The following is a 72,089-nucleotide window of genomic DNA, read 5'->3' on the forward strand; positions in this document are numbered from 1 at the left end:
TACTGTGAGTTTCTCTGTGAATTTTCAGACCTTTTGTCTGACTTAGTGCTTAGCTCAGATAAGATAATTATAGTGGGCGATTTTAACATCCACACAGATGCTGAGAATGACAGCCTCAACACTGCATTTAATCTATTATTAGACTCTATTGGCTTTGCTCAAAAAGTAAATGAGTCCACCCACCACTTTAATCATATCTTAGTTCTTGTTCTGACTTATGGTATGGAAATAGAAGACTTAACAGTATTCCCTGAAAACTCCCTTCTGTCTGATCATTTCTTAATAACATTTACATTTACTCTGATGGACTACCCAGCAGTGGGGAATAAGTTTCATTACACTAGAAGTCTTTCAGAAAGCGCTGTAACTAGGTTTAAGGATATGATTCCTTCTTTATGTTCTCTAATGCCATATACCAACACAGTGCAGAGTAGCTACCTAAACTCTGTAAGGGAGATAGAGTATCTCGTCAATAGTTTTACATCCTCATTGAAGACAACTTTGGATGCTGTAGCTCCTCTGAAAAAGAGAGCTTTAAATCAGAAGTGTCTGACTCCATGGTATAACTCACAAACTCGTAGCTTAAAGCAGATAACCCGTAAGATGGAGAGGAAATGGCGTCTCACTAATTTAGAAGATCTTCACTTAGCCTGGAAAAAGAGTCTGTTGCTCTATAAAAAAGCCCTCCGTAAAGCTAGGACATCTTTCTACTCATCACTAATTGAAGAAAATAAGAACAACCCCAGGTTTCTTTTCAGCACTGTAGCCAGGCTGACAAAGAGTCAGAGCTCTATTGAGCTGAGTATTCCATTAACTTTAACTAGTAATGACTTCATGACTTTCTTTGCTAACAAAATTTTAACTATTAGAGAAAAAATTACTCATAACCATCCCAAAGACGTATCGTTATCTTTGGCTGCTTTCAGTGATGCCGGTATTTGGTTAGACTCTTTCTCTCCGATTGTTCTGTCTGAGTTATTTTCATTAGTTACTTCATCCAAACCATCAACATGTTTGTTAGACCCCATTCCTACCAGGCTGCTCAAGGAAGCCCTACCATTATTTAATGCTTCGATCTTAAATATGATCAATCTATCTTTGTTAGTTGGCTATGTACCACAGGCTTTTAAGGTGGCAGTAATTAAACCATTACTTAAAAAGCCATCACTTGACCCAGCTATCTTAGCTAATTATAGGCCAATCTCCAAGCTTCCTTTTCTCTCAAAAATTCTTGAAAGGGTAGTTGTAAAACAGCTAACTGATCATCTGCAGAGGAATGGTCTATTTGAAGAGTTTCAGTCAGGTTTTAGAATTCATCATAGTACAGAAACAGCATTAGTGAAGGTTACAAATGATCTTCTTATGGCCTCGGACAGTGGACTCATCTCTGTGCTTGTTCTGTTAGACCTCAGTGCTGCTTTTGATACTGTTGACCATAAAATTTTATTACAGAGATTAGAGCATGCCATAGGTATTAAAGGCACTGCGCTGCGGTGGTTTGAATCATATTTGTCTAATAGATTACAATTTGTTCATGTAAATGGGGAATCTTCTTCACAGACTAAAGTTAATTATGGAGTTCCACAAGGTTCTGTGCTAGGACCAATTTTATTCACTTTATACATGCTTCCCTTAGGCAGTATTATTAGACGGTATTGCTTAAATTTTCATTGTTACGCAGATGATACCCAGCTTTATCTATCCATTAAGCCAGAGGACACACACCAATTAGCTAAACTGCAGGATTGTCTTACAGACATAAAGACATGGATGACCTCTAATTTCCTGCTTTTAAACTCAGATAAAACTGAAGTTATTGTACTTGGCCCCACAAATCTTAGAAACATGGTGTCTAACCAGATCCTTACTCTGGATGGCATTACCCTGACCTCTAGTAATACTGTGAGAAATCTTGGAGTCATTTTTGATCAGGATATGTCATTCAAAGCGCATATTAAACAAATATGTAGGACTGCTTTTTTGCATTTACGCAATATCTCTAAAATCAGAAAGGTCTTGTCTCAGAGTGATGCTGAAAAACTAATTCATGCATTTATTTCCTCTAGGCTGGACTATTGTAATTCATTATTATCAGGTTGTCCTAAAAGTTCCCTAAAAAGCCTTCAGTTAATTCAAAATGCTGCAGCTAGAGTACTGACGGGGACTAGAAGGAGAGAGCATATCTCACCCATATTGGCCTCTCTTCACTGGCTTCCTGTTAATTCTAGAATAGAATTTAAAATTCTTCTTCTTACTTTTAAGGTTTGAATAATCAGGTCCCATCTTATCTTAGGGACCTCGTAGTACCATATCACCCCAATAGAGCGCTTCGCTCTCAGACTGCAGGCTTACTTGTAGTTCCTAGGGTTTGTAAGAGTAGAATGGGAGGCAGAGCCTTCAGCTTTCAGGCTCCTCTCCTGTGGAACCAGCTCCCAATTCAGATCAGGGAGACAGACACCCTCTCTACTTTTAAGATTAGGCTTAAAACTTTCCTTTTTGCTAAAGCTTATAGTTAGGGCTGGATCAGGTGACCCTGAACCATCCCTTAGTTATGCTGCTATAGACGTAGACTGCTGGGGGGTTCCCATGATGCACTGTTTCTTTCTCTTTTTGCTCTGTATGCACCACTCTGCATTTAATCATTAGTGATCGATCTCTGCTCCCCTCCACAGCATGTCTTTTTCCTGGTTCTCTCCCTCAGCCCCAACCAGTCCCAGCAGAAGACTGCCCCTCCCTGAGCCTGGTTCTGCTGGAGGTTTCTTCCTGTTAAAAGGGAGTTTTTCCTTCCCACTGTAGCCAAGTGCTTGCTCACAGGGGGTCGTTTTGACCGTTGGGGTTTTACATAATTATTGTATGGCCTTGCCTTACAATATAAAGCGCCTTGGGGCAACTGTTTGTTGTGATTTGGCGCTATATAAAAAAAATTGATTGATTGATTGATTGATTATAAAGCTTCCAAAAAGTATAGTTTGGACTATCTATGAGTGAATGCTGGATTTATGAAGTAAAACCAGCAAAAAGGTTCAATTTATATATATAAAATTAAATATGACATTTTTCCTCACGTATTGCAAAAACTGTATTTCAACACACACACACACACACCACACACACACACACACACACATATATATATATATATATATATATATATATATATATATATATATATATATATATATATATATATGTGTGTGTGTGTGTGTGTTGAAATACAGTTTTTGCTTTATGTGAGGAAAAATGTCATCTTTAATTTATTTTCAAATAAAACAGCACAGTGTTTTGGTATAAAAATGTTTTTATCTTGTCTTCATTCGTGAAACAAAAACTTAGAAAAATATTTATTCATTGGATAATGCTTAAATAACTGCCAGACAAGTGTTTCATTTTCATCTGTAAACTTGAATTTGTGTATAAATTGTATACAGTATAAAATTATTGATGGACGCTTTGTGGAATTCAGTTCTGTGTAGCTCACAAGCGCCCCCTACAGCGAGATTTACCGGCAGACACCAAACTGATGACGTGGTTCGGTGGGTTAACCCGAGTAGCAGCAGCAGGATGGCCGACCAGAGCAGGCAAATAAAACTCGCTGCAGCTAAGAAGAAGGTAAAGTATTTTACAAAAGTCTCGATAAGAGTACAGCAGTTATTTGTCCTGTATTTTATTTCATTTTATTGTTAATATTACGATTTATTACTGAAGAGGGTGTTGTCAGTACACGTCGTCCGACCTCTGCTCTGTCCCCTGCCGAGGAACTCCTGCTTCTCTCGGTTACAAATGCTTGCGAGAGGCCGGGGCTTATTCTGGGCCTTTACTAATAGCATTAACTTTTTCCCATATTGTTATTAGTGCTGTGAGTTTGTAGAGGTATTTATAGCTTCCGGTGTTCCTTAGTTAATTAGGACTTAAATTACCTCCAGTTGTCCGAAGATTCCATGTGTCTTAAGGTGGATGCCTTTATTAGCTCATCTTAACCTGCTAACGAAGCCAAGTTAACGTTAGCAAACAAGCTAACCAATGGTCGGGTGACTATTTGGTCTGTGTAAAGAATACAGTGCAAGAGATTTCGTACTTCTTTCCAGGACGCGTCAGTTATGTTAGAACATACCCAGCGTACAGTAGTCAGAGTAAACGCAGATTTAGTGTTGTTAGCACAGTTACCTGGATAATGTGACAGGGACTGTTTTGACAGCTGACACCCCTCGTCCCTCCTGTCCTGTGGGCCTCAGACAGCTGGATCTGTTGTTGAGTCAGTTTTAACGTTGGTTTTAGGAGATTACTCCGTATATTCTTGCTGCACCACAGTTTTGTTGGATGAGTTGTCATTTTGATATCATTTATGATTCAAGCAGCATATGTTGGAATCAACATGCACAGTGTCGTGCAGAATTCTACTATCCTCATGTAGCTGGGTGTACGAGGCTTGGCACATTTTGTGTGTTGGCAGTTTGATGGGTTTGTTGTAGTAATTAAAATTGTTTTCATCCTGTTTTCCATCAGAAATGTTCCACTGGTACTCCTCAGAAACTCAGATTTGATGCTTTAATTTTTGAGAATATTAGACCTAAAACATGGACAGGACAAATTTTGACCATAAAAGCTTAAGAAATTTCTTGATGTAAACATTGCCTAAATTCTGTATAAAACATTAAGAAATGTTGGAAATTATTGTTGCAGTTTTCCATAATTTCAAATGTTTGCAGTCAAAATTTTGGTTCCATATGTAACTATTGGTGTACACATCTGTACATGTGGAACTGATTAATTTTTTTTTAAAGCCTTGTTTTGCAGCATTCCTCCATCTGTAGAATGGCCATAATGTAAGTGTACTGGGGACATTTCATCAGAAGTCAACCAAGGAATGTAATTGACTCAAAGGCTATAAAATTTGTATATTCTGAATTGTTGACCCGTATGTCACATTTTATGTGCCCACTTTCAGTGAATGAGCCATTTAGTTTGAAATTGTTTAAATAGAAAAATTTTTCTGCCTTTTTCTTTTTTTATATATAATCAATAAGCAAAATTATAGTTATGCTAGAAAGTCAGCGGCCATGCATTCTGATCAGTTCGACACCGGGCTCTTGAATAATCTGCATTGTATAGTAGATTGGAGCAGTCTATCCTTACTTAATCCATCCATTTTCTATACCCATTTACTCCAGTTAACCCTCTGGGGCCGACGCCGTTGTATACGATGGCTAAGACCAAGCTTTACTAAATTATAAATAACTTTTTAATGATATGAGATAGAAACTTCCTTTTTTTTTTGCTGAAAAGTTAACTCCGCAGACTTTCGAGCCAGCCATCAGCCATCTTTGTACTCCTCATAGAAGCTGTGTGATGACGTGCGCAATGTGAGTGTCCAGTCAGAATTGGTACACCGTCACATGGTTTTACAAAATCCAATCGGCAGATTTACCTCACGTGAAAAGCCAAAGATCGTTTTCAGTAATGATATGTTACTAGTTGGCCCGTTTGAATAGCCACCTGGGTGCGCCAGTACTATTAGTACATACTCAGTGCGCCCTGCGCCATTACGCACAGCAATCAGTGAAAGCAGACGGAGAGCCTCTGATGACAATCTCATGTGAAGCTGCTTTAGGAGCAGCACAGAACAGTCCAAAACAGAGTAGAAGTTTGTGTTGTAACCTTTGTGTAATAGCAGACAGAAATTGCTTTGATATGAAGACAAAATAAAAAAACCTGCATAGACCATTTTGTATATATTGTTCAAAATGTACATTTTTGCTTATTGTTTTAACCTTTTGTTGTACAGTCTTTCGCACAAGACCTCAAATTACCTTATATAAAGTGTCAAAACAGTGTTTATTATAGTTTGCTGTGTGTTTTGAATAAATGTGTGTGGAAACTTATTTTCCGCTTTTTTCTTTCTTTTGTTTGTAAACCGTTATTACACTTATAAAACACAACAAAAGCATATATATTCTGAAAGCACAGGTTGTCCTGAAAAAAAGAGACATAAAACTTTATTGTGGGATGCAGGGAGAGCTGTTAACAGCAATAATAAAACATTTATGCAGGCGAGTGAAACTGTCAAAAAAAATGCCCTTAGACCCCAGAGGGTTAAGGGTCGGGGGGTGGGGGGGCTGGAGCCTATCCCATCAGTGATGGGGTGTTGAGGCAGGGTACTTCCCTGGCCAGGATGCCAGTCTATCACAGGGCCACATATAGGACTGGCAAACACATTCACACCTACGGTCAATTGAAAGTTTTCAGTTCACCTATGTACATGTCTTTGGATGTGGGAGGACGCTGGAGCACCCCGGAGAGAACCCAGGCAAACATGAGGAGACATGCAAACTAAACACAGAACATGCTAATCACTTCAATTTTCTTAACTTCATAAGACTTTCCATTGGTGAAAAGCGATTGAATCTGAGCAGTGTCACTGTTGGGATAGAAGTTGTGAGTTGGCGGGGGACCGTTCAAACCAGAGGTGGGACAAAGTCACCATTAAGTCACTCTCAAGTCATGAATTGGCAAGTTTCAGTCATAATGACCACCAATTGTTTGCAAGCTGTCTTGAGACTTGACTTGGGACTTGCAGATTGATGACTTGAGAGGGACTTCGTCCCACCTCTGGTTCAAACAACAACTGTGACTTCTGTCTGAAATATTGGGCTTAGCGAGAAGTTGTTGTTGCACCCCTGCTCACTCGTTCATTCTTATTTCCATCTATGCTTTTTCAGCTGAAGGAGTTTCAGCAGAAGAGCTCCCCTGTTGTTGGAGGAGGAGAAAAGGGGGGAGGAGTTGCAGTAGCCAAGAAAAGAGGAAGGTGAAGGGGCTAAGCCAACTCGATGCACCCACCACAGACAGAAACTCCCCAGATGATGTAAGTCAGTTTGTTTGGTTGTCTGCATTTTTCTGTTGCTAATCTTCTAATCTGTCTTGGTGCTTATCATTATTTGTGCTTGTCTTGTAATGCAAAGTTACAGTTTGGTTTGCACATGTTAGCTTTTGCCAGAAATGAAATTAATTCCCATTTCTTTTTCCACAACAACTCTTACAAAGTCTTTTACGTCACTGTTACAGGAGCTTGTAATCAGTAGACGACAACATTATGTTCTGTTTTAAACCTGCATATGGTGTACGGTCCTGTATCAATGTAATAACAGTTTTTAGTGGATGGTAATACATACTTGATAATGCACATCCAGGCTCTTGATGTCTTATTTGTTTCCTTCAGAAAAGGCTTAGCTTATTTGACTCTTGACTACAAAATGCATTAGCAGTTATGAATGCCAGTTACTATGAAGTTGCAAAATGTTGCTTTGTAATTAAACATGTACACTACCAGTACTGGAGTTAATCATGTCTACTAAATATTAGAGTCTGAATAGTATCTGATTAATATAATGACATAACATCGATCATGAGAGGAGTGATTTGTTACTAAGTACCTGCATAATATAGTACTGTTTTGTGTGTGTTATTTAATACCACTGGAAGTACAGCTCTATACCTGTATACACAGGCATTTATTTGCTCCATGTTTTGTCACAGGAATTCAGTTCACCTTCTTGGGCAGTCCCCTGAAGGCATGCTGTTTGGTTATAGCATTGTTACCTTCAAACTCTAGGGGGCTGATTTTTCAAGGCTGTTCTCCATAAACTCACAAACAGCAAGTGAGACCTTTTCTAAACATCACTATAATCTGAAAATGGGCAAGGACCAGTAGGTCATTTGAACAGTTGTAGGTGGTGCGGGTTATCCTGCATTGCTTAAGACTCCCAAGCTTGAGCAGTAATATGGCATCATCTGTTTGTTATTAGGAGACGTTGTCTGAAATGACTTGATGAGTGTGCACCAGTTCGTGGACAAATTCTTATTTCTAACTTGTTTAGACTGAAGATGTGAAGCAGCCATTCCCAAAAGAACATTTGGAAAAGTAGCACCAACAAATGATTCTGGCCTTATTTTATCTCCTTTTTCTTGTCCTTCATATCATAAGTTTTTGTTCTGTAGCAATTGCCTCTTTGTCTATTTCTCCACCACTCTGTCGGTACTGCATTTTTCATTTATATCTCCTTCACTCATCACCCTTATCTCTTCTTTTTCTGTAGTTTGACAGTATTCTGAAAGCACTTAGTCAAAGCAATGGAGTAGTATTTCCTCCTTACTGCAACAGTCAGGTGAGCTTCTCTCTTTCTTTTGTTTTTTGCCTGTTTTTTTTCCTGTCGTTCTTCCATCTTCCATCTCAGATACATCTTCTGACTCCTCAGTTAATATTGTTTACCCCCTATTTTTATGTACCTCTCTTCTTTCCTACACCCTGTGCATTATTTGTTCTGTCAAGTAGACTCTCAAGCATGGGTGGAGTTGGAGTGCAAATGTTTTGCATGGATACTATGCTTTAAACTGTGTTTCGCAAGCACAAAGTGTTCCGTTTTTGTTGCAGAAAATACATTTTGAGTGGGTTTGCAGAAGGGCTAGCATAAGCCTCAATAGTTAAATGACACGTGACATCTCCTTGACTGATGATGATGATGACTGTGTGTGTGTGTGCGCTTTACCACTGCAGCTGTGTAATCATTGCTGTGTTCTGTTCCCTATATTAACACGTTTAATGCTTAGACATTAAAAAATGTAGACAAATTTAGTCTTTCCCAGCCAGCTTGCGCAGACAGTAACCTAAAAACAATAAATGCCATCGTCTGGTAACTCGCCACCATTAAAAAGGACACATAATGAGGATAAACTGATTAGTTAATGGTAGGGATATCCCATTCAAGTCACAGTCACCCTTTCCTGATCCAGAGTCATTTAATATTGTCTGCTAAAACAGCGTCCTGATCCAGTACTTGTATTTTCCTAGATAAACACTAGGATTGCCAAGGCCACACTGCAAGCACATTAAAGTCAATCCAGTCTATATAGTTGAAAACTGAATAGCTTAAAACAAAGTGAACAAACCAATTCCCCACCCATGGCTATTATCAGTTCAACTTAGCGCAGTATTGTAATAGTAAAACTTAAACACTCAGAGTAATATTGATTGAACAATGGGGAATCAAAGACTAATGACGGTGTTTTTATTATTATTATTATTTTTTTTGTTATTATAATACAAACAAATACCTTCAAAAGTGGACCCTTCCCAAGCCACAGCCATTGCACAGTGCCTGTTAGCAGGAGGGAAACACTGAGTTGAGGGAAAAACTTGCATATTCATGTGGAAAGTACTACTTGATTGGCCCCATCAGAAGCATATCATACTTGCTGTAAGGTCTTATTTCAAGTGTATGTATATGAAGTAACAGAACAAGTTTACTCATTCATTGTCCAAATATTTAGCATATGTACAACATGGTATAAGTTATTTGTGTTGTTTCCCGCTGCCAACATTTAGAGGAGGGATACTATAATTTCTGGAGTGTAAGTCACACCTGTCAAAAAATGTCTTTTTTCTGTATTATCAACACTCTTAAAGGTATGAAAATTCGTAAGGTATATCTTCTATTATACATTCCAATCTAAGGTGGAACTCTACTAGTGTATACTAAGGTACTCCTAAATTAAAAAAAAAAAAACACCAAAGAAGAAGGGACAGAACACCACCTAGGTGCCTGGTCTTGAGAACCAGGGATTGTAAGTTTAACAGCTTTTTTTTATCCCCTGTGAACTGTCCCTACTCACCCAAGCTGCTCAAGAATATGGACAGCACATATCAGTCAATTAACATTTATTTATAGAGGGCATTACAGCACCAACTGGTGTCCAAAGCGCTTAAATTAAAACACAAATTCACAAAAATGAAACACGCATACAATAAAATTTTAAAACAGCATGTAAAAACAGAACATGTCACCTCGCCACTAGGTGTTAAAAGCCAAGTTTAAAATAAATAAGTCTTTAACTTAGATTTAAAAAGTGCTAGGTCAGGAATAGTATGTAATTCAAGAGGTAGCTTGTTCCACAGTCTGGGCCAGCTATCACAAAAGCATGATCATTTGTATCTTGACCTCAGAACATCTAAGTAAAGCTGGCCAGACACCCGTAATATCCTACTGTAAGTGCGCAAAGTTAAATTTCAGACAAGTAGGGAGATGCAAGGCCATAACTAGCTTTAAAAAACAAACATTAAATCACTTCTAAAACAAACTGGAAGCCAGTGGAGTGAGTACAGGACAGGCACAAATATGCTCACATCTAAAAGTGTTTGTTAAAGATGAGCAACACCATTCTGCACCATTGGAAGATGTGCAAGAGAAGACTGATTAATGCCAGAATAAAGTGCATACAACAATCAAGTCTGGAGCTAATTGAAAGCATGAATGGCCGTCTCAAGATCATGTCTACAGAGGAAGTGCTTTATTTTAGCCAAAAGACGAAGCTGGAAAAAAACTTGCTTTGACAACAGAGTTTATCTGTTGATCGAACCTCAAACAACTGTCAAATATCACTCCCAAATTCTTCACAGCTGGTTTACAACCCCTGGCAAAAATTATGGAATCACCGGCCTTGGAGGATGTTCATTCAGTTGTTTAATTTTGTAGAAAAAAAGCAGATCACAGACATGACACAAAACTAAAGTCATTTCAAATGGCAACTTTCTGGCTTTAAGAAACACTATAAGAAATCAAGAAAAAAGATTGTGGCACTCAGTAACGGTTACTTTTTAGACCAAGCAGAGGAAAAAAATATGGAATCACTCAATTCTGAGGAAAAATTATGGAATCACCCTGTAAATTTTCATCCCCCAAACTAACACCTGCATCAAATCAGATCTGCTCGTTGACATTGACCCTATGCCATGACATTGACCCTATGTGTCTTTTTGCAAGGAATGTTTTTGCAGTTTTTGCTCTATGGCAAGATGCATTATCATCTTGAAAAATGATTTCATCATCCCCAAACATCCTTTCAATTGTCCAAAATATCAACGTAAACTTGTGCATTTATTGATGATGTAATGACAGCCATCTCCCCAGTGCCTTTACCTGACATGCAGCCCCATATCATCAATGACTGTGGAAATTTACATGTTCTCTTCAGGCAGTCATTAAAATCTCATTGGAACGGCACCAAACAAAAGTTCCAGCATCATCACCTTGCCCAATGCAGATTCGAGATTCATCACTGAATATGACTTTCATCCAGTCATCCACAGTCCACGATGGCTTTTCCTTAGCCCATTGTAACCTTGTTTTTTTCTGTTTAGGTGTTAATGATGGCTTTCATTTAGCTTTTCTGTATGTAAATCCCATTTCCTTTAGGCGGTTTCTTACAGTTCGGTCACAGACGTTGACTCCAGTTTCCTCCCATTCGTTCCTCAATTGTTTTGTTGTACATTTTTCGATTTTTGAGACATATTGCTTTAAGTTTTCTGTCTTGACGCTTTGATGTCTTCCTTGGTCTACCAGTATGTTTGCCTTTAACAACCTTCCCATGTTGTTTGTATTTGGTCCAGAGTTTAGACACAGCTGACTGTGAATAACCAACATCTTTTGCAACATTACATGATGATTTACTCTTTTAAGAGTTTGATAATCCTCTCCTTTGTTTCAATTGACATCTCTCGTGTTGGAGCCATGATTCATGTCAGTCCACTTGGTGCAACAGCTCTCCAAGGTGTGTTCACTCCTTTTTAGATGCAGACTAATGAGCAGATCTGATATGATGCAGGTGTTAGTTTTGGGGATGAAAATTTACAGGGTGATTCCATAATTTTTGCCAGGGTTGTACATAATTAGCCAGAGCACCAAAATTTGGTGTTACCACATTTGGTATGCCAGTGTGCTCAAACACCATGATCTCAGTTTTACCATCATTCAGGTAAAGGACGTTTTGGGACAGCCACTGCTTTACATCACAAATACAATTAAATAATGATGACAAAGCATCACTCCCATTAGTCCTCATAGGCAGATAGATTTGCAGATCAGCAGCATAGCAATGAAAGAACAGGTTGTATAACAGGGGTTATAATTGACCCCAATGGCAGAATGTATAAAGAAAATAGAATAGGCCCAAGAACAGAACCCTGCGGCACTCCATAACACAGAGGAGCAGTTGATGAGGAGAGGTCCCCAGTCATAACAGAAAAGCTCCTTTGAGCCAAATATGATCTAAACCACTTAAGTGTAGTACTCTAAATGCCAATAAAATGTTCTAACAAGGAAACAAGTACTGTGTGATCCACAGTCAAAGGCTGCTGTGAGGTCCAACAGAACCAGCACAGCAGGATTCCCTGCATCCACTGACAAAGTGATGTCATTATGAACTTTTAAAAAGTGCAGACTCAGTGCTGTGTTGTGATCTAAACCCGGATTGGAATTTTTCAAGGATGTGATTGTCTTCTAAAAATGACTGTAACTGTATAAACACAACCTTTTCTAAAACCTTAGACAGAAATGGCAGATGAGACACAGGTCTAAAATTGGATAAAACTGACGAGTCCAGGTGAGGTTTTTTAAGAAGGGTCAAACCACAGCATGTTTAAAAGCATCTGGAACAGACCCTGAGCTAAGACAAGCATTGATAAAAGTTAGGAGACCCGCCCCAACAGTATTAAAAACCTCCAGCACCTTAGCTGGAACAACAACTAAAGGACAACTTGTAGGTTTTATGTGTTTCACAACTTCACCAAGGGATGCAAAAGAAATGGGCTGAAACTGCTCAAGCACAGCAGAATGTGCACTAGTAGCAGACAACTCAACATTGCAGTTCTGGTCAGTGTTCTGTCTGATGAAACTTTGCCAATAAAAACTGAAGAAACTCCTCACAAGTTGTGGTTGTAGCATCCATCAAAACAGAGGTGCATGGTTTCACAGCTGAGTTTATAGTCTATAATAACACACTGGGACAATGACATTTGCTAGAATAATATGACACAGATATTGTGCTTCTGCCTCCTTCACAGCCTTCTGATAGTCAGTTAGACTGTCCCTCAGAATGCCCAGAGACACCTGTAGTTTGTCCTTTCTCCATCTTCTCTCCGCCTGTCTGCTGCGTTGCCTGAGGTCACGGGTCATGGCATTTAACCAGGGGTCGGATTTTGATTTCTTGGATTTATAAGTGACATTTACACAAACAGGGCAGTAAATAACATATACAAGAAATATAATAGCTACATAATATTATAGGTGTTAGTACCTGAAACTTAAGTGTTCCTACAGAAAAAGATTGAAATATTCATCTACCTAGTCTGTAAACTTGTAAAACAAAGTTATAGCTAGTAGGCTAAGATGTAAATCTGGTTGTTGTTATAGAAACAAAAGCTATGATACAATATGTGTTAGGTTCCTATCTAAAGTTCACCTGCTAGCTAAGTTATAGAGTTACTATAGAAAGACAAATTCTGTTCTCTCTGTATTACGAATTGTGTGCATTGTTGTAGTGTACTTTTATTATTGGTGTTTATTCTTTTATTGTTGGAGGGCATTTTAAGTGCTTTGATTCCTGGAAAAGTCCTCTCGAAATTGTTCTTGGTGGTGTTATGATTTATTATTATTTTTTTATTTTATTTTTATATAAGCCACACTTGAGTGTCGGTGTTTGGTGATGCTGATATCTTTGCAGGAGAACAAATGCGAAGTCTTTAAGGTCCTGGCGCTACCTATCTTAGAGTATGGTTGTGATACTTGGACACTAATCAGTGACCTAAGTTGACATCTAGATGTCTTTGATACAAGGTCTTTTTGGAGGATCCTTGAATGATGCTGGAATGACTGTATCAAATGAGCAATTAATAGGAGAGCAATATGGTTATTTTAGAGATGTTGAAATGGACCAGTTCTCTGCCTAGTTGGTTGCTATCCAGGATCCAAGGTGGTTCTATGGTTTCCTGATGTGGCAAAGTGCAGCATCAGCGCATGCTTCCAGTCTTGCTCTGATTTGAAGTAGATTTGAAGTTGCAGGACCTCCAAAACTACTGAGGGGGGGAGAACAACTTATACTCCAGAAAATACAATAATTATTTGATTGCTTCAGTCTGTTGACTTCCACTATTTCTCAAAAAGAGTTGCACAGATTTTGATGGTCCTTTCCTTTCCCTAAATATTGGTAGGATAGGTTGTTGGTTGATTACTGCCCTCTGCTGGTTAGCAAAATTATGGTTGGTAATCTATTCTGTGATGATGTAGTGTAGTGCACTTTTAAGGGCCCTTGTAGTTGGATGCTAGTTTAACACTTGTTTCTTTTGGAAAGGTTTGATATGATACATATAAATGACTTGAATGCATTTTGATCAGTAATCTATTCATGTGAACATACTGATTTTTAAGTGATCTTAGCATTAAACCATATTGTGCATTTTTGTGTGTGTGTGTGTCACCTCAGAGCTTTGCTGAAGTGGAGGCCATGGGGGTTACAATTCCCCTGTTGCTGGAGGAGCCAAAGGCCGAGTCTTGCCACGGCTCACCCGTGCTTAACCCCGCTAGCACTAGTAATGCTACTAACCCCGAGTCTGTCAGTCAGAACACTGAGCTGCAGGTGTGTTTTGACATTTCTGTTCTCTTTTTATTTATTTATTTATTTTTGCTTCCTTATAGGCCTGTTATAATACCATGTCCACTTATGATACATAGACTCTCAAATTTTTTGCTAAGCTTTGTATTGATATTTGTCTTTCTTTACATGTTTGTGTACATAAGAATGTAACATAAGATGTAGCTACATGATGCCAGAATAAACAGCAGGGTTTTCTTTGATTTATTTATTTTTGTTGTTTGTTGATCATTTTGCTTTTGTTGCTTTTGTCCTCTCCGCACGTGCACACAAAATAATGGTGGGCCAGGTGAAGTGAAGATAACTTGGTACTCAAGGCTATTAAAAGTGCCTTAACACTTTTTGACATCAGTATAGCAACCAATAACTACTTTCTATGTAAATATCCATTGGATTAATGGCACCATGCACATACAATTATGCAACTCTCCCTCTGTGTTCTGAGTTTTTTCTTTACATTCTGTGCTTGTCCACTTGCACATGTTCATGATATTTCCACATGTGTATGTGAGTCCTGCCCTGTGCAATGGTTGTCTATGGCGTCAGATCGGTAGCAAAACCACTCTTGCATAAAACAAAAAAAAAAGTATTTTATTATTTCACACGTGTAGATATTAATGACGTGCGCACAAATTATCTCTGCCCACACACACACCCAGAGGAAACTGCTCCTCATGTGAGGAAAAAGGTGCTGTGAGCGAGGACCAGTGCACCCCCGCCCTATCGAAGTTGATTTCTGCTCGCGTGCACCGGATTATTGCTCTCTCACTCGAAACTGGGGAGGGTTTTGGCGCTCTGGGGGAGCGAACAAGGGATTGGTACTAGCTCTGCTGTGATTGGTTGTTTCTGAAGAGCAAGGTTTGATTGACAGCCCTCCTCTCTGACACAGAAGTCAGTCTGCTAAAACGAAGAAGACAATGGCATTAACCGATTATCGCCTTTTTTCTGCTTAAAACGACACTAGTCGTTATCTAACTGAAGCTTCTATACAAAAATTATTTCCACATAAATTCAGCATTATTTAATAATAAATTACGGAAAGTCCTAAAAATCACCTGAGATTAATGAAACCCAGCACGTCTGAGTCTGACACTCTTCACCCAAACTGATCAAAGGGAATAATGTGATTATTAACCATCAGAAATCAACTTCGAGAGGGCGGCGGCACACTGGTCCTCACTCGCAGAACCTTTTTCCTTGCTCGAGGAGCAGTTTCTTCTGAGTGCACCTGCGCAGATACCGACGCGTGTGAAATAATATAATATGCCCAACACATTTTTTACATGAGTGGTTTTGGCACCGATATGATTTCATAGTTGTTTTCCCATATTTATAAGGGAGCAGTACTCACTACTCACCACATAGCTATAAAATGATAGTTGGTATTTAAAGGTTAAAAATTCCTGTGGTTGAACTAAAACACACATACGGTATTTACTGATAAACACTCACTCTCTAATAAAAGCTCCCACCACCCTTGATTTTATTTATTTATTTACTTTTTCACATTGCATGTAGTGAAATTGGGATTCCTGGGAGAACAGAGGAAAATGAAATAGTCTTACCTCATTTCTACAAAATCTCATCAAGTTTGTTCTGGTTTCCATGTTGCTTATGCAGCCGCAGTGCCTTGTATTTCAGGCTCTTCCCTGTCACCCGCAGTCGTTTTGTTGTTTGGCCTGGGTTGCAAGCTTATCCTTGTTCCTACACCACTCCTGGACACGTTTCCTATCAACTAGGAAAATCAGAGCGCCATGGTGCCTTCTATCTCAACTTTTGGCTTGAATGCTACCAAGTAAAAATGTTTGAATGGAGCCATTTTATGTATTTGTGTAGCAAATACTGCATGCAGAAAAACAACGTTGGTGTCAGGTCTGCACTACTTCTCTTGCATGCAGTACACATGTATGTACATACGTACCAAAATTGTGCTGTGTACAGCATGCATGCACGTATACATAAACGATCGTGAGTATACACCCCCCCCCATGAAAATGTCATGCCCCCAGGGTGTTTATTACAGTAAATATGGTCCATCTTGTTTTTTCCTCATAGAGAACAGTTAGACGTGTTAAAAGCCTCCAACTGCTGTTCCTTCTGCTCAGTGTGCGGGAGAGAGGTTTGATGAGTGGCTGAGCATGGAAGTTTTGCTTACATCCTGAAATGTACACTACAATGATGATGTCTAATCACAGGAGGATAAAAACTCATAGTACATTTGAGTGTATCTCCTTTGAGAACTGCATAATTCCAGCCAGAATTTTTTGAAGAATGACTTCAGATGAACTTGTTTCAGTGCTGTAATCCACAGCTCTGGGGTGGGTTTTTGGTTTAAGTCAAATGAAAGAGGCCAGCCCATTAATGTGAATGAGCTGTTGTGTCCACTGCCCATTTGTTTATTTGCCTTAAACTTAAAAAAAAAAAAAAAAAAAATCCCCTCAGCCTGGTAGTCCATTTACTTATTATTTTAGCTGTGAGCTCTGTGAAGCTGGACACCCCCCCCCCCCGTCCACATAAAAAAATCCAAGCAAACACACTGAGTGGTTAGTGCTTCGTTTGACCACTCAGTGTGTTTGCTTGGATTTTTTTACGTGGACGGGGGGGTCAGCTTCACAGAGCTTTAGCTGTGCAATTATATATTTTTTCCAATTCCATTCTCTGAATATTAAGAATTAATAGATCATTGCTCTTTGAAAGGGTGTACTTACTAGTACTTGTGGCATAAATAGTCCTATAATAACTACTCGTATGATGTATTACATTTATTTCTGAGATGTCTCACAGAAACAGATATAATTTTGATAGGCTATTTCCATAGGTTACTCACAAAGTATTTTAAAGCTGTAGCATTTATTGACATTTGCTGGATGATGCATTTTCATCAATATATGTAACAAACATCAGTGAACACGACAGCTGGCTGTGTCTTTAATGATGGTGTCGTGACATGGTGTTTGATTTCATAGCTTCCACTTGATCAAATGCAGCTGTGTGACCTTTTATTGTCTTTTCTCTCGTTTCTTTCTATATTTTGATTTTTCTATCGCCAGGACTACATTGATGCCAATGGCAGTGAGAGTTTAAGGGAGGAAAACAGGTGAGTGACCTTAATCTTGAATACCAGTCACGTCTTCTTTATATGAAAATATGCACAAATTAAAAAGTCACATGGCTATTTGACCTGTTAAAATGTGCCAAATATGGTTTTACAGACTGTTCATTTTTGTTAATGTTAATAATGTAATTAATGGTAGGCTGCAAATGTTGGCTGATCAGCTTCCTGACAGTGTATTTTATTCATGTTGTGGTGAAATATTAACTGTGAGGATAGACGACAGATCAACTGACTTTGATACATGAGTACCGGTAGTTTGAAAATTTTCTGTAAATGCTGTTATTGTAGTTGTAAATAGTTTTATTTATTTCCTTCATTCAGTGTGTTTTCTATTACTTGTTTAGAGTTACAGATTTATTGCTCAATCTGATATTGTTCATATCCACTTTTGAGAAACTGCTTGTTAATATGTCTGCACATGAGGTATTTCTGCAACACTTTATTAATTTAAGGCATTTTATCATAAAGTCAGTGCATAAACAATACTGCTGTCGCTTTATTGGATTCTGTCCTGCTGTCATTATGTCCAGTAATGCATCATAGAGAGTTGTGTGTATGTGTTGTCCTGCAGACCACTTTCTTCCACAGAGAGTCTGCGGCAGCTCTCTGAGCAACTGAATGGTCTGGTCTCTGAGGTATATCACAGCCACAAGTACCATCTTTACTTTCTCACTCATTTATGCACATGGTTCTGTCATGAATTGTTTAGGGTTTGAACAAAGACACACTGCTAATGTAGACCACTTTTGAATGGGGCATGTCACGTCTATTTTAGGCAGGAATGCACTGGAAGGACTGTTCTCAGTTGTTCCTGAACATCTCAAGCACCATTACACCATCAGCTGTTGCAGCAGAATGTCAGACCTGGTTCAGTTTAGACAGTCAGCAAGCGATTGGAGCCACAGTTAACATTGAAAGACTGTGTATTGATGTGAAAATAAAATTAGTATATTGTTAATATGAATTGTCTATTTGTTTCTGGACTATTGGAGGTTAGTAAACATAATAGATTATTTAACGTTATATCAGGAAACTATGAATACTAGGTGATAGTCTTAATGGTGAATCAAATGTGCAATACATTTAATATTTTATTTGCACCTTCATTTTCACTTATAGGAGATATACGAGGTCTATTAGAAAAGTATCCGACCTTATTATTTTTTCAAAAACCATATGGATGAATCACGTGTGATTACATCAGACATGCTTGAACCCTCGTGGGCATGCGAGAGTTTTTTCACGCCTGTCGGTTACGTCATTCGCCTGTGGGCAGTCTTTGAGTGAGGAGTCGTCCACCCGCTCGTCGATTTTTTTCATTGTTTAGGAATGGCTCAGAGACTGTTGCTTTGTTTGATAAAAATTTTTTCAAAACTCTAAGGCACAACTGAGTGGACACCATTCAATAAATTCAGCTGGTTTTCGGTAAAAAATTTTAACGGCTGATGAGAGATTTTGGTCTGGTAGTGTCGCTTTAAGGACGGTCCACGGCGCCTGACGGCGATCTGCGCTTCGAGGCGGCAGCGTCTCGCCGTTTCAAGTTGAAAACTTCCACATTTCAGGCTCTGTTGACGCAGTAAGTCGTCAGAGAACAGAGAACTTTCAGAAGAAGTCGGCATGAGGAGTTTATTCGGACATTCCATTGTTAACAGTCATTTGTAATGAAAAAACGTGCGGGCAGAGTCGCATGTCGGGCTGGACCCGACCGCGGGGGTCGCGGCAGGAAAAACACCTCCATTGGAAATCTTAACGGGCAAGTTGGAACATGCCCAAGCTGTTAAACAATTTCTCAGTTACTCACTTGTTGAAAGCCATTAAAAGCCGCCTGAATTCTACAAATGGTTTTCAACACGGAGGTGTTTTTCCTGTCGCGGCGCACACAGATTTGCCGAGTCGTCACGGAAACGACTCGGCGAATTTGCGCGTACGTCTTTCATTAAAAAAATGTCCTTAAACAGTGGAATGTCCGCATAAATTCCTCATGCCGGCCTCTTCTGAATCTTCTCTGTTCTCTCACGATGTCCTCCCCAGCTCAGTCGCCATGTGTTGGAGTTCACTCCGGTGAACGAGAGGGTCGTGTCCCTACGCCTTCGGGTCGGGGACAGGTCTCTCACTGTTGTCTTGGCCTACGGGCCAAGCGGCAGTGCAGAGTACCCGATCCTTCTTGGAGTCCCTGGGAGGGGTACTAGATGGCGCTCCGACTGAGGACTCCATTGTTCTCCTGGGGGATTTCAATGCCCACGTGGGCAACGACAGTGAGACCTGGAGGGGGGTGATCGGGAAGCATGGCCTCCCCGATCTGAACCTGAGTGGTGTTCAGTTTTTGGACTTCTGTGCTAGTTACAGTTTGTCTATCACGAACACCATGTTCGAGCACACGGGTGTCCATTAGTGCACGTGGCACCAGGACACCTGAGCTGGAGGTCGATGATCAACTTTGTAGTTGTATCATCTGACCTTCGGCCACGTGTCTTGGACACTCGAGTGAAGAGAGGGGCTGAGCTGTCGACCGATCACCACCTGGTGGTGAGTTGGATCCACTGGGAAGGGAGGAAGCCGGTCAGACCTGGCAGGCCCAAACGTATCGTGAGGGTCTGCTGGGAAGGACTGGCGGAACCTTCTGTCAGCGAGGTCTTCAACTCCCACCTGCGGGAGAGCATCTCCCAGATCCCGGGGGAGGTTGGGGACATGGAGTCCGAGTGGACCATGTTCTCCACCTCCATTGTCGATGCGGCCGCGTAGCTGTGGTCTCAAGGTCTCTGGTGCCTGTCACGGCGGCAATCCCCGAACCCGGTGGTGGACGCTGGAAGTAAGGGATGCCGTCAAGCTGAAGATGGAGTCCTACTTGTCCTTGTTGGTAGGTGGTACCCCGGAGGCAGCTGACAGGTACCGGCAGGCCAAGCATGTTGCAACCCGTGTGGTCACAGAGGCAAAAATTGGGTATGGGAGGAGTTCGGGGAGACCATGGAGGACGACTGTTGATCGGCCTCAAAGAAATTCTGGCAAACCGTCCGACACCTCAGGGGCGTAAGCAGCTCTCCACCAACACTGTCTACGGTGCGGGTGGGGAGCTGTTGACCTTGACTGGCTGCCGGTAGTAAGTCAAACCTGTTTCCAGTGCACGTTGGCCTCCGCCAGGGCTGCCCTTTGTCACCGGTTCTGTTCATTATCTTTATGGACAGAATTTCTAGGCGCAGCCAGGGTGTAGAGGGGGTCTGGGTTGGGAACCACAGAATCTCGTCTCTGCTGTTTGCGGACGATGTGGTTCTGTTGACTTCGTCAAATCAGGACCTTCAGCGTGCACTGGGGCAGTTTGCAGCTGAGTGTGAAGCGTCCGGGATGAGAGTCAGTACCAAATCCGAGGCCATGGTTCTCGACCGGAAAAAGATGCTTTGCCTCTACAGGTCTGTGGAGTGTCCTTGCCTCAAGCAGAGGAGTTTAAGTATCTGGGTTTTTGTTTACGAGTGAGGAACGGATGGAGCGTGAGATCGATAGACGGATCAGTGCAGCGTCTGCAGTGATGCGATCGCTGTATCGGACCGTCATGGTGAAGAGAGAGCTGAGTAGGGAGGCAGAGCTCTTGATTTACCGATCGATCTACATTCCGATCTTCACCTATGGTCATGAGATTTGGCTCATGACCGAAAGAACGAGATCGTGAGTACAAGCGGCCGAGATGAGTTTCCTCCGCAGGGTGGCTGGGTGCTCCCTTAGAGATAGAGTGAGGAGCTCGGAGTCGAGCCGCTGCTCCTCCACGTCGAAAGGAGCCAGTTGAGGTGGGGGCATCTTTTCCGGATGCCCCCTGGACGCTTTGCTGGAGAGGTGTTCCGGGCATGTCCCATCGGGAGGAGTCCCCGGGGAAGACCCAGGACACGCTGGAGGGACTACGTCTCTCTGTTGGCTTGGGAACACCTTGGGGTTCCCCCGGAGGAGCTGGGGGAGGTGTGTGTGGATCGGGAGGTCTGGGCGGCTTTGCTTGAGCTGTTGCCCCCACGACCCAACTCCGGATAAAGCGGTAGAAAATGGATGGATGTAACTTTTCCTCTGAATGTAAATCATTTGTTGAAATTTTGGTAATGGAGGATTTTAGACTTGATACATATAAATGTGACTAGAGTTATGATTTATTCCTTTGTGTTTTGGAAGTGTTATAATTGGTTTGTGTCATTTTAGTCGTCTGGCGCCTATGTGAATGGAGAAAGTGCACCAGCAGTCAGTGAGAGGGACCTAGAGGTAAGATAGAAACTTTTGTATGAGGGAAACACATGAATTGGTGCATTTCATGATAAACATTGGCAACAGTTTATATATGACGGCGAGTCTGTATGTAACGGTTCAGTGGTCTTTTTAATGGGTTTTGTAGGTGAGGTGCAGACATAGCTTAAAATCTGTCCAAGCACTTCATTTTATTTATTTATTTATTTTTATTTCGATAATCACATTTTGAGAAATTATTCTTGGCCCATCAAATGCAGCTTTGATGCCTTCAACACTGGACAGTGATTTGTGATGCTCAAAAAATGGGGATCGTGTAGCTAGCATAGTGTAAATGCAGCTAGCTTCATTAATCAGTTTAACAGTCATTAAGGTATTTTTTTTCTTTTACTTTATGTATTTCTGTTTAAATGCATTGTGAAACTACTTGTAAAGCGGGTAATATTTGTCTACATGTTAATAATTTACATTTGAATTTTCCTCTCCATGTTTCCTTTCTTTATGTTCCCTACATTTTTCTTTTTCCCCGTTCTTCTCCTCTCACTTTCTCGGATGCATGTGTGCACGTGATAGAGTCAGAATCAGGATCTGGCTGCCGCCCTGGAGTCCAGCAACCTAACAAACTCTCAGCTCAATACCAAGCTAGATCAGCTGGTAAGAAGCTGTGGATGTGCATGCTTTTGTCCATTTAGGTTCAGCTTTCCCCAGTGATCACACTAATGCATGTTGTGCAAGAAAAAACACTCTGCATGCCCTCTTTAGTGACCATGCATTGCTGCAAATCATGCACGGTGTAATTTATTTATTTTTTAACTTGGATGTTGGCTGACTAAAACAATTTTTTAGACAAAGCAGTAGCATACTGTATGTATGGTACATAAGTATGGTATTGACACCATTATTGTAAAATTTCCTCTGTACACCACAAAGGATTAGAAGTGAAACAGTCAAGATGTGTTTATAGTGTAGACCTTCAGTTTTTATTCAAGGGGTGTAACAAAAATATCACATTGACACTTACAGATTACAGCCATTATCATACACAGTCCCTCCATTTTCAGAAGCCATAAGTAATTGGACCATTCAGTGTGCTATCTGCTCAGATGTAGTTAAATGCTGACAAACTGTTCAGGTGGAACTTGACAGTGTAGATGGATAATGACTCAAAACATACTGCAAAAAAAAAAAAAATCCAAGAACAAATGCAATATTCTGTAACAACCAAGTCAGTCACTTGACATCAACTCAGTACAGGTTGCTTTTCACTTACTGAAGGACAAAAAAAAAAAGACTCAAACACGTACCAACTGTAGGAGGTGGCAGTAAAGGCCTGGCTAAGAACTAACTGAAGGAAACTCTGCATCTGATGACACTCGTGGTTTCTAGAATTCAGGCAGTCATTGACTGCCGATTGTTCCCATCAAAGTATTAACAGTATTCCCTATATTCATAGTTATGTGTTTGTCCAGTTACTCTTGGCCTCTGGCAATGAATGGGGTGTGAAAAAATGGTAGATATTCCTTAATGGTTAATGGGATATTGATTTTTTGTTTAACCATCTGAACAGTTTGAAGCCTTCACTACAGCCACATCTTGATTGTCTTTGCATTTATTTTGTACTTGCGTGCACAACTGTAAGAGGCTGTCATGATGCATATTTCATTGGGTAACTTTCTGTAACACTTTTGCAAACTGAACAGAAACACTTAACATGGTCATGAAGTGATTATTCTTTCTCGGATGTTACTGCTCACACCCTGTCAGAAGGCAAATGGGACTTTTGTGCGACAAGGTTACATTTTATTTGAATAGGTTGATTATTAAACACAGTTGAAGCCATGACAATAATTTAAAAATCTTAATTGTCTTTTACTTGGCAGGCACAGCAATCTCGGGAGCTTTCTGATCAGCTGCAGAAGGTAAAACATTTTTTGTTTATAGCCATGTGTTTGTTTTTGGTTTTTCTGTCCATTCTTGTCTGTGTGATAAAGTTTTGTTTCCTTTCTGGTTATTTGTATTTGTTTTCTTCCATAAGGAGAGAAAGGAATTTGAACAAAAGTTTTCGAAGGAACAGGGTGCTATGCGGGAACAATTACAGGTATCATCTCATACAGTACATGTGCACATGAAAAATCTTCATTGCACTCAAATGTAATGCATTCTTCATAAGATCAAAGCTTCTGGACGGATAATCAGAAAAACAGTCTGAAAACACAGTCTGCCCATTGCATTCCTTACGTGTAACCACTGACAATGGCATGTGTTTTCTATCATTGTTTTAAATTGTGTTGTGTGCCAATCCCAAAAAAGTATAATTACTTCCTTTTTAGGTTTTGTTTAAGTGGTTGTTATCCATGATTTAGTTTAGGATAAAACATTATATGAATTGTGGGGTAGATTCTTATTGGTTTATGTTTCACAAAACTGCACTTTTTGCGGATTGTGCACTCTCCTGTGGCACACACACAGTCACTGCTGATTACATGTGTGCGTACACAAATTCAGGACTTACTCCAACAGAGAGATTTGACTTGGCCCCAATTAATCTGACTAGTATTTGGGTCAGATCTGCTTCCAGAACGTTTTGGAACAGATCATGGTCATCCTCTGTATCTAAACCCATTTGCCAGTTCCCACATTCAAGATGACCGCTTTCCTCAGTTGTAGAGGATTTTGTCAGGCTTGTGGATATGGGGAACTCTTAGAGAACTAATGCCATTCTGTATCTTATCTTGACAACACGCTGAAACAGTCTTGGCTGCAACAGTAATGACCCTGACTGTTTGAATCAAACTCTTATAGAAGTCTGGAACTCTTATGCTCCCATTGTGTGCACTCTTGACAACCTTGAGACACTTCTGGACAAGTTCATAAAGTAGTTTAAAGTAGATTTTTGGCTTTTGGCAACTGGATGGACATTGACATTCATTATGGCCTGTATTGTGAAAGTCTATTAACCACGAACAGAAACTTAATCTGAGAACACTCCCTTGCCCATTCTGGACCTCAAACACAATCAATGTCATGTTTTTTTTTAAAATTTTAATAACGTGGCAAAACCAAAAGATTAGTTACTGCTCATTTAGGTTCCATGAAAAGCCTGTTTGCTTGTTCTCTTACTAGGTTCACATCCAGACAATTGGTATACTGGTGTCAGAGAAATCAGAGCTGCAAACAGCGCTACAGTATACACAGCAGGCTGCACGGCAGAAAGCAGGTGTGTGTTTTATAATTATTGTTAAAAGAAACAAAATGTGGCAGCACCTTTCCCCAGCAGCAGTTATCTAACATTTATCACTGTCTTTGTAGCTGAGGCAGAAGACCTCAATAATCGTCTGCAGGCAACGAAGCACAGAGTGTCGGAGCTGGAGAGGACACTATCCACCGTCTCTACTCAGCAGCAGAAACACTTTGAGAAGGTCATTAGAATGATAGAGCTATAGTCATTGTCCTTACAGAGCTTTATTGTTATGTAACTTGATTCATTTTGGTTTAGTCACCAGCATGCATGCACTACTAACTGATCACCAGTAGACAGTGTCTACATTATGCCTCGGTATATTTTGTGTAGAGCTTAAACAATTCTTCAACTACTTGAGTCTGTTCAGTATGAAAAGCCATCATATAAAATTCTCTGTAATGAGGAATGAACGATGTCAAGCAGAATTTTCTCACTGGAACATTTTCAAAGTACAACATAGTGTGATAATGTGATCCGCTGCTAAACATAAAAATGCCCTTATCTACCCTGCCACTGCAACTCTTGGCAGTATAATTGCATAAAGTAGCAAAGCTACCTTTTCATTTACTGAAGGAAAAAGAATCACAAACACATCTGTGAATTTAGAATTGATTTACCATTCACATAGGTATAGATCGGTCACCACTGCTACATGCACAATATTCTAAAGCTTGGCCTTATCTTGGTGTACCTAAAGGTTTTGCACGGTACAGTATATGTACTGTAAATCACACAGGTATGATGAATTATATGGATATACATATTAATTAGAACCTGTAAACTGCTGGCAGTACATTGGGAAATTGAAATGGCTGTTGTATGATTTTTTTTCCAAGTTGCCAGTTTTTACTTTTTCTTACATGCATTTCTTTTTGTGTGTGTAGCACAACAAAGAGCTTGAAAAGGAGAGAGACAACCTGAGGCTAGAAGTGTACAGACTAAAGTAAGTTACTTTACCCTAGCACCTAGAAGTCTGCAAAGGATTTTAAAGAATTTATATGACTGACGCATCTGAAGTCTGCCAGGTTGGGAGTAATGAACATATAGTGTGGGCTCATCTCCCAACATGTACTATTGCATATGTAAAATGGAAATATCCATTATTTATTGTCAGAGGGTAATATCTACATTTATGGAACACTCTTTGCTAAAGGTTTAGAAAAATAATTAACAGGAATAAAGCTAGCGTTGCTTGAGATACCATGGGACTGTCAGGGACTAATTTAGCTTGCGATCATTTTCCTGACATTTTTATTTTCTAGCAGTTTGAACCCATGCCCATTTTCCTTGGAATGTGGAGTTATGTCAGGAAGGGCAGCTGGTGTAAAACGTGTGCCAAATCAACATGCAAATCTATATCTGATGTGCTGTGGTGACCCTGGGCAAAAAGGGAGAAACTGAAAGAATATTTGTTTTTAAGGCATCTCAACATGTGTGGATAAGTACTGTATGTGTTCATGTACAGCCAACATATTGCTCAGTTTTTCTTTGAAACCAGCTGTCTATAAATACTTCCCTCTGCCTATGAAATAAAATGTTTTATTGTTTTACTGGCATGATTTTTCTGTTTGTCGATTAAAGGTGATGAAAAATCTCTTCATATGTGTGTCTACAGCAGTGTGGATGAAGAGGCGAAACAACATAATTCAGAGCTTTCAGAACAGTTGAAGCTGACAAAACAGGAGAACGAAACAATGAAGCTTGAAATAGAAGATCTACGAAAAAGACTTGAGCTCACTGATCTCATGTTACAGCAGGTATGTCAAGTTATTGCACAGCATTTAAACATTACAAACGGTTATTCATATTTTCTTTGCCAAGTTGGACACCAGTTACAAAAGCTAAGATTTTGTGTTTGTTTCTGTCCAGAACTCGGCTGTAGCATTAATATTCTCTAATGGTACGGTAAAGACCAGTGGTTTTCATTTAAAATCACAATGGTTTCTTTGAAATTCAAAGTTCCATGGTGTTCTGTTAACTCCAGTTTAGGTATGCTCTGGTACTCTGTAATTGAAGGCTCTAATTGAACCACATGCTAATTACTTGGTGGGTTAAAAGAGGGAATTAGCTGTTATCATAGACTGAGAGGATGTTGTACTTTCTGAGATCCAAACCAAAATGGTTAGTTTTGAACATATTAAGTGAAAGTCTCAGGTTTTTCATATATCATTGTTTCAGTTTGTTGTATTTTCTCTTCAACTTTTGTTCTCATTTCTGTGTATTTCTAGTGTTCCACTCAGTCAGATCCCACAAGTGCCAACCAGCAAGTCCAGTTGTTGCTTGAAGAGAAACAGCAACTCGAGGTGCGAAATCATCAGGTATGTGTCAAAACGTTCTTATACTCCAATTAATTTCTTGCGAACGCTCATCTCACTTCTTATCTTTCTGCATTGTGATTAATTTTGAGAGTAGTGGCTCTCAAATATTGTTGAGAACGCTACAGTACATTTTTGCATCAGTCAGTCCACTGTTTTTACATTTCCTCTCCATTTTCGTATGTTCATAAAGTTTGTACATTGACCTGTGCTAATGTTTAAACAAGGACCAACATAAGATGGCGCTCTAGGTCTAAACATTTTACTAACGAAAGTAATTGCTTTGTATCATTGCCTTTAAATCAGCATGTTAACACAATCTTTACTTGTGTGATGTTGTAGCTGATTGAGTCAGTTTCCAAACTGCAAACTGAAAGGGATTGCTATGCAGAGCAGATCCAGGAAGAGGGCCGCGTTTGGAAAGACAAAACAGAACAGCTGCTCACACAGGTAAACGTATGGTGCATGTCAAAAAAATTTTGAACATCATGAAAAAGTTCAACATTTTTTGTCAGGTACCTAACAAAGTGGGGGAAAAAAATTATATAAGTTCATTCGAGACTAATTACGTATGAACTAAACTGTTTCAAGCTTTTTTTTTATTTTATTTTAATTTTGAGCATTATGGGCTACAGCTCCAAAAAATAGAAAATGTGTATCTCAAAATATATATCTCATAGAATAAAGCCAGAAAATGGATTTATGTTCCAGAAACGTCTGAAAAGTGTGTTCAGTTTTGCACTCAATACTTGGTTAGGGCTCATTTTGCATTAATTACTGCATCAGTGTGGTATGGTATAGAGGCGATCAGCCTGTGGTGAAACCCAGGTTGGTTTGATTAGAGGCCTTCAACTTCTCTGAATTGTTGGGTCTGACATTGCTTAATTTCCTCTTGACAATACCCCATAGTCAGTGTATGGGGTATCATCAATGGGGCTAGTCAAGTACAGCAACACCATGTTCAGCAAATCAGTTACTAGTTTAGGCTCTGTGGACAGGTGCCAAGCCCTGCTGGAAAAGGAAGTTGGCATCTCCATAAAGCTTGTCAGCAGATGGAAGCATGAAGTGCTTTAAAATCTCCTGGTAGACGGCTGCATTGACTTTGGACTTGGAAAAAACACCAGCAGATGACGTGGCACCCCAAATCATCACCGACTATGGAAACTTCACAAAGGACTTCAAGCAACTTTGATTTGGTGCCTCTTGACTCTCCCTCCAGACTCTGGGAACTTGTTTTCCAAATGAAATGCAAAATGTAGTTTAATCTGAAAAAGGACTTTGGACCAGTGAGCAGTGGTCCAGTTCTTTTTTTTCCCCTTAGCCCAGGTAAGATGCTTCTGACATTCTCATGTTCGGGAGTGGCTTGACATGAGGAATGTGCTACTTTTGGCCCATTTCCTGCTCATGTCTATGCATGGTGGCTCTCGATACATTGACTCCAGCCTCACTCCACTCCTTGGGAAGATCGACTTGAGTTGACTTTGCTTGACAGACTGGTTATCCCTGTTGCTTGTGCATCTTTTCCTGCCACACTTTCCTTTCCATTCAACTTTGCCATGAATATGCTTTGATCCAGTACTCTATGAACAGTCAGCACTTTCAGCAGGGTTTCTGTGGCTTACCTGTCTCGGAGTGACTTTTGTGCAACTGTTAAGTCAGCAGTTTTCGTCCTGATTGTGTATGTTTTTGTACTGCACCAGACTGAGAGATTCATGGTATTTAGATGGCATAAATAGTGACTGGAAATGTAATATTTTGAGATGTGCATTTTCATTTTCTTTTTTAAGATATAGGCTGTAATCATTAAAATGAAAAAATGATTCAAATAGGTAATATGTAAGGAGTATAAAATACATAAAATTTTCACTTTCTGAAATACCTGACTAAAAAAGGGGGGACATTTTTCCAAGATATTCCTTTTTTTTTTTTCTCTCTCCTGTATACTATAGAATTTTTATATTGTGACAGGACAAAATCCCAGCGGACAGAATCCCAACACCTTATTACAAAAGTGGACAAAATCCCAGTCTCATGAATAAATATAAAATATAATAGGGTTAGTGTACTACATTAATGTAGTTGGCACTGCTAAACAACTATGGTGTCATCTCAACACATTGCTTAGGTTTTGGCACCTGATAACCTAATCACTACTTTGAAAAAGATGAAAACTCTTTGAGACTGGGATTTTGTCCATTTTTGTAATAAGGAGTTGGGATATTGTCCGTTGGGATTTTGTCATGGAACCTTTTTACATATTATGGCTGAAAGTCATTTTTGTATTTTAGTTTAAGTTAAATGACTGTGTGTGTGTATATAAATGTCTGTGCAGGTGTCACTGGTTGCTGAGGAGAGGGATAAAAACATCAACAGAGTCCAAGAGCTTGAGGCCAGCATCACAGAGCTAAAAATGCCGCAGGTGAGTAGCGCACACTGTATTCTTACTTATTTGGGATGGGGGGTGTCCATATAAGAATCACCCCGTCTTGTCTGTCATTGTCTTTTAAATGCAACTATTCCAAATGTGGTTGATAGAATTCAGTGAGATTTCACACAATGCTAGCACACCATGTGAAGAGGTTCATGATGGAAAATAATGTTATAAAAGAGAGAAACTTGTCAGTTACATGTCATACAACGAATATATAATTATGCCCCCTGCATTGGAAGAATCTTTTTGAGCTGCTAGTTATGTTATTATACATTTCTACATTAACTTGATCACTCCACCCCGTTTCCAGCGTTATTGTCCCAAGAGAAAGAAACTCAAGGTCATGCAGAGCCTCAACTCTTAGAGCCCGTGACTATCCAGGGTTGGGACCAGGAAGCAGAGTTGTAGTCTTACACACCTCTCTGCAGCTTCTCCCCCCCGCCATCCCCTCATTACCCCATCCCCGTAGAGACGGTGCCTGCTCCCAGACTACCAATAACCAGCAAAAATCTATTTAAGCATAAAAATTCAAAAAGAAAAAATAATATAGCACCTTCAACTGCACCACAGACTAAAACAGTTAAATGTGGTCTGTTAAACATTAGGTCTCTCTCTTCTAAGTCCCTGTTAGTAAATGATATAATAATTGATCAACATATTGATTTATTCTGCCTTACAGAAACCTGGTTACAGCAGGATGAATATGTTAGTTTAAATGAGTCAACACCCCCGAGTCACACTAACTGTCAGAATGCTCGTAGCACGGGCCGGGCGGAGGATTAGCAGCAATCTTCCATTCCAGCTTATTATTAATCAAAAACCCAGACAGAGCTTTAATTCATTTGAAAGCTTGTCTCTTAGTCTTGTCCATCCAAATTGGAAGTCCAAAAAAACAGTTTATTTGTTATTATCTATCGTCCACCTGGTCGTTACTGTGAGTTTCTCTGTGAATTTTCAGACCTTTTGTCTGACTTAGTGCTTAGCTCAGATAAGATAATTATAGTGGGCGATTTTAACATCCACACAGATGCTGAGAATGACAGCCTCAACACTGCATTTAATCTATTATTAGACTCTATTGGCTTTGCTCAAAAAGTAAATGAGTCCACCCACCACTTTAATCATATCTTAGTTCTTGTTCTGACTTATGGTATGGAAATAGAAGACTTAACAGTATTCCCGGAAAAACTCCCTTCTGTCTGATCATTTCTTAATAACATTTACATTTACTCTGATGGACTACCCACATGGGTAATAAGTTTCATTACACAGAAGTCTTTCAGAAAGCGCTGTAACTAGGTTTAAGGATATGATTCCTTCTTTATGTTCTCTAATGCCATATACCACACAGTGGCAGAGTAGCTACCTAACTCTGTAAGGGAGATAGAGTATCTCGTCATATTTTACATCCCATTGAAGACAACTTTGGATGCTGTAGCTCCTCTGAAAAAGAGAGCTTTAAATCAGAAGTGTCTGACTCCATGGTATACTCACAAACTCGTAGCTTAAAGCAGATAACCCGTAAGATGGAGAGGAATGGCGTCTCACTAATTTAGAAGATCTTCACTTAGCCTGGAAAAAGAGTCTGTTGCTCTATAAAAAAGCCCTCCGTAAAGCTAGGACATCTTTCTACTCATCACTATTGAAGAAAATAAGAACAACCCCAGGTTTCTTTCAGCACTGTAGCCAGGCTGACAAGAGGTCAGAGCTCTATTGAGCTGAGTATTCCATTAACGTTAACTAGTAATGACTTCATGACTTTCTTTCTAACAAATTTTAACTATTAGAGAAAAAAATTACTCATAACCATCCCAAAGACGTATCGTTATCTTTGGCTGCTTTCAGTGATGCCGGTATTGGTTAGACTCTTTCTCTCCGATTGTTCTGTCTGAGTTATTTTCATTAGTTACTTCATCCAAACCATCAAACATGTTTGATTAGACCCCATTCCTACCAGGCTGCTCAAGGAAGCCCTACCATTAGTTAATGCTTCGATCTTAAATATGATCATCTATCTTTGTTAGTTGGCTATGTACCACAGGCTTTTTAAGGTGGCAGTAATTTAAACCATACTTAAAAAGCCATCACTTGACCCGCTATCTTAGCTATTATAGGCCAATCTCCAAGCTTCCTTTTCTCTCAAAATTCTTGAAAGGGTAGTTGTAAAACAGCTAACTGATCATCTGCAGAGGAATGGTCTATTTGAAGAGTTTCAGTCAGGTTTTAGAATTCATCATAGTACAGAAACAGCATTAGTGAAGGTTACAAATGATCTTCTTATGGCCTCGACAGTGGACTCATCTCTGTGCTTGTTCTGTTAGACCTCAGTGCTGCTTTTGATACTGTTTGACCATAAAATTTTTATTACAGAGATTAGAAGCATGCCATATGTATTAAAGGCACTGCGCTGCGGTGGTTTGAATCATATTTGTCTAATAGATTACAATTTGTTCATGTAAATGGGAAATCTTCTTCACAGACTAAAGTTAATTATGGAGTTCCACAAGGTTCTGTGCTAGGACCAATTTTATTTCACTTTATACATGCTTCCTTAGGCAGTATTATTAGACGGTATTGCTTAAATTTTCATTGTTAGCAGATGATACCCAGCTTTATCTATCCATTAAGCCAGAGGACCACACACCAATTAGCTAAACTGCAGGATTGTCTTACAGACATAAAGACATGGATGACCTCTAATTTCCTGCTTTTAAACTCAGATAAAACTGAAGTTATTGTACTTGGCCCCACAAATCTTAGAAACATGGTGTCTAACCAGATCCTTACTCTGGATGGCATTACCCTGACCTCTAGTAATACTGTGAGAAATCTTGGAGTCATTTTTGATCAGGATATGTCATTCAAAGCGCATATTAAACAAATATGTAGGACTGCTTTTTGCATTTACGCAATATCTCTAAAATCAGAAAGGTCTTGTCTCAGAGTGATGCTGAAAAACTAATTCATGCATTTATTTCCTCTAGGCTGGACTATTGTAATTCATTATTATCAGTTGTCCTAAAAGTTCCCTAAAAGCCTTCAGTTAATTCAAAATGCTGCAGCTAGAGTACTGACGGGGACTAGAAGGAGAGAGCATATCTCACCCATATTGGCCTCTCTTCACTGGCTTCCTGTTAATTCTAGAATAGAATTTAAAATTCTTCTTCTTACTTTTAAGGTTTTGAATAATCAGGTCCCATCTTATCTTAGGGACCTCGTAGTACCATATCACCCCAATAGAGCGCTTCGCTCTCAGACTGCAGGCTTACTTGTAGTTCCTAGGGTTTGTAAGAGTAGAATGGGAGGCAGAGCCTTCAGCTTTCAGGCTCCTCTCCTGTGGAACCAGCTCCCAATTCAGATCAGGGAGACAGACACCCTCTCTACTTTTAAGATTAGGCTAAAACTTTCCTTTTTGCTAAAGCTTATAGTTAGGGCTGGATCAGGTGACCCTGAACCAGCCCTTAGTTATGCTGCTATAGACGTTAGACTGCTGGGGGGGTTCCCATGATGCACTGTTTCTTTCTCTTTTTGCTCTGTATGCACCACTCTGCATTTAATCATTAGTGATCGATCTCTGCTCCCTCCACAGCAGTCTTTTTCCTGGTTCTCCTCCCTCAGGCCCCAACCCAGTCCCAGCAGAAGACTGCCCCTCCCTGAGCCTGGTTCTGCTGGAGGTTTCTTCCTGTTAAAAGGGAGTTTTTCCTTCCCACTGTAGCCAAGTGCTTGCTCACAGGGGGTCGTTTTGACCGTTGGGGTTTTACATAATTATTGTATGGCCTTGCCTTACAATATAAAGCGCCTTGGGGCAACTGTTTGTTGTGATTGGCGCTATATAAAAAAAATTGATTGATTGATTGATTGATTATAAAGCTTCCAAAAAGTATAGTTTGGACTATCTATGAGTGAATGCTGGATTTATGAAGTAAAACCAGCAAAAAGGTTCAATTTATATATATAAAATTAAATATGACATTTTTCCTCACGTATTGCAAAAACTGTATTTCAACACACACACACACACACACACACACACACACACACACATATATATATATATATATATATATATATATATATATATATATATATATATATATATATATATGTGTGTGTGTGTGTGTGTGTTGAAATACAGTTTTGCTTTATGTGAGGAAAAATGTCATCTTTAATTTATTTTCAAATAAAACAGCACAGTGTTTTGGTATAAAAATGTTTTTATCTTGTCTTCATTCGTGAAACAAAAACTTAGAAAAATATTTATTCATTGGATAATGCTTAAATAACTGCCAGACAAGTGTTTCATTTTCATCTGTAACTTGAATTTGTGTATAAAATTGTATACAGTATAAAATTATTGATGGACGCTTTGTGGAATTCAGTTCTGTGTAGCTCACAAGCGCCCCCTACAGCGAGATTTACCGGCAGACACCAAACTGATGACGTGGTTCGGTGGGTTAACCCGAGTAGCAGCAGCAGGATGGCCGACCAGAGCAGGCAAATAAAACTCGCTGCAGCTAAGAAGAAGGTAAAGTATTTTACAAAAGTCTCGATAAGAGTACAGCAGTTATTTGTCCTGTATTTTATTTCATTTTATTGTTAATATTACGATTTATTACTGAAGAGGGTGTTGTCAGTACACGTCGTCCGACCTCTGCTCTGTCCCCTGCCGAGGAACTCCTGCTTCTCTCGGTTACAAATGCTTGCGAGAGGCCGGGGCTTATTCTGGGCCTTTACTAATAGCATTAACTTTTTCCCATATTGTTATTAGTGCTGTGAGTTTGTAGAGGTATTTATAGCTTCCGGTGTTCCTTAGTTAATTAGGACTTAAATTACCTCCAGTTGTCCGAAGATTCCATGTGTCTTAAGGTGGATGCCTTTATTAGCTCATCTTAACCTGCTAACGAAGCCAAGTTAACGTTAGCAAACAAGCTAACCAATGGTCGGGTGACTATTTGGTCTGTGTAAAGAATACAGTGCAAGAGATTTCGTACTTCTTTCCAGGACGCGTCAGTTATGTTAGAACATACCCAGCGTACAGTAGTCAGAGTAAACGCAGATTTAGTGTTGTTAGCACAGTTACCTGGATAATGTGACAGGGACTGTTTTGACAGCTGACACCCCTCGTCCCTCCTGTCCTGTGGGCCTCAGACAGCTGGATCTGTTGTTGAGTCAGTTTTAACGTTGGTTTTAGGAGATTACTCCGTAATATTTCTTGCTGCACCACAGTTTTGTTGGATGAGTTGTCATTTTGATATCATTTATGATTCAAGCAGCATATGTTGGAATCAACATGCACAGTGTCGTGCAGAATTCTACTATCCTCATGTAGCTGGGTGTACGAGGCTTGGCACATTTTGTGTGTTGGCAGTTTGATGGGTTTTGTTGTAGTAATTAAAAATTGTTTTCATCCTGTTTTCCATCAGAAATGTTCCACTGGTACTCCTCAGAAACTCAGATTTGATGCTTTAATTTTTGAGAAATATTAGACCTAAAACATGGACAGGACAAATTTTGACCATAAAAGCTTAAGAAATTTCTTGATGTAAACATTGCCTAAATTCTGTATAAAACATTAAGAAATGTTGGAAATTATTGTTGCAGTTTTCCATAATTTCAAAATGTTTGCAGTCAAAATTTTGGTTCCATATGTAACTATTGGTGTACACATCTGTTACATGTGGAACTGATTAATTTTTTTTTTAAAGCCTTGTTTTGCAGCATTCCTCCATCTGTAGAATGGCCATAATGTAAGTGTACTGGGGACATTTCATCAGAAGTCAACCAAGGAATGTAATTGACTCAAAGGCTATAAAATTTGTATATTCTGAATTGTTGACCCGTATGTCACATTTTATGTGCCCACTTTCAGTGAATGAGCCATTTAGTTTGAAATTGTTTAAATAGAAAATTTTTCTGCCTTTTTCTTTTTTTATATATAATCAATAAGCAAAATTATAGTTATGCTAGAAAGTCAGCGGCCATGCATTCTGATCAGTTCGACACCGGGCTCTTGAATAATCTGCATTGTATAGTAGATTGGAGCAGTCTATCCTTACTTAATCCATCCATTTTCTATACCCATTTACTCCAGTTAACCCTCTGGGGCCGACGCCGTTGTATACGATGGCTAAGACCAAGCTTTACTAAATTATAAATAACTTTTTAATGATATGAGATAGAAACTTCCTTTTTTTTTTTGCTGAAAAGTTAACTCCGCAGACTTTCGAGCCAGCCATCAGCCATCTTTGTACTCCTCATAGAAGCTGTGTGATGACGTGCGCAATGTGAGTGTCCAGTCAGAATTGGTACACCGTCACATGGTTTTACAAAATCCAATCGGCAGATTTACCTCACGTGAAAAGCCAAAGATCGTTTTCAGTAATGATATGTTACTAGTTGGCCCGTTTGAATAGCCACCTGGGTGCGCCAGTACTATTAGTACATACTCAGTGCGCCCTGCGCCATTACGCACAGCAATCAGTGAAAGCAGACGGAGAGCCTCTGATGACAATCTCATGTGAAAGCTGCTTTAGGAGCAGCACAGAACAGTCCAAAACAGAGTAGAAGTTTGTGTTGTAACCTTTGTGTAATAGCAGACAGAAATTGCTTTGATATGAAGACAAAATAAAAAACCTGCATAGACCATTTTGTATATATTGTTCAAAATGTACATTTTTGCTTATTGTTTTAACCTTTTTGTTGTACAGTCTTTCGCACAAGACCTCAAATTACCTTTATAAAGTGTCAAAACAGTTGTTTATTATAGTTTGCTGTGTGTTTTGAATAAATGTGTGTGGAAACTTATTTTCCGCTTTTTTCTTTCTTTTGTTTGTAAACCGTTATTACACTTATAAAACACAACAAAAGCATATATATTCTGAAAGCACAGGTTGTCCTGAAAAAAAGAGACATAAAACTTTATTGTGGGATGCAGGGAGAGCTGTTAACAGCAATAATAAAACATTTATGCCAGGCGAGTGAACTGTCAAAAAAAATGCCCTTAGACCCCAGAGGGTTAAGGGTCGGGGGTGGGGGGGCTGGAGCCTATCCCATCAGTGATGGGGTGTGAGGCAGGGTACTCCCTGGACAGGATGCCAGTCTATCACAGGGCCACATATAGACTGGCAAACACATTCACACCTACGGTCAATTGAAAGTTTTCAGTTCACCTAATGTACATGTCTTTGGATGTGGGAGGAAGCTGGAGCACCCGGAGAGAACCCAGGCAAACATGAGGAGAACATGCAAACTAAACACAGAACATGCTAATCACTTCAATTTTCTTAACTTCATAAGACTTTCCATTGGTGAAAAGCGATTGAATCTGAGCAGTGTCACTGTTGGGATAGAAGTTGTGAGTTGGCGGGGGACGTTCAAACCAGAGGTGGGACAAAGTCACCATTAAGTCACTCTCAAGTCATGAATTGGCAAGTTTCAAGTCATAATGACCACCAATTGTTTGCAAGCTGTCTTGAGACTTGACTTGGGACTTGCAGATTGATGACTTGAGAGGGACTTCGTCCCACCTCTGGTTCAAACAACAACTGTGACTTCTGTCTGAAATATTGTGCTTAGCGAGAAGTTGTTGTTGCACCCCTGCTCACTCGTTCATTTCTTATTTCCATCTATTGCTTTTCAGCTGAAGGAGTTTCAGCAGAAGAGCTCCCCTGTTGTTGGAGGAGGAGAAAAGGGGGGAGGAGTTGCAGTAGCCAAGAAAAAGAGGAAGGTGAAGGGGCTAAGCCAACTCGATGCACCCACCACAGACAGAAACTCCCCAGATGATGTAAGTCAGTTTGTTTGGTTGTCTGCATTTTTCTGTTGCTAATCTTCTAATCTGTCTTGGTGCTTATCATTATTTGTGCTTGTCTTGTAATGCAAAGTTACAGTTTGGTTTGCACATGTTAGCTTTTGCCAGAAATGAAATTAATTTCCCATTTCTTTTTCCACAACAACTCTTACAAAGTCTTTTACGTCACTGTTACAGGAGCTTGTAATCAGTAGACGACAACATTATGTTCTGTTTTAAACCTGCATATGTTGTACGGTCTGTATCAATGTAATAACAGTTTTTAGTGGATGGTAATACATACTTGATAATGCACATCCAGGCTCTTGATGTTCTTATTTGTTTCCTTCAGAAAAGGCTTAGCTTATTTGACTCTTGACTACAAAATGCATTAGCAGTTATGAATGCCAGTTACTATGAAGTTGCAAAATGTTTGCTTTTGTAATTAAACATGTACACTACCAGTACTGGAGTTAAATCATGTCTACTAAATATTAGAGTCTGAATAGTATCTGATTAATATAATGACATAACATCGATCATGAGAGGAGTGATTTGTTACTAAGTACTGCATAATATAGTACTGTTTTGTGTGTGTTATTTAATACCAACTGGAAGTACAGCTCTATACCTGTATACACAGGCATTTATTTGCTCCATTGTTTTGTCACAGGAATTCAGTTCACCTTCTTGGGCAGTCCCCTGAAGGCATGCTGTTTGGTTATAGCATGTTACCTTCAAACTCTAGGGGGCTGATTTTTCAAGGCTGTTCTCCATAAACTCACAAACATCAGTGAGACCTTTTTCTAAACATCACTATAATCTGAAAATGGGCAAGGACCAGTAGGTCATTTGAACAGTTGTAGGTGGTGCGGGTTATCCTGCATTGCTTAAGACTCCCAAGCTTGAGCAGTAATATGGCATCATCTGTTTGTTATTAGGAGACGTTGTCTGAAATGACTTGATGAGTGTGCACCAGTTCGTGGACAAATTCTTATTTCTAACTTGTTTAGACTGAAGATGTGAAGCAGCCATTCCCAAAAGACATTTGGAAAAGTAGCACCAACAAATGATTCTGGCCTTATTTTATCTCCTTTTTCTTGTCCTTCATATTCATAAGTTTTTGTTTCTGTAGCAATTGCCTCTTTGTCTATTTCTCCACCACTCTGTCGGTCTGCATTTTTCCTTTAATATCTCCTTCACTCCTCACCCTTATCTCTTCTTTTCCTGTAGTTTGACAGTATTCTGAAAGCACTTAGTCAAAGCAATGGAGTAGTACTTCCTCCTTACTGCAACAGTCAGGTGAGCTTCTCTCTTTCCTTTTTGTTTTTGCCTGTTTTTTTTCCTGTCGTCTTCCATCTTTCCATCTCAGATAACATCTTCTGCTCCTCATTTATATTGTTTACCCCCTATTTTTATGTACCTCTTCTTCTTTCCTTACACCCTGTGCATTTATTTGTTCTGTCAAGTAGACTCTCAAGCATGGGTGGAGTTGGAGTGCAAATGTTTGCATGGATACTATGCTTTAAACTGTGTTTCCGCAAGCACAAGTGTTCCGTTTTTGTTGCAGAAATACATTTTGAGTGGTGTTTGCAGAAGGGCTAGCATAAGCCTCAATAGTTAAATGACAGTGACATCTCCTTGACTGATGATGATGATGACTGTGTGTGTGTGTGCGCTTTACCACTGCAGCTGTGTAATCATTGCTGTGTTCTGTTCCCTATATTAACAGTTTAATGCTTAGACATTAAAAAATGTAGACAAATTTAGTCTTTCCCAGCCAGCTTGCGCAGACAGTAACCTAAAAACAATAAATGCCATCGTCTGGTAACTCGCCACATTAAAAAGGACACATAATGAGGATAAACTGATTAGTTAATGGTAGGGATATCCCATTCAAGTCACAGTCACCCTTTCCTGATCCAGAGTCATTTAATATTGTCTGCTAAAACAGCGTCCTGATCCAGTACTTGTATTTTCCTAGATAAACACTAGGATTGCCAAGGCCACACTGCAAGCACATTAAAGTCAATCCAGTCTATATAGTTGAAAACTGAATAGCTTAAAACAAAGTGAACAAACCAATTCCCCACCCATGGCTATTATCAGTTCAACTTAGCGCAGTATTGTAATAGTAAAACTTAAACACTCAGAGTAATATTGATTGAACAATGTGGATCAAAGACTAATGACGGTGTTTTTATTATTATTATTATTTTTTTTTGTTATTATAATACAAACAAATACCTTCAAAAGTGGACCTCCCAAGCCACAGCCATGCACAGTGCCTGTTAGCAGGAGGGAAACACTGAGTTGAGGGAAAAACTTGCATATTCATGTGGAAAGTACTACTTGATTGGCCCATCAGAAGCATATCATACTTGCTGTAAGGTCTTATTTCAAGTGTATGTATATGAAGTAACAGAACAAGTTTACTCATTCATTGTCCAAATATTTAGCATATGTACAACATGGTATAAGTTATTTGTGTTGTTTCCGCTGCCAACATTTAGAGGAGGATACTATAATTTCTGGAGTGTAAGTCACACCTGTCAAAAAATGTCTTTTTTCTGTATTATCAACTCTTAAATGTATGAAAATTCAGTAAGGTATATCTTCTATTATACATTCCAAATCTAAGGTGGAACTCTACTAGTGTATACTAAGGTACTCCTAAATTAAAAAAAAAAAAAAACACCAAAGAAGAAGGGACAGAACACCACCTAGGTGCCTGGTCTTGAGAACCAGGGATTGTAAGTTTAACAGCTTTTTTTTATCCCCTGTGAACTGTCCCTACTCACCCAAGCTGCTCAAGAATATGGACAGCACATATCAGTCAATTAACATTTATTTATAGAGGGCATTACAGCACCAACTGGTGTCCAAAGCGCTTAAATTAAAAACACAAATTCACAAAAATGAAACACGCATACAATAAAATTTTAAAACAGCATGTAAAAACAGAACATGTCACCTCGCCACTAGGTGTTAAAAGCCAGTTTAAAATAAATAAGTCTTTAACTTAGATTTAAAAAGTGCTAGGTCAGGAATAGTATGTAATTCAAGAGGTAGCTTGTTCCACAGTCTGGGGCCAGCTATCACAAAAGCATGATCATTTGTATCTTGACCTCAGAACATCTAAGTAAAGCTGGCCAGACACCCGTAATATCCTACTGTAAGTGCGCAAAGTTAAAATTTCAGACAAGTAGGGAGATGCAAGGCCATAAATAGCTTTAAAAACAAACATTAAAATCAATTCTAAAACAAACTGGAAGCCAGTGGAGTGAGTACAGGACAGGCACAATATGCTCACATCTAAAAGTGTTTGTTAAAAGATGAGCAACACCATTCTGCACCAATTGGAGATGTGCAAGAGAAGACTGATTAATGCCAGAATAAAGTGCATACAACAATCAAGTCTGGAGCTAATGAAAGCATGAATGGCCGTCTCAAGATCATGTCTACAGAGGAAGTGCTTTATTTTAGCCAAAAGACGAAGCTGGAAAAAAACTTGCTTTGACAACAGAGTTTATCTGTTGATCGAACCTCAAACAACTGTCAAATATCACTCCCAAATTCTTCACAGCTGGTTTTACAACCCCTGGCAAAAATTATGGAATCACCGGCCTTGGAGGATGTTCATTCAGTTGTTTAATTTTGTAGAAAAAAAGCAGATCACAGACATGACACAAAACTAAAGTCATTTCAAATGGCAACTTTCTGGCTTTAAGAAACACTATAAGAAATCAAGAAAAAAAGATTGTGGCACTCAGTAACGGTTACTTTTTTAGACCAAGCAGAGGAAAAAAATATGGAATCACTCAATTCTGAGGAAAAAATTATGGAATCACCCTGTAAATTTTCATCCCCCAAACTAACACCTGCATCAAATCAGATCTGCTCGTTGACATTGACCCTATGCCATGACATTGACCCTATGTGTCTTTTTGCAAGGAATGTTTTTGCAGTTTTTGCTCTATGGCAAGATGCATTATCATCTTGAAAAATGATTTCATCATCCCCAAACATCCTTTCAATTGTCCAAAATATCAACGTAAACTTGTGCATTTATTGATGATGTAATGACAGCCATCTCCCCAGTGCCTTTACCTGACATGCAGCCCCATATCATCAATGACTGTGGAAATTTACATGTTCTCTTCAGGCAGTCATTATAAATCTCATTGGAACGGCACCAAACAAAAGTTCCAGCATCATCACCTTGCCCAATGCAGATTCGAGATTCATCACTGAATATGACTTTCATCCAGTCATCCACAGTCCACGATGGCTTTTCCTTAGCCCATTGTAACCTTGTTTTTTTCTGTTTAGGTGTTAATGATGGCTTTCATTTAGCTTTTCTGTATGTAAATCCCATTTCCTTTAGGCGGTTTCTTACAGTTCGGTCACAGACGTTGACTCCAGTTTCCTCCCATTCGTTCCTCAATTGTTTTGTTGTACATTTTTCGATTTTTGAGACATATTGCTTTAAGTTTTCTGTCTTGACGCTTTGATGTCTTCCTTGGTCTACCAGTATGTTTGCCTTTAACAACCTTCCCATGTTGTTTGTATTTGGTCCAGAGTTTAGACACAGCTGACTGTGAATAACCAACATCTTTTGCAACATTACATGATGATTTACTCTCTTTTAAGAGTTTGATAATCCTCTCCTTTGTTTCAATTGACATCTCTCGTGTTGGAGCCATGATTCATGTCAGTCCACTTGGTGCAACAGCTCTCCAAGGTGTGTTCACTCCTTTTTAGATGCAGACTAATGAGCAGATCTGATATGATGCAGGTGTTAGTTTTGGGGATGAAAATTTACAGGGTGATTCCATAATTTTTGCCAGGGGTTGTACATAATTAGCCAGAGCACCAAAATTTGGTGTTACCACATTTGGTATGCCAGTGTGCTCAAACACCATGATCTCAGTTTTACCATCATTCAGGTAAAGGACGTTTTGGGACAGCCACTGCTTTACATCACAAATACAATTAAATAATGATGACAAAGCATCACTCCCATTAGTCCTCATAGGCAGATAGATTTGCAGATCAGCAGCATAGCAATGAAAGAACAGGTTGTATAACAGGGGTTATAATTGACCCCAATGGCAGAATGTATAAAGAAAATAGAATAGGCCCAAGAACAGAACCCTGCGGCACTCCATAACACAGAGGAGCAGTTGATGAGGAGAGGTCCCCAGTCATAACAGAAAAGCTCCTTTGAGCCAAATATGATCTAAACCACTTAAGTGTAGTACTCTAAATGCCAATAAAATGTTCTAACAAGGAAACAAGTACTGTGTGATCCACAGTATCAAAGGCTGCTGTGAGGTCCAACAGAACCAGCACAGCAGGATTCCCTGCATCCACTGACAAAGTGATGTCATTATGAACTTTTAAAAAGTGCAGACTCAGTGCTGTGTTGTGATCTAAACCCGGATTGGAATTTTTCAAGGATGTGATTGTCTTCTAAAAATGACTGTAACTGTATAAACACAACCTTTTCTAAAACCTTAGACAGAAATGGCAGATGAGACACAGGTCTAAAATTGGATAAAACTGACGAGTCCAGGTGAGGTTTTTTAAGAAGGGTCAAACCACAGCATGTTTAAAAGCATCTGGAACAGACCCTGAGCTAAGACAAGCATTGATAAAAGTTAGGAGACCCGCCCCAACAGTATTAAAAACCTCCAGCACCTTAGCTGGAACAACAACTAAAGGACAACTTGTAGGTTTTATGTGTTTCACAACTTCACCAAGGGATGCAAAAGAAATGGGCTGAAACTGCTCAAGCACAGCAGAATGTGCACTAGTAGCAGACAACTCAACATTGCAGTTCTGGTCAGTGTTCTGTCTGATGAAACTTTGCCAATAAAAACTGAAGAAACTCCTCACAAGTTGTGGTTGTAGCATCCATCAAAACAGAGGTGCATGGTTTCACAGCTGAGTTTATAGTCTATAATAACACACTGGGACAATGACATTTGCTAGAAATAATATGACACAGATATTGTGCTTCTGCCTCCTTCACAGCCTTCTGATAGTCAGTTAGACTGTCCCTCAGAATGCCCAGAGACACCTGTAGTTTGTCCTTTCTCCATCTTCTCTCCGCCTTGTCTGCTGCGTTGCCTGAGGTCACGGGTCATGGCATTTAACCAGGGGTCGGATTTTGATTTCTTGGATTTATAAGTGACATTTACACAAACAGGGCAGTAAATAACATATACAAGAAATATAATAGCTACATAATATTATAGGTGTTAGTACCTGAAACTTAAGTGTTCCTACAGAAAAAGATTGAAATATTCATCTACCTAGTCTGTAAACTTGTAAAACAAAGTTATAGCTAGTAGGCTAAGATGTAAATCTGGTTGTTGTTATAGAAACAAAAGCTATGATACAATATGTGTTAGGTTCCTATCTAAAGTTCACCCTGCTAGCTAAGTTATAGATAGTTACTATAGAAAGACAAATTCTGTTCTCTCTGTATTACGAATTGTGTGCATTGTTGTAGTGTACTTTTATTATTGGTGTTTATTCTTTTATTGTTGGAGGGCATTTTAAGTGCTTTGATTCCTGGAAAAGTCCTCTCGAAATTGTTCTTGGTGGTGTTATGATTTTTATTATTATTTTTTTATTTTATTTTTATATAAGCCACACTTGAGTGTCGGTGTTTGGTGATGCTGATATCTTTGCAGGAGAACAAATGCGAAGTCTTTAAGGTCCTGGCGCTACCTATCTTAGAGTATGGTTGTGATACTTGGACACTAATCAGTGACCTAAGTTGACATCTAGATGTCTTTGATACAAGGTCTTTTTGGAGGATCCTTGAATGATGCTGGAATGACTGTATCAAATGAGCAATTAATAGGAGAGCAATATGGTTATTTTAGAGATGTTGAAATGGACCAGTTCTCTGCCTAGTTGGTTGCTATCCAGGATCCAAGGTGGTTCTATGGTTTCCTGATGTGGCAAAGTGCAGCATCAGCGCATGCTTCCAGTCTTGCTCTGATTTGAAGTAGATTTGAAGTTGCAGGACCTCCAAAACTACTGAGGGGGGGAGAACAACTTATACTCCAGAAAATACAATAATTATTTGATTGCTTCAGTCTGTTGACTTCCACTATTTCTCAAAAAGAGTTGCACAGATTTTGATGGTCCTTTCCTTTCCCTAAATATTGGTAGGATAGGTTGTTGGTTGATTACTGCCCTCTGCTGGTTAGCAAAATTATGGTTGGTAATCTATTCTGTGATGATGTAGTGTAGTGCACTTTTAAGGGCCCTTGTAGTTGGATGCTAGTTTAACACTTGTTTCTTTTGGAAAGGTTTGATATGATACATATAAATGACTTGAATGCATTTTGATCAGTAATCTATTCATGTGAACATACTGATTTTTAAGTGATCTTAGCATTAAACCATATTGTGCATTTTTGTGTGTGTGTGTGTCACCTCAGAGCTTTGCTGAAGTGGAGGCCATGGGGGTTACAATTCCCCTGTTGCTGGAGGAGCCAAAGGCCGAGTCTTGCCACGGCTCACCCGTGCTTAACCCCGCTAGCACTAGTAATGCTACTAACCCCGAGTCTGTCAGTCAGAACACTGAGCTGCAGGTGTGTTTTGACATTTCTGTTCTCTTTTTATTTATTTATTTATTTATTTTTGCTTCCTTATAGGCCTGTTATAATACCATGTCCACTTATGATACATAGACTCTCAAATTTTTTGCTAAGCTTTGTATTGATATTTGTCTTTCTTTACATGTTTGTGTACATAAGAATGTAACATAAGATGTAGCTACATGATGCCAGAATAAACAGCAGGGTTTTCTTTGATTTATTTATTTTTGTTGTTTGTTGATCATTTTGCTTTTGTTGCTTTTGTCCTCTCCGCACGTGCACACAAAATAATGGTGGGCCAGGTGAAGTGAAGATAACTTGGTACTCAAGGCTATTAAAAGTGCCTTAACACTTTTTGACATCAGTATAGCAACCAATAACTACTTTCTATGTAAATATCCATTGGATTAATGGCACCATGCACATACAATTATGCAACTCTCCCTCTGTGTTCTGAGTTTTTTCTTTACATTCTGTGCTTGTCCACTTGCACATGTTCATGATATTTCCACATGTGTATGTGAGTCCTGCCCTGTGCAATGGTTGTCTATGGCGTCAGATCGGTAGCAAAACCACTCTTGCATAAAACAAAAAAAAAAGTATTTTATTATTTCACACGTGTAGATATTAATGACGTGCGCACAAATTATCTCTGCCCACACACACACCCAGAGGAAACTGCTCCTCATGTGAGGAAAAAGGTGCTGTGAGCGAGGACCAGTGCACCCCCGCCCTATCGAAGTTGATTTCTGCTCGCGTGCACCGGATTATTGCTCTCTCACTCGAAACTTGGGGGAGGGTTTTGGCGCTCTGGGGGAGCGAACAAGGGATTGGTACTAGCTCTGCTGTGATTGGTTGTTTCTGAAGAGCAAGGTTTGATTGACAGCCCTCCTCTCTGACACAGAAGTCAGTCTGCTAAAACGAAGAAGACAATGGCATTAACCGATTATCGCCTTTTTTCTGCTTAAAACGACACTAGTCGTTATCTAACTGAAGCTTCTATACAAAAATTATTTCCACATAAATTCAGCATTATTTAATAATAAATTACGGAAAGTCCTAAAAATCACCTGAGATTAATGAAACCCAGCACGTCTGAGTCTGACACTCTTCACCCAAACTGATCAAAGGGAATAATGTGATTATTAACCATCAGAAATCAACTTCGAGAGGGCGGCGGCACACTGGTCCTCACTCGCAGAACCTTTTTCCTTGCTCGAGGAGCAGTTTCTTCTGAGTGCACCTGCGCAGTTAATACCGACGCGTGTGAAATAATATAATATGCCCAAACACATTTTTTACATGAGTGGTTTTGGCACCGATATGATTTCATAGTTGTCTTTTCCCATATTTATAAGGGAGCAGTACTCACTACTCACCACATAGCTATAAAATGATAGTTGGTATTTAAAGGTTAAAAATTCCTGTGGTTGAACTAAAACACACATACGGTATTTACTCTGATAAACACTCACTCTCTAATAAAAGCTCCCACCACCCTTGATTTTATTTATTTATTTACTTTTTCACATTGCATGTAGTGAAATTGGGAATTCCTGGGAGAACAGAGGAAAATGAAATAGTCTTACCTCATTTCTACAAAATCTCATCAAGTTTGTTCTGGTTTCCATGTTGCTTATGCAGCCGCAGTGCCTTGTATTTCAGGCTCTTCCCTGTCACCCGCAGTCGTTTTGTTGTTTTGGCCTGGGTTGCAAGCTTATCCTTGTTCCTACACCACTCCTGGACACGTTTCCTATCAACTAGGAAAATCAGAGCGCCATGGTGCCTTCTATCTCAACTTTTGGCTTGAATGCTACCAAGTAAAAATGTTTGAATGGAGCCATTTTATGTATTTGTGTAGCAAATACTGCATGCAGAAAAACAACGTTGGTGTCAGGTCTGCACTACTTCTCTTGCATGCAGTACACATGTATGTACATACGTACCATAAAATTGTGCTGTGTACAGCATGCATGCACGTATACATAAACGATCGTGAGTATACACCCCCCCCCCCCCCCCCCCATGAAAATGTCATGCCCCCAGGGTGTTTATTACAGTAAATATGGTCCATCTTGTTTTTTCCTCATAGAGAACAGTTAGACGTGTTAAAAGCCTCCAACTGCTGTTCCTTCTGCTCAGTGTGCGGGAGAGAGGTTTGATGAGTGGCTGAGCATGGAAGTTTTGCTTACATCCTGAAATGTAACACTACAATGATGATGTCTAATCACAGGAGGAATAAAACTCATAGTACATTTGAGTGTATCTCCTTTGAGAACTGCATAATTCCAGCCAGAATTTTTTGAAGAATGACTTCAGATGAACTTGTTTCAGTGCTGTAATCCACAGCTCTGGGGTGGGTTTTTGGTTTAAGTCAAATGAAAGAGGCCAGCCCATTAATGTGAATGAGCTATTGTGTCCACTGCCCATTTGTTTATTTGCCTTAAACTTAAAAAAAAAAAAAAAAAAAAAAAATCTACACTTAAAAAAAAATCCCCCCCCCCCCCCCCCCGTCCACATAAAAAAATCCAAGCAAACACACTGAGTGGTTAGTGCTTCGTTTGACCACTCAGTGTGTTTGCTTGGATTTTTTTACGTGGACGGGGGGGTCAGCTTCACAGAGCTTTAGCTGTGCAATTATATATTTTTTTTTTTTTCCAATTCCATTCTCTGAATATTAAGAATTAATAGATCATTGCTCTTTGAAAGGGTGTACTTACTAGTACTTGTGGCATAAATAGTCCTATAATAACTACTCGTATGATGTATTACATTTATTTCTGAGATGTCTCACAGAAACAGATATAATTTTGCTAGGCATATTTCCATAGGTTACTCACAAAGTATTTTAAAGCTGTAGCATTATATTGACATTTGCTGGATGATGCATTTTCATCAATATATGTAACAAACATCAGTGAACACGACAGCTGGCTGTGTCTTTAATGATGGTGTCGTGACATGGTGTTTGATTTCATAGCTTCCACTTGATCAAATGCAGCTGTGTGACCTTTTATTGTCTTTTCTCTCGTTTCTTTCTATATATTTTGATTTTTCTATCGCCAGGACTACATTGATGCCAATGGCAGTGAGAGTTTAAGGGAGGAAAACAGGTGAGTGACCTTAATCTTGAATACCAGTCACGTCTTCTTTATATGAAAATATGCACAAATTAAAAAGTCACATGGCTATTTGACCTGTTAAAATGTGCCAAAATATGGTTTTACAGACTGTTCATTTTTGTTAATGTTAATAATGTAATTAATGGTAGGCTGCAAATGTTGGCTGATCAGCTTCCTGACAGTGTATTTTTATTCATGTTGTGGTGAAATATTAACTGTGAGGATAGACGACAGATCAACTGACTTTGATACATGAGTACCGGTAGTTTGAAAATTTTCTGTAAATGCTGTTATTGTAGTTGTAAATAGTTTTATTTATGTTTCCTTCATTCAGTGTGTTTTCTATTACTTGTTTAGAGTTACAGATTTATTGCTCAATCTGATATTGTTCATATCCACTTTTGAGAAACTGCTTGTTAATATGTCTGCACATGAGGTATTTCTGCAACACTTTATTAATTTAAGGCATTTTATCATAAAGTCAGTGCATAAACAATACTGCTGTCGCTTTATTGGATTCTGTCCTGCTGTCATTATGTCCAGTAATGCATCATAGAGAGTTGTGTGTATGTGTTGTCCTGCAGACCACTTTCTTCCACAGAGAGTCTGCGGCAGCTCTCTGAGCAACTGAATGGTCTGGTCTCTGAGGTATATCACAGCCACAAGTACCATCTTTACTTTCTCACTCATTTATGCACATGGTTCTGTCATGAATTGTTTAGGGTTTGAACAAAGACACACTGCTAATGTAGACCACTTTTGAATGGGGCATGTCACGTCTATTTTAGGCAGGAATGCACTGGAAGGACTGTTCTCAGTTGTTCCTGAACATCTCAAGCACCATTACACCATCAGCTGTTGCAGCAGAATGTCAGACCTGGTTCAGTTTAGACAGTCAGCAAGCGATTGGAGCCACAGTTAACATTGAAAGACTGTGTATTGATGTGAAAATAAAATTAGTATATTGTTAATATGAATTGTCTATTTGTTTCTGGACTATTGGAGGTTAGTAAACATAATAGATTATTTAACGTTATATCAGGAAACTATGAATACTAGGTGATAGTCTTAATGGTGAATCAAATGTGCAATACATTTAATATTTTATTTGCACCTTCATTTTCACTTATAGGAGAATATACGAGGTCTATTAGAAAAGTATCCGACCTTATTATTTTTTTCAAAAACCATATGGATATGAATCACGTGTGATTACATCAGACATGCTTGAACCCTCGTGGGCATGCGAGAGTTTTTTCACGCCTGTCGGTTACGTCATTCGCCTGTGGGCAGTCTTTGAGTGAGGAGTCGTCCACCCGCTCGTCGATTTTTTTTCATTGTTTAGGAATGGCTCAGAGACTGTTGCTTTGTTTGATAAAAATTTTTTCAAAACTCTAAGGCACAACTGAGTGGACACCATTCAATAAATTCAGCTGGTTTTCGGTAAAAAATTTTAACGGCTGATGAGAGATTTTGGTCTGGTAGTGTCGCTTTAAGGACGGTCCACGGCGCCTGACGGCGATCTGCGCTTCGAGGCGGCAGCGTCTCGCCGTTTCAAGTTGAAAACTTCCACATTTCAGGCTCTGTTGACGCAGTAAGTCGTCAGAGAACAGAGAACTTTCAGAAGAAGTCGGCATGAGGAGTTTATTCGGACATTCCATTGTTAACAGTCATTTTGTAATGAAAAAACGTGCGGGCAGAGTCGCATGTCGGGCTGGACCCGACCGCGGGGGTCGCGGCAGGAAAAACACCTCCATTGGAAATCTTAACGGGCAAGTTGGAACATGCCCAAGCTGTTAAACAATTTCTCAGTTACTCACTTGTTGAAAGCCATTAAAAGCCGCCTGAATTCTACAAATGGTTTTCAACACGGAGGTGTTTTTCCTGTCGCGGCGCACACAGATTTGCCGAGTCGTCACGGAAACGACTCGGCGAATTTGCGCGTACGTCTTTCATTAAAAAAATGTCCTTAAACAGTGGAATGTCCGCATAAATTCCTCATGCCGGCCTCTTCTGAATCTTCTCTGTTCTCTCACGATGTCCTCCCCAGCTCAGTCGCCATGTGTTGGAGTTCACTCCGGTGAACGAGAGGGTCGTGTCCCTACGCCTTCGGGTCGGGGACAGGTCTCTCACTGTTGTCTTGGCCTACGGGCCAAGCGGCAGTGCAGAGTACCCGATCCTTCTTGGAGTCCCTGGGAGGGGTACTAGATGGCGCTCCGACTGAGGACTCCATTGTTCTCCTGGGGGATTTCAATGCCCACGTGGGCAACGACAGTGAGACCTGGAGGGGGGTGATCAGGAAGCATGGCCTCCCCGATCTGAACCTGAGTGGTGTTCAGTTTTTGGACTTCTGTGCTAGTTACAGTTTGTCTATCACGAACACCATGTTCGAGCACACGGGTGTCCATTAGTGCACGTGGCACCAGGACACCCTGAGCTGGAGGTCGATGATCAACTTTGTAGTTGTATCATCTGACCTTCGGCCACGTGTCTTGGACACTCGAGTGAAGAGAGGGGCTGAGCTGTCGACCGATCACCACCTGGTGGTGAGTTGGATCCACTGGGAAGGGAGGAAGCCGGTCAGACCTGGCAGGCCCAAACGTATCGTGAGGGTCTGCTGGGAAGGACTGGCGGAACCTTCTGTCAACGAGGTCTTCAACTCCCACCTGCGGGAGAGCATCTCCCAGATCCCGGGGGAGGTTGGGGACATGGAGTCCGAGTGGACCATGTTCTCCACCTCCATTGTCGATGCGGCCGCTCATAGCTGTGGTCTCAAGGTCTCTGGTGCCTGTCACGGCGGCAATCCCCGAACCCGGTGGTGGACGCTGGAAGTAAGGGATGCCGTCAAGCTGAAGATGGAGTCCTACTTGTCCTTGTTGGTAGGTGGTACCCCGGAGGCAGCTGACAGGTACCGGCAGGCCAAGCATGTTGCAACCCGTGTGGTCACAGAGGCAAAAATTTGGGTATGGGAGGAGTTCGGGGAGACCATGGAGGACGACTGTTGATCGGCCTCAAAGAAATTCTGGCAAACCGTCCGACACCTCAGGAGGCGTAAGCAGCTCTCCACCAACACTGTCTACGGTGCGGGTGGGGAGCTGTTGACCTTGACTGGCTGCCGGTAGTAAGTCAAACCTGTTTCCAGTGCACGTTGGCCTCCGCCAGGGCTGCCCTTTGTCACCGGTTCTGTTCATTATCTTTATGGACAGAATTTCTAGGCGCAGCCAGGGTGTAGAGGGGGTCTGGGTTGGGAACCACAGAATCTCGTCTCTGCTGTTTGCGGACGATGTGGTTCTGTTGACTTCGTCAAATCAGGACCTTCAGCGTGCACTGGGGCAGTTTGCAGCTGAGTGTGAAGCGTCCGGGATGAGAGTCAGTACCTCCAAATCCGAGGCCATGGTTCTCGACCGGAAAAAGATGCTTTGCCCTCTACAGGTCTGTGGAGTGTCCTTGCCTCAAGCAGAGGAGTTTAAGTATCTTGGGTTTTTGTTTACGAGTGAGGAACGGATGGAGCGTGAGATCGATAGACGGATCAGTGCAGCGTCTGCAGTGATGCGATCGCTGTATCGGACCGTCATGGTGAAGAGAGAGCTGAGTAGGGAGGCAGAGCTCTTGATTTACCGATCGATCTACATTCCGATCTTCACCTATGGTCATGAGATTTGGCTCATGACCGAAAGAACGAGATCGTGAGTACAAGCGGCCGAGATGAGTTTCCTCCGCAGGGTGGCTGGGTGCTCCCTTAGAGATAGAGTGAGGAGCTCGGAGTCGAGCCGCTGCTCCTCCACGTCGAAAGGAGCCAGTTGAGGTGGCTCGGGCATCTTTTCCGGATGCCCCCTGGACGCTTTGCTGGAGAGGTGTTCCGGGCATGTCCCATCGGGAGGAGTCCCCGGGGAAGACCCAGGACACGCTGGAGGGACTACGTCTCTCTGTTGGCTTGGGAACACCTTGGGGTTCCCCCGGAGGAGCTGGGGGAGGTGTGTGTGGATCGGGAGGTCTGGGCGGCTTTGCTTGAGCTGTTGCCCCCACGACCCAACTCCGGATAAAGCGGTAGAAAATGGATGGATGTAACTTTTCCTCTGAATGTAAATCATTTGTTGAAATTTTGGTAATGGAGGATTTTAGACTTGATACATATAAATGTGACTAGAGTTATGATTTATTCCTTTGTGTTTTTGGAAGTGTTATAATTGGTTTGTGTCATTTTAGTCGTCTGGCGCCTATGTGAATGGAGAAAGTGCACCAGCAGTCAGTGAGAGGGACCTAGAGGTAAGATAGAAACTTTTGTATGAGGGAAACACATGAATTGGTGCATTTCATGATAAACATTGGCAACAGTTTATATATGACGGCGAGTCTGTATGTAACGGTTCAGTGGTCTTTTTAATGGGTTTTGTAGGTGAGGTGCAGACATAGCTTAAAATCTGTCCAAGCACTTCATTTTATTTATTTATTTATTTTTATTTCGATAATCACATTTTGAGAAATTATTCTTGGCCCATCAAATGCAGCTTTGATGCCTTCAACACTGGACAGTGATTTGTGATGCTCAAAAAAATGGGGATCGTGTAGCTAGCATAGTGTAAATGCAGCTAGCTTCATTAATCAGTTTAACAGTCATTAAGGTATTTTTTTTCTTTTACTTTATGTATTTCTGTTTAAATGCATTGTGAAACTACTTGTAAAGCGGGTAATATTTGTCTACATGTTAATAATTTACATTTGAATTTTCCTCTCCATGTTTCCTTTCTTTATGTTCCCTACATTTTTCTTTTTCCCCGTTCTTCTCCTCTCACTTTCTCGGATGCATGTGTGCACGTGATAGAGTCAGAATCAGGATCTGGCTGCCGCCCTGGAGTCCAGCAACCTAACAAACTCTCAGCTCAATACCAAGCTAGATCAGCTGGTAAGAAGCTGTGGATGTGCATGCTTTTGTCCATTTAGGTTCAGCTTTCCCCAGTGATCACACTAATGCATGTTGTGCAAGAAAAAACACTCTGCATGCCCTCTTTAGTGACCATGCATTGCTGCAAATCATGCACGGTGTAATTTATTTATTTTTTAACTTGGATGTTGGCTGACTAAAACAATTTTTTAGACAAAGCAGTAGCATACTGTATGTATGGTACATAAGTATGGTATTGACACCATTATTGTAAAATTTCCTCTGTACACCACAAAGGATTAGAAGTGAAACAGTCAAGATGTGTTTATAGTGTAGACCTTCAGTTTTTATTCAAGGGGTGTAACAAAAATATCACATTGACACTTACAGATTACAGCCATTATCATACACAGTCCCTCCATTTTCAGAAGCCATAAGTAATTGGACCATTCAGTGTGATATCTGCTCAGATGTAGTTAAATGCTGACAAACTGTTCAGGTGGAACTTGACAGTGTAGATGGATAATGACTCAAAACATACTGCAAAAAAAAAAAAAAATCCAAGAACAAATGCAATATTCTGTAACAACCAAGTCAGTCACTTGACATCAACTCAGTACAGGTTGCTTTTCACTTACTGAAGGACAAAAAAAAAAAGACTCAAACACGTACCAACTGTAGGAGGTGGCAGTAAAGGCCTGGCTAAGAACTAACTGAAGGAAACTCTGCATCTGATGACACTCGTGGTTTCTAGAATTCAGGCAGTCATTGACTGCCGATTGTTCCCATCAAAGTATTAACAGTATTCCCTATATTCATAGTTATGTGTTTGTCCAGTTACTCTTGGCCTCTGGCAATGAATGGGGTGTGAAAAAATGGTAGATATTCCTTAATGGTTAATGGGATATTGATATTTTTTGTTTAACCATCTGAACAGTTTGAAGCCTTCACTACAGCCACATCTTGATTGTCTTTGCATTTATTTTGTACTTGCGTGCACAACTGTAAGAGGCTGTCATGATGCATATTTCATTGGGTAACTTTCTGTAACACTTTTGCAAACTGAACAGAAACACTTAACATGGTCATGAAGTGATTTATTCTTTCTCGGATGTTACTGCTCACACCCTGTCAGAAGGCAAATGGGACTTTTGTGCGACAAGGTTACATTTTATTTGAATAGGTTGAATTATTAAACACAGTTGAAGCCATGACAATAATTTAAAAATCTTAATTTGTCTTTTACTTGGCAGGCACAGCAATCTCGGGAGCTTTCTGATCAGCTGCAGAAGGTAAAACATTTTGTTGACCTTATAGCCATGTGTTTGTTTTTGGTTTTTCTGTCCATTCTTGTCTGTGTGATAAAGTTTTGTTTCCTTTCTGGTTATTTGTATTTGTTTTTCTTCCATAAGGAGAGAAAGGAATTTGAACAAAAGTTTTCGAAGGAACAGGGTGCTATGCGGGAACAATTACAGGTATCATCTCATACAGTACATGTGCACATGAAAAATCTTCATTGCACTCAAATGTAATGCATTCTTCATAAGATCAAAGCTTCTGGACGGATAATCAGAAAAACAGTCTGAAAACACAGTCTGCCCATTGCATTCCTTACGTGTAACCACTGACAATGGCATGTGTTTTCTATCATTGTTTTAAATTATGTTGTGTGCCAATCCCAAAAAAGTATAATTACTTCCTTTTTAGGTTTTGTTTAAGTGGTTGTCTTATCCATGATTTAGTTTAGGATAAAACATTATATGAATTGTGGGGTAGATTCTTATTGGTTTATGTTTCACAAAACTGCACTTTTTGCGGATTGTGCACTCTCCTGTGGCACACACACAGTCACTGCTGATTACATGTGTGCGTACACAAATTCAGGACTTACTCCAACAGAGAGATTTGACTTGGCCCCAATTAATCTGACTAGTATTTGGGTCAGATCTGCTTCCAGAACGTTTTGGAACAGATCATGGTCATCCTCTGTATCTAAACCCATTTGCCAGTTCCCACATTCAAGATGACCGCTTTCCTCAGTTGTAGAGGATTTTGTCAGGCTTGTGGATATTCATGGGGAACTCTTAGAGAACTAATGCCATTCTGTATCTTATCTTGACAACACGCTGAAACAGTCTTGGCTGCAACAGTAATGACCCTGACTGTTTGAATCAAACTCTTATAGAAGTCTGGAACTCTTATGCTCCCATTGTGTGCACTCTTGACAACCTTGAGACACTTCTGGACAAGTTCATAAAGTAGTTTAAAGTAGATTTTTGGCTTTTGGCAACTGGATGGACATTGACATTCATTATGGCCTGTATTGTGAAAGTCTATTAACCACGAACAGAAACTTAATCTGAGAACACTCCCTTGCCCATTCTGGACCTCAAACACAATCAATGTCATGCTTTTTTTTTTAAAATTTTAATAACGTGGCAAAACCAAAAGATTAGTTACTGCTCATTTAGGTTCCATGAAAAGCCTGTTTGCTTGTTCTCTTACTAGGTTCACATCCAGACAATTGGTATACTGGTGTCAGAGAAATCAGAGCTGCAAACAGCGCTACAGTATACACAGCAGGCTGCACGGCAGAAAGCAGGTGTGTGTTTTATAATTATTGTTAAAAGAAACAAAATGTGGCAGCACCTTTCCCCAGCAGCAGTTATCTAACATTTATCACTGTCTTTGTAGCTGAGGCAGAAGACCTCAATAATCGTCTGCAGGCAACGAAGCACAGAGTGTCGGAGCTGGAGAGGACACTATCCACCGTCTCTACTCAGCAGAAACACTTTGAGAAGGTCATTAGAATGACAGAGCTATAGTCATTGTCCTTACAGAGCTTTATTGTTATGTAACTTGATTCATTTTGGTTTAGTCACCAGCATGCATGCACTACTAACTGATCACCAGTAGACAGTGTCTACATTATGCCTCGGTATTATTTTGTGTAGAGCTTAAACAATTCTTCAACTACTTGAGTCTGTTCAGTATGAAAAGCCATCATATAAAATTCTCTGTAATGAGGAATGAACGATGTCAAGCAGAATTTTCTCACTGGAACATTTTCAAAGTACACAGCATAGTGTGATAATGTGATCCGCTGCTAAACATAAAAAAAAAAAAAAAAAATGCCCTTATCTACCCTGCCACTGCAACTCTTGGAAGTATAATTGCATAAAGTAGCAAAGCTACCTTTTCATTTACTGAAGGAAAAAGAATCACAAACACATCTGTGAATTTAGAATTGATTTACCATTCACATAGGTATAGATCGGTCACCACTGCTACATGCACAATATTTCTAAAGCTTGGCCTTATCTTGGTGTACCTAAAGGTTTTGCACGGTACAGTATATGTACTGTAAATCACACAGGTATGATGAATTATATGGATATACATATTAATTAGAACCTGTAAACTGCTGGCAGTACATTGGGAAATTGAAATGGCTGTTGTATGATTTTTTTTTCCAAGTTGCCAGTTTTTACTTTTTTCTTACATGCATTTCTTTTTTGTGTGTGTAGCACAACAAAGAGCTTGAAAAGGAGAGAGACAACCTGAGGCTAGAAGTGTACAGACTAAAGTAAGTTACTTTACCCTAGCACCTAGAAGTCTGCAAAGGATTTTTAAAGAATTTATATGACTGACGCATCTGAAGTCTGCCAGGTTGGGAGTAATGAACATATAGTGTGGGCTCATCTCCCAACATGTACTATTGCATATGTAAAATGGAAATATCCATTATTTATTGTCAGAGGGTAATATCTACATTTATGGAACACTCTTTGCTAAAGGTTTAGAAAAATAATTAACAGGAATAAAGCTAGCGTTGCTTGAGATACCATGGGACTGTCAGGGACTAATTTAGCTTGCGATCATTTTCCTGACATTTTTATTTTCTAGCAGTTTGAACCCATGCCCATTTTCCTTGGAATGTGGAGTTATGTCAGGAAGGGCAGCTGGTGTAAAACGTGTGCCAAATCAACATGCAAATCTATATCTGATGTGCTGTGGTGACCCTGGGCAAAAAGGGAGAAACTGAAAGAATATTTGTTTTTAAGGCATCTCAACATGTGTGGATAAGTACTGTATGTGTTCATGTACAGCCAACATATTGCTCAGTTTTTCTTTGAAACCAGCTGTCTATAAATACTTCCCTCTGCCTATGAAATAAAATGTTTTATTGTTTTACTGGCATGATTTTTCTGTTTGTCGATTAAAGGTGATGAAAAATCTCTTCATATGTGTGTCTACAGCAGTGTGGATGAAGAGGCGAAACAACATAATTCAGAGCTTTCAGAACAGTTGAAGCTGACAAAACAGGAGAACGAAACAATGAAGCTTGAAATAGAAGATCTACGAAAAAGACTTGAGCTCACTGATCTCATGTTACAGCAGGTATGTCAAGTTATTGCACAGCATTTAAACATTACAAACGGTTATTCATATTTTCTTTGCCAAGTTGGACACCAGTTACAAAAGCTAAGATTTTGTGTTTGTTTCTGTCCAGAACTCGGCTGTAGCATTAATATTCTCTAATGGTACGGTAAAGACCAGTGTGTTTTCATTTAAAATCACAATGGTTTCTTTGAAATTCAAAGTTCCATGGTGTTCTGTTAACTCCAGTTTAGGTATGCTCTGGTACTCTGTAATTGATAAGGCTCTAATTGAACCACATGCTAATTACTTGGTGGGTTAAAAGAGGGAATTAGCTGTTATCATAGACTGAGAGGATGTTGTACTTTCTGAGATCCAAACCAAAATGGTTAGTTTTGAACATATTAAGTGAAAGTCTCAGGTTTTTCATATATCATTGTTTCAGTTTGTTGTATTTTCTCTTCAACTTTTGTTCTCATTTCTGTGTATTTCTAGTGTTCCACTCAGTCAGATCCCACAAGTGCCAACCAGCAAGTCCAGTTGTTGCTTGAAGAGAAACAGCAACTCGAGGTGCGAAATCATCAGGTATGTGTCAAAACGTTCTTATACTCCAATTAATTTCTTGCGAACGCTCATCTCACTTCTTATCTTTCTGCATTGTGATTAATTTTGAGAGTAGTGGCTCTCAAATATTGTTGAGAACGCTACAGTACATTTTTGCATCAGTCAGTCCACTGTTTTTACATTTCCTCTCCATTTTCGTATGTTCATAAAGTTTGTACATTGACCTGTGCTAATGTTTAAACAAGGACCAACATAAGATGGCGCTCTAGGTCTAAACATTTTACTAACGAAAGTAATTGCTTTGTATCATTGCCTTTAAATCAGCATGTTAACACAATCTTTACTTGTGTGATGTTGTAGCTGATTGAGTCAGTTTCCAAACTGCAAACTGAAAGGGATTGCTATGCAGAGCAGATCCAGGAAGAGGGCCGCGTTTGGAAAGACAAAACAGAACAGCTGCTCACACAGGTAAACGTATGGTGCATGTCAAAAAAATTTTGAACATCATGAAAAAGTTCAACATTTTTTGTCAGGTACCTAACAAAGTGGGGGAAAAAAATTATATAAGTTCATTCGAGACTAATTACGTATGAACTAAACTGTTTCAAGCTTTTTTTTTAATTTTATTTTAATTTTGAGCATTATGGGCTACAGCTCCAAAAAATAGAAAATGTGTATCTCAAAATATATATCTCATAGAATAAAGCCAGAAAATGGATTTATGTTCCAGAAACGTCTGAAAAGTGTGTTCAGTTTTGCACTCAATACTTGGTTAGGGCTCATTTTGCATTAATTACTGCATCAGTGTGGTATGGTATAGAGGCGATCAGCCTGTGGTGAAACCCAGGTTGGTTTGATTAGAGGCCTTCAACTTCTCTGAATTGTTGGGTCTGACATTGCTTAATTTCCTCTTGACAATACCCCATAGTCAGTGTATGGGGTATCATCAATGGGGCTAGTCAAGTACAGCAACACCATGTTCAGCAAATCAGTTACTAGTTTAGGCTCTGTGGACAGGTGCCAAGCCCTGCTGGAAAAGGAAGTTGGCATCTCCATAAAGCTTGTCAGCAGATGGAAGCATGAAGTGCTTTAAAATCTCCTGGTAGACGGCTGCATTGACTTTGGACTTGGAAAAAACACCAGCAGATGACGTGGCACCCCAAATCATCACCGACTATGGAAACTTCACAAAGGACTTCAAGCAACTTTGATTTGGTGCCTCTTGACTCTCCCTCCAGACTCTGGGAACTTGTTTTCCAAATGAAATGCAAAATTTAGTTTAATCTGAAAAAGGACTTTGGACCAGTGAGCAGTGGTCCAGTTCTTTTTTTTCCCCTTAGCCCAGGTAAGATGCTTCTGACATTCTCATGTTCGGGAGTGGCTTGACATGAGGAATGTGCTACTTTTGGCCCATTTCCTGCTCATGTCTATGCATGGTGGCTCTCGATACATTGACTCCAGCCTCACTCCACTCCTTGGGAAGATCGACTTGAGTTGACTTTGCTTGACAGACTGGTTATCCCTGTTGCTTGTGCATCTTTTCCTGCCACACTTTTCCTTTCCATTCAACTTTGCCATGAATATGCTTTGATCCAGTACTCTATGAACAGTCAGCACTTTCAGCAGGGTTTCTGTGGCTTACCTGTCTCGGAGTGACTTTTGTGCAACTGTTAAGTCAGCAGTTTTCGTCCTGATTGTGTATGTTTTTGTACTGCACCAGACTGAGAGATTCATGGTATTTAGATGGCATAAATAGTGACTGGAAATGTAATATTTTGAGATGTGCATTTTCATTTTCTTTTTTAAGATATAGGCTGTAATCATTAAAATGAAAAAATGATTCAAATAGGTAATATGTAAGGAGTATAAAATACATAAAATTTTCACTTTCTGAAATACCTGACTAAAAAAGGGGGGACATTTTTCCAAGATATTCCTTTTTTTTTTTTTTTTTTTTTTTTTTTTTTTCTCTCTCCTGTATACTATAGAATTTTTATATTGTGACAGGACAAAATCCCAGCGGACAGAATCCCAACACCTTATTACAAAAGTGGACAAAATCCCAGTCTCATGAATAAATATAAAATATAATAGGGTTAGTGTACTACATTAATGTAGTTGGCACTGCTAAACAACTATGGTGTCATCTCAACACAGTGCTTAGGTTTTGGCACCTGATAACCTAATCACTACTTTGAAAAAGATGAAAACTCTTTGAGACTGGGATTTTGTCCATTTTTGTAATAAGGAGTTGGGATATTGTCCGTTGGGATTTTGTCATGGAACCTTTTTACATATATTATGGCTGAAAGTCATTTTTGTATTTTAGTTTAAGTTAAATGACTGTGTGTGTGTGTATATAAATGTCTGTGCAGGTGTCACTGGTTGCTGAGGAGAGGGATAAAAACATCAACAGAGTCCAAGAGCTTGAGGCCAGCATCACAGAGCTAAAAAATGCCGCAGGTGAGTAGCGCACACTGTATTCTTACTTATTTGGGATGGGGGGTGTCCATATAAGAATCACCCCGTCTTGTCTGTCATTGTCTTTTAAATGCAACTATTCCAAATGTGGTTGATAGAATTCAGTGAGATTTCACACAATGCTAGCACACCATGTGAAGAGGTTCATGATGGAAAATAATGTATATAAAAGAGAGAAACTTGTCAGTTACATGTCATACAACGAATATATAATTATGCCCCCTGCATTGGAAGAATCTTTTTTGAGCTGCTAGTTATGTTATTATACATTTCTACATTAACTTGATCACTCCACCCCGTTTCCAGCGTTATTGTCCCAAGAGAAAGAAACTCAAGGTCATGCAGAGCCTCAACTCTTAGAGCCATCAGAGAATGAAGTGGCTCTGCAGGAGGCCCTTAGCAGTCTCCAACAGGAGAAAGACACACTTGCTGCACAATACCAGACACAGGTATGTAACATACTGGTTTGATCTTTCCAGGTGCATACAGCTATAAATGGATTAATTTACAAAGAAAGGGTTGGGCATTGTTGGATATGAGATTTTGGCTGTATGACAGCAGTAGTCAGTCCTGTATGAACCCTGAGGCCCACTGGTGCTGGTGCATATCCCTGGATTTCGTAGCGAGGCAGATGAGAATCTACACATCCACCTTGATGTATACTCAGCCTATTGCAGGTTAATTACCCATCCAAGATCAGTACCCATTTACAGCTGAGTGGACTGAGACAGTACAGATGAAGTGTCTTGTCCAAGGACACAGGTAAAGGTAGAGTGATGGCATATAATAGACAGGCAAAAGTGCATGTCTACCTTTGGGGGGGGTTTCAGTTGCTGTACATCAAACAGAAATAACTTTGCATCAGCAAGTTCAAGCAGTCATTCATGATTCAGAAGCATGTTGTATTTTTCTTAAGCAGCTTGCTGTCTTTGGGCCTTATTGTTTTGCATTCTGACCACAGTGATTGACATTGGTATTAACTTCGTAATTTGCATGAACATTAGAGCTGGGTATCGATTCAAATCTCAAGAATCGATTCAGTTCCGATTCTTAAGCTTTAGAATCAATTATTTTGATCCAGTATCAGTTTGGCTTTTTTGAGCTGTTAAAGGGTTGTCTAGTTATGCATCATATTAATGCTACTTCACAAAATTTGGCCCTCAAAATGCAGGCAGTAGTGTTTCAGAGAGTTATAAATTAAAAAAATTTCTGGTGATAACGGCCCCAATCTCCCCTAAAAAATTTGCGCCTGCAGCACTCGCTGCACGGCACACTGCAGCAGGAGAACGCGGGTATTAGAAAAGTTATCCTGCAGCGGGAACATTCTCCTTAGTTCTCCTGCAGCAGGAGAACACGTTTCCCACAGTCTACACTATAGAATCTTCGTGTGCTGTTCCATGGAAATGGCACGTTATGAGGAATATGGGGGGGGGGGGGGGGGGGGGCAACTGTGTGAATTTAACAGCGGACTATTTTCTTTTTTGCCCGCAACAACAGTCCCGGTAGTCATGATTAACATCTTTAAATGGCTAATACGCACCCCCGGAAACAGCGCAATGGCCCAACTGCAGCGTAATTTTTTTCAGACATGCTATTATAACGCTGGCGACAAGTCTGTGTGTGTACATATATACAGGTATATTTGGAAAAAATCGATCTTTGGATGTATGAATCGATCTGTGGGAATTAAAATGAGAATCAATTTAAAATCGGCGAATCGATGTTTTCAACCCAGCACTAGTAAACATTTTCAAGTGACACCAACTGATTTGTCCTTCACTAAATCCTCCAGTCACTCACGCCAAAGTCATTATCATTTATGTAGTTATTGCAATGTCTCTAAAGGTCCAAAGTTTTTAAAATCAGGCTCTGTAATATTTCTGAAATGTTTTCTTTAGCTGCGAGATAATGAGCAGTTGAGTCGGCTCTGCGCAGAGCAGGAAATGCGCCTGGGGGAGCTGGAGCAACAAGCGGCGAGCCAGGCGCAAGAGGCAGAGGACCGTAGGCGCATGTTAGAGGATGTTCAGTCAGACAAGGCCACAATTAGCCGAGCTCTCACCCAGAATCGTACCCTAAAGGACCAGCTGGCTGAGCTACAAAATGGATTCATCAAACTGGTGAGACTGAAAATTGTCTGAATTATTTTGGTGATGGATTTCAGATGTACGGTTATTTCCTTCTTATTATTTCTATTTTTTCATTCTCCCAGCATCTGTGGTTTTTTTGCAGTAGTTTCAGTTTAACTCTAAATAATCTTGCGCCTTTGCGTTGTCTTTTATAAGTCTGGCACTTCCTTAATTTCTCTGCAGTAAGTTTACATAATTGTAAATTTGTAAAGTGTTTATTCTGTATTTTCTCAGGGCTGAGGAGACCATTAAAATTAAAAATTTGTCTTCTTTTGTACAGACTAATGAGAACATGGAGCTTACCACTGCAATTCAGTCAGAGCAGCACGTAAAGAAGGAGCTAGCTCGCAGAATGGGTGAACTGCAAGAAGAGCTGCACAATGTGAAGGAGCAGGTTTGGCCTCAAATACACATCACCTACAATGTTCATTCCAGGCTGAGGCAGTGTCATCCTGCCGTCTGTCCCCTTTTTGCTTTATCATCAGTACTCATTCTGGGAAAGTATATGCATATTGGCACCATTGTATATATTTGTGTAATGAACAGTATACTGCAAATGTATTTATTTACAACCCCAATTCCAATGAAGTTGGGACGTTGTGTGAAATGTAAGTAAAAACAGAATACAGTAATTTGCAAATCCTCTTCAACCTACATTCAATTGAATACACCACAAAGACAAGATATTTAATGTTCAAACTAATAAACTTTATTATTTTTGTGCAAATATTTGCTTATTTTTAAATGGATCCTGCGACATGTTTCAAAAAAGCTGGGACAGTGGTATGTTTACCACTGTGTTACATCACCTTTCCTTCTAACAACACTCAATAAGCATTTGGGAACTGAGGACACTAAGTGTGAGTGTCGTGTTTGGGTATAAAAGGAGCATCCCCAAAAGTTTCAGCCGTTCACAAGCAAAGATGGGGCAAGGATCACCACTTTTTGAACAACTGCGTGAAAAAACAGTCCAACAGTTTAAGAACAATGTTACTCAATGTTCAATTGCAAGGAATTGAGGGATTCCATCATCTACAGTCCATAATATAATCAGAACATTCAGAGAATCTGGAGAACTTTCTATGTGTAAGCAGCAAGGCCAAAAACCAACATTGAATGCCTGTGACCTTCCTGCCCTCAGGCGGCACTGTATTAAAAACCGACGTCATAGTGTAAAGGATCTTACCGCGTGGGCTCAGGAACACTTCAGAAAACCATTGTCAGTGAACACAGTTCATCGCTACATCTACAGGTGCAAGTTAAAACTCTACCATGCAAAGCAAAAGCCATAGATCAACGGCATCCAGAAATTCCACCGCTTTTTCTGGGCCTGAGCTCATTTGAAATGGACAGACGCAAAGTGGAAAAGTGTGCTGTGGTCTGAGTCCACATTTCAAATTGTTTTTTGAAATCACGGACGTCGTGTCCTCTGGGCAAAAGAGGATAAAGACTATCTAGATTGTTACCAGCGCAATGTTTAAAAGTCAGCATCTGTGATGGTTTGGGGGTGTGTTAGTGCCCATGACATGGGCAACTTCCACATCTGTGATGGCACCTTCAATGCTGAAAGGTACATCCAGGTTTTGGAGCAACACATGCAGCCATCCAAGCAACGTCTTTTTCAGAGACGTCCCTGCTTATTTCAGCAAGACAGTGCCAAGCCACATTCTGCACGTGTTACAACAGCGTGGCTTCGTAGTAAAAGAGTGCGGGTACTAGACTGGCCTGCCTACAGTCCAGACCTGTCGCCCATTGAAAATGTGTGGCACATTATGAAGCACAAAATACGACAACGGAGACCCCGGACTGTTGAACAACTGAAGTCGTACATCAAGCAAGAATGGGAAAGAATTACACCTACAAAGCTTCAACAATTAGTGTCCTCAGTTCCCAAACGCTTATTGAGTGTTGTTAGAAGGAAAGGTGATGTAACACAGTGGTAAACATACCGCTGTCCCAGCTTTTTTGAAATGTGTTGCAGGCATCCATTTCAAAATGAGCAACTATTTGCACAAAAACAATAAAGTTTTTCAGGTTGAACATTAAATGTCTTTGTGATGTATAAAATTGAATATAGGTTGAAGAGGGTTTGCAAATCATTGCATTTTGTTTTTAATTACATTTTACACAACGTCCCAACTTCATTGTTATTGGGGTTGTATGACAGTGTTATTGTCTGGAGAATTTAGTCATTTCCCTCTTCATTCTCTTCTCCCCAGCTGGAAGTGAAGTGCAACGAAACTCGGGATATGATGGCGCAGAGGGATCAAGTAGCTGCTTATCTACAGCAATACTGTGCCAGTTACCAGACGCTGGCCTCAGAGAGGGAACAGCTGCACCATCAATATCTGCAACAGAGCCAGCTTATGGACCGGCTGCAGCACGACGAGAGCTGCGGCCGCACACAGCTGGAGATCAGCAACACTCAGCTCAAAGAAACACAGGTTTGTGTTGAAGGCCTTGTCCAGGTGAACCATAATATATCTTATCCCGGGCCATTGTGCATACGGGAACAGATGATAGAATAAGAAAAAAATAATTTATGTCAATTGAGATGGGCACAGAGCATAGCTGGTTTAATATTTAAACATGAGCTGTGGCACCACACCAACTGTCAATGTTTACACATCTTCTCTGCAGACACCCTCGGGCGTCTTTAGCATATTTATTTCTTCCTTGTTTCGAGTGACTCTTTGGTTCTCTCTGCAGGAGCGTTTGGAGCAACTGGTCAGAGACAACGAGCAGCTGAAGGCTGAGGTGACCGAGTTGCTGAACAGCTCTGCTCTGAACACATCACCAAGAGACCAAGGTAGCTTTAGAGTCTTATATTACGCCTTTAAAAAAAACCTGGAAACATATCAAAAAGACTTGGCACCCAATCATAATTTGTGATTATGTTGTTTAGGAGATGGAGTGGAAAGCCAACCCCTGCAAGAGAAACCACAGATGTCATCGTCAATAGTAATCCCTGAAGACTTTGAAAGCCAGAAAGAGATGGTAAATTGAATGATTTTAAATTTTAGACTTCAAAAAAATCTGTGAAAATGCTATTGTGATCATTTTTTTGTAAACTGCCTCTGTATTATTTGTATTTACCCATCTTTGTTGATACTTAATTCATTCAGCTATTCTGAATGAATTAAGTATAACATTGAGTGCAGATGGTCGGTTGAATGAGGTTGTGTGTTCAAAAATAGAGCTTGAGAAAACCCAATTTTCAGGATTTCCAGCAATTTCTAAGTTCTGAGAAAGCAATCCTACGATGGGGAACGTGCTGTAACACAACTGTGAGACACTTGAATTTATGACAAAATCAGAATTTTTCCCAGTGGAGCCTGTTCTTTCACTTGTGACAGCGAAGCAGCAGTTCTCATGATTTGTACTCTATGATGTGAGATTAATTAGCACCTGCTGGAGTGAATACTGTTGCTCCTTTTTTTTTTTTTTTTTTTTGAGTCTTCCGTTCGCCCTCGCTCACTGTCTCTTCTTGCTGGTACCTGTGTGCTGCAGGAGGAGTTCATCCGCGATGCTTTGTCTCAGCTGGAAGCAGAGCGTGACGAGGCCAGGAGGCAACTGGAAGAAGAACATAGGCTCCACATGGCAACACGGCACCAGGCCTCTGTGGCGCTAAGCCTGGAGCGTCAACACCACAGTCACTCTCACGAACACACTTCCACTCAGGGCCAGCAGAGTCACTGTGACCACGACCACGTACAGTCCGGTGAGACACGCTCAGCGTTCGATCTGTGCCGACGCATGTTTGTGAGGTTGAACTTACAGCACACGCTATGTTCTGCTTAGGTGGAGGCGTGCCAGTAGAAGTTCATGCGGCCTTACAGTCTGCCATGGAGAAGCTCCAGCAGCGTTTCACATCCCTCATGCAAGAAAAAGCGGACCTGAAGGAGAGGGTGGAGGAACTGGAGCACCGCTGCATCCAGCTCTCAGGAGAGACGGACACGATAGGTGCGCCAGATCGATAATGTTGTTCTCAGTGTTTTGAGGTTGATATATTTTGTAAGAAATGAGGAAAAATAACATAACAAAAGTGCAAGATATGAAATTTCAGAATCTGTGTTAGAAACAGGTTCATGATGTTTTGGAAGGTGTGGAAGGAGTTGACTGTTCAGGATTCATCTTCCTCTTGTATGTGAATTTATATTCTTTCATTTGTTGTTTCTGTTATAGTGTTTTGTTTTGTTTTCTACCTGTTCAGGAGAATACATCGCTCTGTACCAGAGTCAGCGGGCCATTATGAAGCAGAAGCACCAAGAGAAGGAGCAGTACATCAGCATGTTGGCCCAGGACAAAGAGGAGATGAAGGTATTTAACATGCGTCTGTCTGTGCAACATACACAAGTGCTCGATAACTTGTTCAGCCAATGGAAACCAGAGAAGGCGAGTCGAGTCCAGTTGGTTCCATCTCGCGGAGAAGCACCATGAAAAACAGAAAACCCGACAAATTCCAATTAATTTGTGGAATTTTGTCAACTCCATATAACTGACCCGGAGGAGCAGTGGTGGAGCTCAGCGTTTTATCATCCTGCCCGTGCTGTTAGCTCCTCCCACTCATTTCTGGGTTTCATCTCTTCTGTCTGTCAGGTGAAGTTGGCAGTGTTACAGGATCTGGTGATGAGGCTGGTTTCTGAGAGGAACGACTGGTACAGCCGATATACTGCAGCTGTTTCCAGTGGGGGCACAGTTCACACCGATTTGCGGCTCACTGGGGAGGATCACCTTCACCTAGAGCATCAAGCGCACACACAGACGTCACTTTACACCGTCAGTGACGCAAGTAAGGAAAACTGGAAGTCTGAATCAGAATAATGGTTAATACCTGATATGGTTTAATTATTCCTCCCCCTGTGTTTGGTCTCTTCCTCCAGCGGAGGATATGGAGGTCATTCCTCTCTCAGATCCAGGTCTTGACACCCCCCAGGGCCTTTCATCAGGTTCAGGCCAGAGTGACTGCAAAACTCTCCTGCCCAAGGAGGACGGCACGGCCCAACAAATCATGCAGCTCCTCCAGGAGATCCAGAACCCACAGGGAGCTCCACGCTCCCCACCATTCCTCGGGGACAGCCCCTGCATCCCTTTCTTCTACCGGCCTGACGAGCAGGATGAAGTTAAGATCCTGGTGGTTTGAAGGGCATGTGAGCGTGCACAAGTGAGACCCTGAACATGTGCTCGGGTCTGGAGAGAATTAATAACAACCACAACTTTACGTTATATTCCCAGACGATTCTCAAGAGAATGACATCCCTCTGAAGCTGGTTTGATACAATAAGGATTTTCTCATTTACGTCCACGTGGCTCTTTGTTTTGTGTTTAGCTTTTCAAATGTGTGCATGGATGAAAAGGAGATTTTTTTTTTTTTTTAAATGTCTCTTTTTGTTTCTTTATCAGACATAATCAGAATTTCTAAATGTAGTTCCATTCTTAATCCCCGTCCCCCTCTAGATTCATGTAACAAGTGCAATAATGGGGAGAGATTTTCTGTCCCCTTCATCAAAAAGTACTTAAACAATGTGAGGAGGTCAAAGAGGTCATTACTTTATTTTAATGCAAATTGTGCAAGTTTTGCATAGTTTGATCTCCACATGCCAAAAAACACCATTAGATTGAAGTGTGTGTGTGTAAAAAAAAAAAAAAAAAAAAAAAAAAAAATACAATTTGGGGATGGTGTAAGTCTGCAGAGTACAGAGAGACAGAAACTGAGCAAGTTGCAAAATGAATGAAGAAGCATGGTGCTCATGATTGCGTTGACACCTTGTGCACTGTTGTGTTTCTTAGTTATGAGATCAGGAAGGTGGAAGCACGTGTCATAGTTCGGTACCAACTCTAAAACCACGTTTTGCACATTTACTCATTTCGCCAACACTGAAAATAAGTAACATTGTGTACAGCGTGACATTTTAATTCTGTTTCTCATTTGTGTTGTTACAAAATGTGCTGTTGTACTGAGAGAAGTTGATACCAATATGAAAAAAAAGTGGCTGCAGAGTCACTGAAGGGATAGATGCAATTTAAAGACCCCGTGAAGTAAAAAAAGGTGACAGCATTTTCAGAGCTCCTGACCCTCGGTTACATGTCTCAACACTTTTCCTTGATAAATATCTTCAGTGATGATGCATTTGTCAGAGTAGTTTATTGTTGATTAATTTGCTGATTTGTACCAACACGAGCACGTTAGAGGGCTTCGGCTGCACCGTTTTCTTCCCTTAGCCTTGTGAAAATGGCGCGGTGCTGATTCTGACCCGCATGATGGGCTCTAGCTCCGAATCGCTGCTCCAAAAACATACACCATCCTCACTGCACCTGCTCACAAACTGTTGAGGAGCTGCCTTCACGCTGGCGTCTGCACAGTTCTAATTTCAGGCTTCACCCACATAGCTAACTTCAGGTTTGTAAGTTTGTTTGCTTCTCGGAGCGCTGTGTCCTTTGTTTTTTAGGCAAAACACACTTGTTGCAGTGCTTATTTGTCTGCTGCTGTGATTGCTAGCAGGTGTTTATGTGTCAATGGCAGATGACATCTTTGCAAGGGGCATCTGCATCCACGAGTCTCGACATCCTGTTCTTCAAGTCGGTTTAAAAAAAAACAAAACTCTTTTTCAGCCTCACGGTGCCCGTTGTCCATCATTACCTGATGTTTCATGGGTTCTTAGAGTTTCTAAATGAGGCGACACTGTTAAGAGCCTGTTTTCTTCTGTTTTGTTGTGTTTGTAGTTCTGCATATCAAAGACGACATAATGCACATCCTTTACAACTGGACTGGGAGCATCCAGGTGGTTTCCTCCTCACTTGGTATTGCTTATGTTCTACCTTTTTTGTAATTTTGTTAAATACTCTAAGTTTGCACTAAAACTATATGGAGCGTCTCATTCAGCTGCGCCAGATCTGGCCAGTTGGACCGCGGCAATTCAGCTATGAAGCCTCTTGCACGTTTGTCTCCTTTGTGTTGGGGAAAGAGGAATCCCATGAAGCTTCAGCTGAGGGTTCCATATGAAGCTCATGAATTTTGCGTGCAAATGTGTCGGTGGAAAAAGATGTAAATATGAGTAAACGGCTTAAGTGACAGTTCAAGATGTGAGAAAAGGACCAGTCAAAATTGTATCAAATTTTCTTTAAAACTCAAGCAATAGTATGGTAAGAAGTTTAAGTAAAACCACAAACCTTTTTATTATTTAGAGGCACGAGCATTTACAAAACGCTCATTTGGCATGAAAATGTTCCCTGCATTTGGACTCCCTGAAACATGATAAAATGTAGACCGAGACAGATGTTGTTGGATTGATTTAGTGCATTTAGAACTGTACCTGGCAACAACCAAGAGTGGCAAAGGTTTAAAAAAAAAAAAAAAAAAAAAAAGATTTTAATTTGTAAGTATAAGTCTGACTAAAGGTCGTACATAAAATCCTCTGGTTAGGTTTTGGAAATATATATATATTTTTTAAAACCTAAGGTTTTTTGTTTTTTTTTAAGAAGTCACAAATGTTACTACATATTATTAAATTGTAAGCTTAATATTACCAAAAGCAGCAGAAAATTGTGCAGCCAATTGCAATTTAAAAGTTGAAGAAACCTGAAGACCCATAAAAGGTTTCAAAATGCACCACGTTAGCAGCATTGAACGGTTTTACAAACAAATTCAGGAAGTTTTCACATTCTCATCTTCAAACTTGTCACTTCATGGCATTCAGTCAGTTTGGTTTCATTTGAATTGTTCGTCAGAGCGTAGTCGTCAGATGTATGCATTGTTGGATGACATGACTTTCCACACTATAAATGACTGATTGGAGACCTGCAGAAGAGAACGAGCATTTATTGTCTTTAGCGTATGGGGTGGGGTGGGGGTGTACATAGTGTAACTGTGTAACATATTGTATATTCATTATGGCTGGCCTTTGGGGGGGGGAGCTGGCATGTTTGCCGTAAAGCGTGGACAGACTGCCTGTGATTAAATGCAAAGATTGAATCTAAATATTTATTTGGAATAATGTAGTATCTCTGCCCATCAGTTTTAATGTAAAGTGTTAGTGGGAAATGAAGGCCAATTTGGAGAACTGATTTGTTCGAGGGCTGCTTCCTACAGCTTTTTTTTTTTTTTTCTTTCTTTCTTTAATATTTTCTCCTTTTTTCCTGAATAAAAGGACTGGAGCAACTTGCACTGTTTTAGTTTTGTTTTTCATGCTGCCGCTGTGACATGCACAAGAATTAAGTTAATATACAAAAATGTATTTTTGAATTGGGAAGCATGGTGAACATGTTCAAATATGTTGATCTTGCCCCCCCGCCGGGAGTGCTGTGCAGACAGAAACTCTGAATTATTATTTTTTAATTGAGTGCCCCCTGTGAATTCTGGCATTCCTCTGGGATGTATTCTGACTCCTACACTGTTGAATGCTTGTATGAACTGTGGCGGCTTGTGTCTTTGTTGGTGAAGAAAGGTGCACTGGCCTTAACATTGTGTGATCTTTGCAGAATGAACTGATGCCTTGCTGTTGTCCTGGATTAAGATTAAGATCTGGACTTTCAGTGCTTTGCTGGACTTCACAATCAGAAGTGTATCTGTGGTGGAAGTGCTGGTCTTGTAGACAGTCACTTACTTTTGGTAAGGTTAGGCCTTACTTGTGTGAAGCTCCTTGAGGCAACTTTGTTGTGATTTGGTGTTATATAAATGAAATGAAACTGAAATTACTTCAGCAGTGACATTCATGTGGGACTTTGACCTTTGGGATCAGGAGATAACTGGAAGAGCTCATGGAGCCATGAGGTTTCTTCATGGAGGTGTTTGATAGTGTTATCTTTGCAGGAGAATGAAAATCCAAGTCTAAGGTCCTGATGCTTCCTGTTTTACTGCGTAGTTGTAAGATTTGGATGCTAATCAGTGACTTAAGGTGATGACTAGATATATGTCTAGTGCTAGATTTCTTTGTGCAAAGATTTTGTCAAACATACAGTTACTTAGACTGATGAGGATTATCATTTGCATTGTTAGGGAATGTGGGTGTGATCCTCCACATAACTCATGTAACTCATACACTACCAAACTACACTCAACAAAAATATAAACGCAACACTTTTGGTTTTGCTCCCATTTTATATTAGATGAACTCAATCTAAAACTTTTTCCACATACACTATCACCATTTCCCTCAAATATTGTTCACAAACCAGACGAAATCTGTGATAGTGAGCACTTCTCCTTTACTGAGATAATCCATCCCACCTCACAGGTGTGCCATATCAAGATGCTGATTAGACACCATGATTAGTGCACAGGTGTGCCTTAGACTGCCCACAATAAAAGGCCACTCTGAAAGGTGCAGTTTTATCA

The 72,089-nt window shown here is 40.1% G+C and overlaps 2 protein-coding genes across 7 annotated transcripts; both read left to right on the forward strand.

Annotated features, from left to right (window-relative positions):
* Window positions 1-3,542: 3,542 nt before the first annotated feature.
* On the forward strand, window positions 3,543-30,156 carry LOC117530071 (golgin subfamily A member 2-like). Its single transcript, XM_034193007.1, has 18 exons — window positions 3,543-3,609; window positions 6,797-6,859; window positions 8,091-8,159; window positions 14,308-14,460; window positions 17,526-17,572; window positions 18,162-18,225; window positions 21,764-21,823; window positions 22,379-22,459; window positions 23,686-23,724; window positions 23,841-23,903; window positions 24,929-25,022; window positions 25,115-25,224; window positions 25,931-25,989; window positions 26,662-26,803; window positions 27,275-27,364; window positions 27,704-27,811; window positions 29,694-29,780; window positions 30,103-30,156. Exons 1-18 carry the CDS (start codon window positions 3,562-3,564, stop codon window positions 30,154-30,156), a joined length of 1,431 nt encoding a protein of 476 aa, XP_034048898.1. The 5' UTR covers window positions 3,543-3,561.
* Window positions 30,157-34,187: 4,031 nt separating this feature from the next.
* golga2 (golgin A2) lies at window positions 34,188-68,744 on the forward strand. 6 transcript variants are annotated; one of them, XR_004565969.1, is made up of 29 exons: window positions 34,188-34,317; window positions 37,432-37,575; window positions 38,812-38,880; window positions 45,042-45,194; window positions 48,267-48,313; window positions 48,907-48,970; window positions 52,529-52,588; window positions 53,145-53,225; window positions 54,458-54,496; window positions 54,617-54,679; window positions 55,713-55,806; window positions 55,899-56,005; window positions 56,732-56,790; window positions 57,464-57,605; window positions 58,080-58,169; window positions 58,509-58,616; window positions 60,524-60,611; window positions 60,936-61,078; window positions 62,528-62,746; window positions 63,036-63,149; window positions 64,975-65,199; window positions 65,465-65,564; window positions 65,661-65,752; window positions 66,266-66,476; window positions 66,557-66,718; window positions 66,969-67,075; window positions 67,355-67,547; window positions 67,639-67,952; window positions 68,003-68,744. XR_004565969.1 is itself a non-coding variant. In XM_034192026.1 (28 exons), the coding sequence occupies exons 1-28, from the start codon at window positions 34,270-34,272 to the stop codon at window positions 67,896-67,898; spliced, it is 3,282 nt and encodes a 1,093-aa protein (XP_034047917.1). In that variant the 5' UTR covers window positions 34,188-34,269; the 3' UTR covers window positions 67,899-68,744. The 6 variants fall into 6 exon arrangements, 1 of the variants encoding a protein (XP_034047917.1); XR_004565970.1 differs by having other exon boundaries at window positions 67,642-67,952; XR_004565972.1 differs by lacking the exon at window positions 45,042-45,194.
* The last annotated feature ends 3,345 nt before the right edge of the window (window positions 68,745-72,089 follow it).

Source organism: Thalassophryne amazonica, chromosome 17 (genome assembly GCF_902500255.1).
Source record: "Thalassophryne amazonica chromosome 17, fThaAma1.1, whole genome shotgun sequence".
Taxonomy (NCBI): Eukaryota; Metazoa; Chordata; class Actinopteri; order Batrachoidiformes; family Batrachoididae; genus Thalassophryne; species Thalassophryne amazonica.

Coding starts and splice junctions, on each gene's coding strand:
- LOC117530071 (XM_034193007.1), top strand. CDS start 3,562: ATGGCCGACCAGAGCAGGCAAATAAAACTCGCTGCAGCTAAGAAGAAG. Junction 3,610..6,796: donor TCGCTGCAGCTAAGAAGAAG/GTAAAGTATTTT, acceptor AGCCAAGAAAAG/AGGAAGGTGAAGGGGCTAAG. Junction 25,990..26,661: donor CTAGAAGTGTACAGACTAAA/GTAAGTTACTTT, acceptor GTGTGTCTACAG/CAGTGTGGATGAAGAGGCGA.
- golga2 (XM_034192026.1), top strand. CDS start 34,270: ATGGCCGACCAGAGCAGGCAAATAAAACTCGCTGCAGCTAAGAAGAAG. Junction 56,006..56,731: donor AGCAGAAACACTTTGAGAAG/GTCATTAGAATG, acceptor TTGTGTGTGTAG/CACAACAAAGAGCTTGAAAA. Junction 65,200..65,464: donor CTCAGCTCAAAGAAACACAG/GTTTGTGTTGAA, acceptor TTCTCTCTGCAG/GAGCGTTTGGAGCAACTGGT.